General features: G+C 37.1%; 2 protein-coding genes across 4 annotated transcripts; both read left to right on the forward strand.

The window, feature by feature from the left end:
• Positions 1 to 11,730: 11,730 nt before the first annotated feature.
• Positions 11,731 to 13,915, forward strand: H2AZ1 (histone H2A.Z). The gene is given in 5 exon segments (NM_001009270.1): positions 11,731 to 11,837; positions 12,281 to 12,358; positions 12,640 to 12,753; positions 13,105 to 13,234; positions 13,483 to 13,915. Coding segments are annotated over 5 exon segments (387 nt in total). The 5' UTR covers positions 11,731 to 11,834; the 3' UTR covers positions 13,545 to 13,915.
• Positions 13,916 to 15,418: 1,503 nt separating this feature from the next.
• On the forward strand, positions 15,419 to 58,843 carry DNAJB14 (DnaJ heat shock protein family (Hsp40) member B14). 3 transcript variants are annotated; one of them, XM_004009673.6, is made up of 8 exons: positions 15,419 to 15,647; positions 31,821 to 31,992; positions 37,607 to 37,752; positions 45,050 to 45,235; positions 46,782 to 46,876; positions 48,423 to 48,532; positions 49,370 to 49,542; positions 53,991 to 58,843. In XM_004009673.6, exons 1-8 carry the CDS (start codon positions 15,515 to 15,517, stop codon positions 54,113 to 54,115), a joined length of 1,140 nt encoding a protein of 379 aa, XP_004009722.1. In that variant the 5' UTR covers positions 15,419 to 15,514; the 3' UTR covers positions 54,116 to 58,843. The 3 variants fall into 3 exon arrangements, with proteins under 3 accessions (XP_004009722.1, XP_012035011.1, XP_060272834.1); XM_012179621.4 differs by lacking the exon at positions 31,821 to 31,992; XM_060416851.1 differs by lacking the exons at positions 48,423 to 48,532; positions 53,991 to 58,843.
• Positions 58,844 to 60,948: the final 2,105 nt, after the last annotated feature.

Here is a 60,948-nt window from a genome sequence, read left to right on the forward strand (position 1 = left end):
GTCTTCTCCAACACCACAGTTCAAAAGCATCAGTTCTTCCACACTCACCTTTCTTTATAGTCCAACTCTCACATCCATACATGACTACTGGAAAAACCATAGCCTTGACTAGATGGACCTTTGTTGACAAAGTAATGTCTCTGCTTTTGAATATGCTGTCTAGGTTGGTCATAGCTTTTCTTCCAAGGAGCGAGTGTCTTTTAATTTAATGCCTGCAGTCACCATCTGCAGTAATTTTAGAGGCCCAAAAAATAAACCCTGACACTGTTTCCACTATTTCCCCATCTATTTGCCATGAAGTGATGGGACCAGATGCCATGATCTTAGTTTTCTGAATGCTGAGCTTTAAGCCAACTTTTTCACTCTCCTCTTTCACTTTCATCAAGAGGCTTTTAGTTCTTCTTCACTTTCTGCCGTAAGGGTGGTGTCATCTGTGTATGTGAGGTTATTGATATTTCTCCCATCAATCTTGATTCCAGCTTATGCTTCATCCAGCCCAGTGTTTCTCATGATGTACTCTGCATACAAGTTAAATAAGCAGAGTGATAATACATAGTATTGACATACTCCTTCCCTATTTGGAACCAGTCTGTTGTTCCGTGTCCAGTTCTAACTATTGCTTCCTGACCTGCATACAGATTTCTCAAGAGGCAGGTCAGGTGGGCTGGTATTCCCATCTCTTGAAGAATTTTCCACAGTTTATTGTGATCCATCCAGTCAAAGGCTTGGTCATAGTCAATAAAGCAGCAATAGATGTTTTTCTGGAACGCCCTTGCTTTTTCAATGATCATGAAATCTTTATTGCCAAATTCAGGCTTAAATTTAAGAAAGTAGGGGAAACCACTGACCTAAATCAAAGCCCTTACAATTATACAGTGGAAGTTACAAATAGATTCAAGGGATTAGTCTGATAGACAGAGTGCCTGAAGAACTATGGATGGAGGTCTGTGACACTGTACAGGAGGCAGTGTTCAAGACCATCCTCAAGAAAAATAAATACAAAAAGGCAAAATGGTTGTCTGAGGAGACCTTTCAAATAGCTGAGAAAAGAAGAAAGGCTAAAGGCAAAGGAGAAAAGGAAAGATATACCCATTTGAATGCAGAGTTTCAAAGAATAGCAAGGAGAGATAAAGCCTTCCTCAGTGATCAATGCAAAGAAATAGAGGGAAACAATGAATGGGAAAGACTAGAGATCACTTCAAGAAAATTAGAGATACCAAGGGAACATTTCATGCAAAGATGGGCACAATAAAGGACAGAAATGGTATGGACCTAACAGAAGCAGAAGATATTAAGAAGAGGAGGCAAGAATACGCAGAAGAACTGTACAAAAAAGATCTTCATGACCCAGATAAACATGATGGTGTGATCACTCACCTAGAGCCAGACATCCTGGAATGCAAACTCAATGGGCCTTAGGAACCATCACCACAAACAAAGCTAGTGGAGGTAATGGAATTCCAGTTGAGCTATTTCAAATACTAAAAGATGATGCTGTGAAAGTGATGCACTCAATATGCCAGCAAATTTGCAAAACTTAGCAGTGGCCACAGGGCTGGAAAAGGTCAGTTTTCAATTCCAATCCCAAAGAAAGGAAATGCCAAAGAATGTTCAAACTACTGCACAATTGCACTCATCTCACACACTAGCCAGTGTTCTTGCCTGGAGAATCCCAGGGACGCACAAGCCTGGTGGGCTGCTGTCTATGGGGTCTCACAGAGTCAGACACGACTGAAGCGACTCAGCAGCAGGAGCAGCAGCAGTACACACTAGCACAGTAATGCTCAAAATTCTCCAAGCCAGGTTTCAACAGTATGTGAACGTCCAGATGTTCAAGCTGGATTTAGAAAAGGCAGAGGAACCAGATATCAAACTGCCAGCTTCTGTTGGATCACAGAAAAAGCAAGAGTTCCAGAAAAACATCTGCTTTATTGACTATGCGAAACTCTTCTGACTGCGTGGATGACAACAAACCATGGAAAATTCTTAAAGAGATATCAGACCACTTTACCTGCCTTCTAAGAAAACTGTATGCAGGTCAAGATGCAACAGTTAGAACTGGACATGGAACAACAGACTGGTTCCAAATAGGGAAGGAGCCGAAGAATGGATGCTTTCGAACTGTGGTGTTGGAGAAGACTCTTGAGAGTCCCTTGGACTGCAAGGAGATCCAACCAGTCCATTCTAAAGATCAGTCCTGGGTGTTCTTTGGAAGGAATGATGCTAAAGCTGAAACTCCAGTACTTTGGCCACCTCATGCAAAGAGTTGACTCATTGGAAAAAACTCTGATGCTGGGAAGGATTGGGGGCAGGAGGAGAAGGGGATGAGAGAGGATGAGATGGCTGGATGGCATCACTGACTCGATGGACGTGAGTTTGAGTGAACTCGGGGTGTTGGTGATGGACAGGGAGGCCTGGCATGCTGCGATTCATGGGGTCGCAAAGAGTCGGACATGACTGAGCGACTGAACTGAACCGAACTGAACTGGACGTCAAGGCTGTATATTGTCACCCAGCTTATTTAACTTAAATGCAGAGTACATCATGCTAAATGTCAGGCTGGATGAAACACAAGCTGGAATCAAGATTGCTGGGAGAAATATCAATAACTTGGCTTCCCTGGTGGCTCAGACGGTAAAGCGTCTGCCTACAATTTGGGAGACCCAGGTTTGATCACTGGATCAGGAAGATTCTCTGGAGAAGGAAATGGCAACCCACTCCAGTACTCTTGTCTGGAAAATCCCATGGACGAAGGAGCCTGGTAGGCTACCGTCTATGGGGTTGCAAAGAGTCGGACACGACTGAGCAAGCTCACTTCACTCATATACACAGATGACACCTCTCTAATGGCAGAAAGCAAAGAAGAATTAAAGAGCCTCTTGATGAAAGTGAAAGAGAAGACTGAAAAAGTTGGCTTAAAGCTCAACATTCAGAACACGAAGATCATGGCATCTGGTCCCATCACTTCATGGCAAATAGATGGGGAAACAACGGAACCAGTGACAGACTTTATTTTTTTGGGCTCCAAAATCACTGCAGATGGTGACTGCAGCTATAAAATTAAAAGACGCTCGCTTCTTGGAAGAAAAGCTATGGCCAACCTAGGAAGCATATTAAAAAGCAGAGACATTACTTTGCCAACAAAAATCTGTCTAGTGAAAGCTATGGTTTTTCCGGTAGTCATGTATGGATGTGAGAGTTGAACTATAAAGAAAGGTGAGTGAGGAAGAATTGATGCTTTTGCATTGTGGTGTTGGAGAAGACTCTTGAGAGTCCCTTGGACTGCAAGGAGATCCAACCAGTCCATCCTCAAGGAAATTAGTCCTGAATATTCCTTGGAAGGACTGATGTTGAAGCTGATACTTCAGTACTTTGTTCACCTAGTGAGAAGAATCGACTCATGGAAAAGACCCTAATGCTGGGAAAGATTGAAGGCAGGAGAGAAAGGGATGACAGAGGATGAGATGGTTGAATGGCGTCACCCACTGGACGGACACGAGTTTGAGCAAGCTCCACCAATTGATGATGGACAGGGAAGGCTGGAATGCTACAGCCCGTGGGATTGCAAAGAGTTGGACATGACTGAGCGACTGATCTGAACTGATCAATGATCACTTGGGTTATTTCCAGTCTTTTGCTGTTACAAATACTGCCATGGAAAGTAAACCTGTGCGCAAGTTATATTTTTACAATAACAGTCTTTTTAAAAGTACGGAATAATGGGGACTTCCCTGGTGTCCAGTGGCTAAGAATCTGCACTCACAATGCAGGGGGCCTAGACTGGATCCCTGGAAACTAGATCCCACATGCTGCAACTAAGAGTTCACGTTCTCAGCTAAAGAACCTGCATGCTGAAAATAAAGATCCTGCACACCTCAACAAAAATCAAAGATCCTACATGCGGCAATAAGACCCAAAGCAGCCAAATGCCAAATTAATTAATTACTTTTTTAAAAGTAGGGAATAATGAAAACAAGGATTCTTTAGTAGGGAATGTTTGCCAAAACTTATCCTTCTATTTTACAATACTGGCAAATGAAACCAGCGTACTAATAATAATAGATTACACATACGTAGGTCACACAGAGTCGGACACGACTGAAGCGACTTAGCAGCAGCAGCAGCAGCAGCAGCAGCAGCAGCAGGTCTCTCAAAAACACCTCTGCCTTCACATTTTGTGTCTGTAAGCTAGGTAATTAGCTAGGGAGGGCTAACTGCTGTAACAAACAACAAAATTGTGGGGACTAAACACAATGCAAGTATTTGCCTGGTGTATTTTCTTGGCAGGTGGCTTTTGTGAGATTGATCTCATGGTTTTAATCTCCCATCTTACTTGGAAGTCTCCTGCTTTGCATCCAACTCTCAATAGAGAAAAAGAGGGTGGAGAAGGCACACTTACTTTCAAAAGCCCTGATGTGGAAATGCCACACACTACTTCCACACATCTTGACAAGAAACAGTCACTTGGCCACTCCCTCTGCATGGAGCAGGACTTCTGGTGGAAAGCTCAGGAAGAAAACATGGGTTTGATGAACAGTCTTGGTCAGTTAAGGCTCTGGTTATCTGCTTCATATTCTTCAATATATTTGCTCCGATGTTTCTATAGCAATCTGTAACCCATAAAAAGATCATGTCCCTGAAAAGGTGCTGTGTCCCACTTGCAAAATAGCCTTTGGATATGTGTGAGGCAAGTGGAACAAAGATCCATGACAGGCGCAGCTTTCTATGTGTCTGTATTTTCACACGAGCTGTCATTCAACGCAAAGTTTCAGCACCTAGGAGTGACTTAGGGATATCTGACCTACCTCCACAATAAGCAGGCTGAATAAAAATGTGATGCTTTGTAAATGCAGTCTCAAGTCATGTCCCCCACTTTTGGGAGGCAATCAGATTGCCACAGACAACCAAGAGTAGAGCCTCAATATTTCGGATCCTATTTGAGAATTTTTAATATATCATTGGAAACAGAAACCGAACTATGGTTTAAATCAGCCACAAAGAATGTTTGTAAACCTACTTAATAGAAAACACAAAATACAAAAATTTCCAAATATATATTATAAAAGTTCTTGATCTTTGATACATTTATATATCATTAATGCCATTATAAATTCTTTTTTAAAGCAAATCTACTAATATTGTTCTTGGCAAAACTATTTTCTGGTCACTTGGAGTGTTATATATGATCTTCCTAGGTGGCGCTAATTAATGGTAAAGAATCCACCTGCCAAAGCAGATATAAGAGACATAGGTTCGATTCCTGGGTCACAAAGATCCCCTGCAGAAGGAAATCACAACCCACTCCAGAATTCTTGCCTGGGAAATCCCATGGACAGAGAAGCCTGGCGGGCTACAGTACAGAGTCACAAATAGTTGGAGATGACTAGTTCTTGGCAAAACTATTTACTGGTCACTTGGAGTTTTACATATATTCATATGTAAAAGTATTATACCTTTACTATATGTTTATTTTTATACATATCATATATATTTATTTATCAAGTGCTCTGTAATTTATAATATTCATTAATTTGAAACAGCACTTTATGTAAAATTAGTAAAGTTTTATTACAAAATCAGTGTTGTAAAACAGGTTCTACATTATAATTATATATATAACTCTTTTCTCTCTTCTTCAGATTTTTATAAAATTTCTGAATTGTCAGCTAAGTTTGGAGAAAAAGTGATTTGTTTCATTTTTGAGAATTAAAATGAGCACACTGTTTTACTTTAAAAACAGGAAATAAAAATCTAAACAAAGAGCCAGCATGTAAATTTCCATATCCTGTGGTGAAATATGATAAATGACCTGGCCAGCTCTTGCCTAGACTTGTTGGAATAATCTATTAATGGAGGAAGAGTTCATCTCAGGCTGCCTCCTGCTGAGGTTCTGAGCAGTAGAGAAGGCTTATCGAAGAAATTAATAACTTATTTCACAAAACATCAGGACACTAGAAGATAATGAAAATGGTATTCATCTAGAAAGAATAACATTGATGTCTTCAAAATTGTTCAGAGATTGCATCTATTTCATTTAAAACAGAGATAATCACAGCTATATATGGTCATGGGCACTAATCAAATCCTCTTCCAAGGTTGTTTTTTTTTTTTTTTCAAGGTTTTTAACTCATTAATATGAAACGATAAAAGAGCACAGAGAATGTACATCAGGTCTCTTTTATCCCTGAATGTCCCCTAAGTCTATTTCTTCATCTTTTAAAATGAAGATAAGCCATGATCACATCTACCTCAGACACGTTTAGGTTGAAATTTGACCTCTAGGTCAAATTCCATAGAAAACTCATAAAATGCCTTGTAAATGTACAGAATTTACAAGGTTCAAAAAAGTATTTTGAGTAATTGATCTTGCTTAATATCATACTCAAATACCCTAAACCTAGTGACTCATTAATCATGATCTGATAGCCTTATCTATTCCTATGAACAAAAGCATTGCTCTTTCATTCTCTGCCTGGGCCCAAACAGTGCAAAATCTCAGTGAAAGTAATTCTATAGCAAACTGGGGAAAACTTAAAGCAGTTACAAAAGTAAACAAGATGATTCTCAGATAGATTGTTGGTTGGATTAATTAGCTTTCAACATTCAGAAAACGAAGATCATGGCATCCGGTCCCATCACTGATGGGGAAACAGTGGAAACAGTGTCAGACTTTAATTTTGGGGGCTCCAAAATCACTGCAGTGGTGACTGCAGCCATGAAATTAAAAGACGCTTACTCCTTGGAAGAAAAGTTATGACCAAACTAGATAGCCTATTCAAAAGCAGAGACACTACTTTGCCGACTAAGGTCCATCTAGTCAAGGCTATGGTTTTTCCAGTGGGTCATGTATGGATGTGAGAGTTGGACTATGAAGAAGGCTGAGCGCCGAAGAATTGATGCTTTTGAACTGTGGTGTTGGAGAAGACTCTTGAGAGTCCCTTGGACTGCAAGGAGATCCAACCAATCCATCCTGAAGGAGATCAGCCCTGGTATTTCTTTGGAAGGAATGATGCTAAAGCTGAAACTCCAGTACTTTGGCCACCTCGTGCGAAGAGTTGACTCATTGGAAAAGACTCTGATGCTGGGAGGGATTGGGGGCAGGAGGAGAAGGGGACGACAGAGGATGAGATGGCTGGATGGCATCACTGACTCAATGGATGTGAGTCTTGAGTGAACTCTGGGAGTTGGTTGATGGACAGGGAGGCCTGGCGTGCTGCGATTCATGTCGCAAAGAGTCGGACACGACTGAGTGACTGAACTGAACTGAACTGAAGAGTCGGACACGACTGAGTGAGTTCACTTTCACTTTTCACTTTCATGCATTGGAGAAGGAAATGGCAACCCACTCCAGTGTTCTTGCCTGGAGAATCCCAGGGACGGGGGAGCCTGGTGGGCTGCCGTCTATGGGGTCACACAGAGTTGGACACGACTGAAGTGACTTAGCAGCAGCAGCAGGTTACTCTATGCTGACAAATAATTCCAAGCAACCACTCCCATTTCTACACACACACACACACACATATACACACATACATAAAGTGAAGTGAAGTTGCTCAGTCATGTCATACTCTTTGTAACCCTGTGGACTGTGTCCATGGGATTTTCCAAGCAAGAGTACTGGAATGGGTTGCCATTTCCTTTTCCAACACACATACATAGCACCCACACAAAATAAAGCTGGGAAAGTCTTAGGGCATGGAAAAACCCTCAGCTTCTTCTCTGAGCCATGATCATCCTACTGAGAGGCCTAGGGAGTCACGCGTATCTGTATAAGGTTTTAACAATAGGTGTGATGGTCACACTTTTTATATGGTTTTCCCCTGGGGCTGAGTCTGTAGAGGACTGTGCAATATAAACTGAATGGCCTTAGACTCTTGCCTTTTTTTTTTTTTTTTTTGGTGCTCCCTTAACTTCTCAGGATGAAAGTGGCATTTTGATTCCCAAAAGTACTAAAATAGCCTTGTGGAATGTCTGATTTACTGAATTTACCAAATGGACTTTTCTCATTACCTTATAACATTGAGCAAAAAATATTTACTTAATAACCGAGACTTTTGATAAAGCCATTTAGTTTCAGAATTTATGGCAACATCATCATCTTTGGTAAACAGGAGAGAGGAGTAAACACCAAATACAGATTGCTCTTTACCTAGAGTGAGCAATATACATGTGATAAACATCATATTACTAGATGTAGTGACTACAGTTTTCTAGTTTAGTGTGGAATCATTACATCTAGTGAGACACTACATTTTACTTCTCTAGATCTTTTTGACTGCTCTTCAGCTTTCAGTTGTATTCACTCTTTTCCTTGGTATTGGCATCTGTGGTGTCAAATTAAACGAGGAGGTTATTAGACTGAGGTGGCTCTAATGCTATGAAAATAGCCTAAAATCTATACCTGTGAATGCCTCAAGGCTATGAAATCAAAACCTAGAGATGACCAATTGCTTTAAGTTAATCAAATCTTTTTAAACCAATCAAATAATTTCCTCTCTTTGCTTCCAGACCTTCCCTAAAGAAGTCTTCTCCCCTAGCTCCTGTTGGTGGAGTACCTCTAACTACTTCCAGCTTGGTGGCGCCAATTCCAATTGGTTGCTTTTTTTACACATTAAACTGATGATTTTTTAAACATGTTTAATAACAAGAAACTTTAAGTAAATGTTAGTTACTCAGTCATGTCCAACTCTTTGTGACCCCATGGACTATAGCCCACCAGGTTCCTCTGTCCATGGGATTCTCCAGGCGAGAATACTGGAGTGGGTTGCCATTTCCTACTCCAGGGGATCTTCCTGACCCAGGGATCAAACTTGGGTCTCCTGCACTGCAGGCATATTCTTTACCATCTGAGCCACCACTTTGTTGAATTACAAATTTCATAATGACTCACTTAATTTAAAAGTGGATCCAACCAATTTTTGCTCACATAAACTGTTAAATATGCCTCATGCTATCTTGTAACAGTGCTGATATCACCTAAAGTTTCTTTCTTAGAGATGCTTCTTAGGATATATTTTTGAAAATTTTTCTTTCACAAACTCTTGCCCTCATTGTCAGCATACTTACTAGAAAATTCCACTTGGATTCCCCGAATGGCAGCTTAAACTTTTCATAACGTTCCTGGCTTTCCTCTTTCTTCTCTCCTCTGCTCATCCATGTCTACCCTTTTGGCATTTTCATTTCTATAGATGCTACTTCATATCCTGAACCATCAATCTAAAAAACCTGAGGATCTTCTTGTATGCCCTTTCTCATTTACACTTTATCCTTCCTACGCTTTCTTAAATGCCACACCGAGTTAGTAAATATTACTCAGTCTTCCTTCAAGATTTTACATCCTTGTCTTGGTTTCAGTGTTACATGGTTTTAGGGTTCATACCTAAATGACATACATCAGCTTTATGACATACATCAGTCTTCTCACAAAAATTTTCTCTTTTATGATTTGGCTTTTACTCCATGCTAAATTAGTACCTTCAAATTGAGGAACACTGTATTCTCCCCTTCTCAGAAATAGTGATGGGTTTCTCAGTGCTGCAGAGTAAAGTGTGCTTTCTTTCCCCAAGATTTAGGTTGTTGCCTTACTGTAACAGTTAAGATCCATTTCAGCAAGTGATAGGCAATCTAAAATTAAAGTGGGGACTTCCCTGGCAGCCCAGTGGCTAAGACTCTGCTCTCCCAATGCAGGGGGCCTAGGTGGGTTTCAGGCTTGCATTGCGGCTTTTTACTTTCATGTCCAAGGAAGACGGTGTGGTAGACAGAGGAAAAGATTTAGGAATCAAAGATACTTTATTTCATCCTTCCCCACATCCAATGCAGAGGACACCATCATTATCATCTGCTGCTATGTGACAAACACACGTTGGAGCATACATTGCATACCTCTCCTTTACTCTTTCAACAACTACCTGAGAATAGGCGTTACTGTACTCTTTTCATCGAAGAGAAACTTGAAGCTCCAAAAAGTAACTAAGATGACACACTGAGAAGGAAGCAGAGCAGAGTTCTCGTCTTCTTGCTCCAGAGCACATTCTCTTAAGCACGGTTCAGTGAGGCAACAGTGAATTCCTTTAGCTGGATCTCATAGGAAAGAGTACATATTATCCAAACTGGAAAAGGTATTAATGTCGGTTTCTAAAGTACATATCAGGAAGCCTCAGCAGAGCTCAGAGTAACTATTACATCAGGTTTCACAGTTTTTAAATGTCATTGTAACAATTCAGTGGGAGAACTGATTAACTCTTGCTACTGATTACAATGTAAAAATTTCTCATTTGTAAGGGGAAGAAAATAACAAAACTCTCTGTCAAATTGTTGGGAACTCCTTCACTGGAACTTACTTATCTACCAGCTATGGAAGGGTCCTCTAATTGGATAAAATCTTTCAAACTGAAACTCAAACTACAGTACTTGAGAATACATATATTAAAACTTTTGGACATCAGAAATATATTTAATATGTAATACACTATTAAATGCTATAAATATAAAAGACAGATCATTACTGTCTTCAAGCAGCTGGACATGTACACAGGTGTTATTAATCTATTAGTTGGACGACTATGTAGCTGGCATTATGATAGTGCTGTGTGTACAGTACTATTTTTTAAGCCCATCATTTGCAACTGATTACATGGACCATCTGTAACTGTCCTTGAATCACGTTAGAAGTTACCCCACTGACATTTACAGAACATTTGTCATGTAGCAAACTGTTTAGCATAGAAAAGTTGATACAGAATAGCTTTGAGGTTTCATTAAATCAACTTTAGACACCAGGCTATAGGTACAACCCATTGATGTGTAATCTCCAGAAAGACACGGGTTATGATTTGATTGAAGAATATCGTCTCACTCCAAGCCCTCTAGGGGTAGACTGAAGTGTCTTTTCTGACCAGCAAGGGGGCTTTCATCACCGTTTTTCCCGTGAAAGTATCCCACTGGGGTGGAGGGGGTGGTTAAGGCATTCAAAAATGGTGAGGAAAGACGAGGGAGTTAGAACTGAAAATGACGTGGGAGCAGTGGATCATGATCAGTCGGTGGCTCGAGACTCGCCCAGGGGGGTTAGAAGACTGAAATCACTATCAAGACTGTGGTCAGGGAAGGAATTGGGGCTCCTCTCACCGGACGCGTTCGCGCCACCTGTCAGACTGAAAAAGCTGGGCGATGCTGAGGGTACCAGGGAAAAGAGTACCCCGGGCCTCGGGAGAAGGCTGTGGACTGCTGGGTCTCTGCCTTCGAGGCGCTCATTTGGAAGGGGAGGGCAGGAAGTGGGGCGCGCTAGACCCCGCGGAGACTTCACGTGGTCTCTGGAATCAGGCTAGGAGACGAAGGCGAACGGGTGATGGTAGGGTGCGCGATACTGCGTGCCCCTCCCCTGAGCCTCTCAACTCCGCCTCTCGGACACGTGACCACAGCCGGGGCGGGGTTGGGGGGGGCTCGCCTAGCTCCCGCAGCATAGCTCGCTCTGTTTCTTCCCTCCCGCCGCTGTGCCCTTCTTCTCCCCAGTTCCAATCCCTCCGCCCTCCCCCCCTCCTTCCGCATGCTCCAATAGGGATTCGAGCTGTGAAGCGCCCGCCCCTCCGCCCTTTTCTTCGCTTTCTCATTGGCTGAAGCTTCAAGGACGCGTCCCGAGGGCGGGGGGCAGCCATTGGTGGGATGAGCAATCCGAGTTCCCGGATGAGGGAACATTCTGCAGTATAAAGGGAGCGGGGAAGGCGGGAGACAGCGCAGTTTGAATCGCGGTGCGACGAAGGAGTAGGCGGCTGGTTCTCGCTGGGTGTCTGACTAGTCCTTTCTCTGCTTTGCTTGTTTGAGCTTCAGCAGAATTCGAAATGGTAAACTTGGTGGAGACGCTCGAAGACTCCGCGGGTTTTTGCCGGCGGGAGAAAAACCCGTTACACACGGAGATGGGGGTGAAGCGGCGACGGTTGGGAACGCGCGGAGACAGGATTTGGAAGAGCAAGGGGAGGTGTTTTGTCGGCGGCGAGCGGAGCAGCCTCGGATCTCGCGGCGGGCGGTGACGGTTGGGTGGCGCGCGCAGCGCCGCTGGGGGCCGGCGGGCGGCGAGCAGGCGGACCGAGGCGCGCGGCCGCGCCGAGCGCGCGGCGGGGGACGGGCGGGCGGGGTCGCCCTTGCGGCGCGCCGCGGGCCGGAGACCCCGGCTGGGCACGGGGCCGCGCTCGCGCCCGAGCCGCGGCGCGGTGGGGGAAGGGCGCGCTGCTCTGGTAATCCTATATTCTGCGTTCCTCCTTCGCTCGCGGGCGTGTGCGCGCCGCAGGCTGGCGGTAAGGCTGGGAAGGACTCCGGAAAGGCCAAGACAAAGGCGGTTTCCCGCTCGCAGAGAGCCGGTTTGCAGGTCAGTGGTTGTTCGTGCATTCTGGGAATCGTGGCGTTTTTCTTTCCTTTTCCTCTCTTGTTTATCATCGCTCTAGATGAGCGTTTCGTCTTTGCGTGGGTGATAGTGTCGCGACTTGGTTTACCGATGCAATAAATATCGGGGGGGGGCGATCACGTGTGTCTGTGGTGGGGCGCGTTGCTGCACCGGCGTCCATGACCCTGCCTTTGGCGCGCGTATAATTAATTATCTTTGGCTCGTCTATCTTTGTGCATTTATGTTTGTGTATGCTAAAAACGAAGTTCCCAGTGGGCCGTATTCATCGACACCTCAAATCTAGGACGACTAGCCATGGACGTGTGGGCGCGACTGCCGCTGTGTACAGCGCAGCCATCCTGGAGTACCTCACCGCAGAGGTAAATGGGTGTACGCCTATAATCTGGAAAAGGTTGGGAGGGGGTGGGGGGAGGCGGCGAGAGGGAAGGAGGAAAGTGATGCAAGAAAACTCCCAGGCTCTGTACGCAGCGAGAAGCTTCCGACAACGCTAGAGGGGGCTGGTGATCATGATGGGGATCCTCCTGAGCTTGACTTTGCGGCCTTAGGAAATAAAATTGCGTGCCCTCTTTATGGCTTTTGCTTATCTTGCCATTCAGGTAGTGGGGGAGATGACAGTTGGTAGATATACCTTCATCATGAAGGTTTGATTCTTGTCTGGATCTTGACGTTAATGAAAGTTGGAAGGAGATTGATCGCATTTTGCCTTCTAGGTACTTGAATTGGCAGGAAATGCATCGAAAGACTTGAAGGTAAAGCGTATTACCCCTCGTCATTTGCAACTTGCTATTCGTGGAGATGAAGAATTGGACTCTCTCATCAAGGCTACAATTGCTGGTGGTGGTATGTAAATATTAACTTATAAATTTCTCTAGAGAAAAGAATTTGCTTTTAAATTTCCCTCTAGTAATTTTCAGTCTAAAAGAGGACACAGTATATTTTCATTGATCTGTAGTATGGTTGCATCATGAAATTTGATTTCTCTTACGTACTTCTGAATTTTTACTCTGCGCTTACATTGAAAGACATCTTCCAAGTTGAACATTAAACTCTTGGTTTTAAAGTAGTATGTTATTTTATCCCTTTTCTAGGTGTCATTCCACACATCCACAAATCTCTGATTGGAAAGAAAGGACAACAGAAGACTGTCTAAAGGATGCCTGGATTCCTTATTATCTCAGGACTCTAAATACTCTAACAGCTGTCCAGTGTTGGTGATTCCAGTGGACTGTATCTCTGTGAAAAACACAATTTTGCCTTTTTGTAATTCTATTTGAGAAAGTTGGAAGTTTAATTAGCTTTCCAACCAACCAAATTTCTGCATTTGAGTCTTAACCATATTTAAGTGTTACTGTGGCTTCAAAGAAGCTATTGATTCTGAAGTAGTGGGTTTTGATTGAGTTGACTGTTTTTAAAAAACTGTTTGGATTTTAATTGTGATGCAGAAGTTATAGTAACAAACATTTGGTTTTGTACAGACATTATTTCCACTCTGGTGGATAAGCTCAATAAAGGTCATATCCCAAACTAGTTGTGTATAAAATTTGCTTGATTATAGTAGGAACAGCTTTGTTTTGAATAGGTATCTTAGCTAGCAATAACTTAAGCACATTTCTTCCCTTGAAATTACTGTTAATTCTGTCTGTAGATCAACAAAGTTAAAAGGCCCAAGTTTTTTTTTTTTAAATACATTGTAATGAACTATTAAAAGATTTTAAAACTTCAGCACAAGTTGATGTTTTTTAGGCTAAGTTTAACCATCTGAGTTCATCAGCTTTGTTTGCTGTTTGTGATAGCAGCAAGCACTACACCAGCGCACTGTGGGGACTTGGGTGGGGTTGGGGAGCAGAGGCCAGGTAGGAAGGTCCTATATGCAGCTGCCTACACAGTCTAAACTTTTCAGTTTAGACTGATAATGTTTGCAGTGTGCTACACGCTCTTTTGAAGTTTACTTGCATTAAATTGTTCAGTATATGGTAACATCTTTGGGGAACATACTATTCACATTTAACAGAGAATCAAGATTTTTTAAAGTCCTGAGTTACCATGTTTGCTGCTATGGCAGACAATATCTTTAGTGAACAACGTGTGAAAGTAGTTACTTTGTAATTAGGTTAAGTGGATCATTTTGACACTTTCTGGCAACTTCTTAATACCAAGCAAAAGGTGGGCCCTTTGCCTCCACTGAGGATACCAGCATGGCAATTATTTCACAAGGGTGATGATTAAAATTAGGTATACCAAGTTTACCTATATGAGGTAATACATTGCCAAAGAGCTGATTCCTGTCCTGTTTTGGTCATGGTTAGTAGCGTTTTGGTTTTCACCAGAATAAGTGCAAACTACAAATTAAGTGTTTGTACTTCTTGGGATGTACTAAGAGACAGTTTAATGGCACTGAGTCAGAAAGAGTATGAATGAAATAAGGCAATGAAACGGGAATTAGGGTCAAAGGACACCCTACTGGGTTCCTGAACAGCTGTGCCGGAAGCGGTGCCCAGGGACTGGCAGCCCGGTCCTCAACTGACCGAATTCTCCCTAGTCTGACCTAGGCTGAAGGGGGCCGGGGGTGGGGCCTTCGATCCCTGGGGATTTTCCTGAAAACGAATGTCCCCAACCCCACTCGTCGGCCGGTCGCCAGGAAGGCGGGCTGCCGCCTTCGCGGGCCGCGCAGGGGGTTGGAGGGCACCGCGTTGCTGAGGCTGGCGGCTGGGTCCACGCCGCGACGGAACCCCTTCAGGAGAGCCCCTCCGGCGGCCAGCCGGCCTGGTATCGCCCGCACGCCCCCCTCACCCTCCAGGTCGGTGGGCCCCGAGCCTGTCCGCGCCAGCAAGGATCAGCGAGCCGGTTCTGACGGCCCGGCGGTGGAGCCCAGCCCAGAGGCCAGAGGGATGCGGCTCGCGCCGTAGCGACCCGCGGGGGGCGGGGAGGCCGCCGCGAGGAGGCGGAGCTGCGAGCCCGCCAGTGCGCCCGGGCCCCGCCGCCGCGGTCGCCTGCGCTCCTCCCCGCTCGCCTTCGCACGCCCCCAGCCCCGGCCGGCCTTGCCTCCTCAGCGGCAGCGGCGGCGGCGGCTTCCGCCCCTCGTTGCTGAGCTCCCGCAGGAAACGGAAGAAGGCGCAAGCCATGGAGGGGAACCGGGATGAGGCGGAGAAATGTGTCGAGATCGCCCGGGAGGCCCTGAACGCCGGCAACCGCGAGAAGGCCCAGCGCTTCCTTCAGAAGGCCGAGAAGCTCTACCCACTGCCCTCGGCCCGCGGTGAGGCCCTCGGTCCCCTTCCTCCCCGCCCTGTCCCCGCGCCGCCGCGCAGCCCGCCCCCGCCCCCACCCTCGCCCTCAAGGAGCCGCGGAGCCCCCCACCCGCCGGGCCCCGCCGGTCGGACCCCCAGAACGCTCCTCGCCGACACACCCCCGCTCGGGCCCTGAACATCCGGGCCGGGCCGGCCGTGGGCTCCCCGAGACTCCCTCCTCACCGGCCTACCTGCGAGATGCCGGCTCTGAGCCACCCGGCTAGAGTTGCCGGTTCCCCTATCGGTTTTCATGAATGTCCAGCTGTCATTCTCCCAGGAGATTCATCTGGTCCTGCCTTACCAGATGGGGCTTTATATCTGGATGTGTGGTTGTGTGACCCCCTCCCTCCTCATCCTCATCCTCGATTAAGGCCTAGGTCCCTAGTGAAGTGAGAGGAACAGGGCACTCAGTGGTTAATATACAGGTCCCTGGTTCCACCGCCTCTGGGGTGGAAAACGCTGTTCCCAAAGCAAACATTTTCGAACACCTGAGATGACATTGCTTTTCCCTGGGCGAGAGTTCTTTAGAAGAGAGGACCACAAGAATGATAAGAGTCAGTGAGGGTTTGCTAAATAGTGTCCGATTTGATAGCACCGTAATTATCGACAAATGAGGCACATCTTTAGGAACAGAGCTCTGGACTTCCATTAGTCGAAATCCTGCTCTTCTCTTGCTCTTCAGGCTCTAAAGTAATTATAGCCAGCACTTCGTGAATGCTTGTGAAGTACCTACTGTTCAATATGACTTATTTCGTTTATTCCTCAGATCGATCCTAGAATTCATTTGACCAGGCTCACTCTTATGGAAACAGACCTTTTGATGAGTGAATGAATGAATGAGTGAATGAATGAAAATATCTTACCCAAGGTCACACAGTAATCTGTAGCAAAGTCAGAATAGTATTTGAGCTCTCCAGCTTCAAAAGGCCCTTAACCATGACATTCCATTATCTGGTCCATAGGATACAGTTTCACTTGAGGTTCAGGATATTTCCACGTTAAGAAGAAAATTAGCAATAAGTCAGTAAGACTGTGGGGTTACCTGTGTTATATTGTTGTTTTCTTAGTTTTTTTCTACTTATTGAAGTCCTTGAATTTCTTTACTTTTCTTTGTCCTTTTAATTTCCCAGCTGTTGAGGAAAAGGAAAGAGGGAAATGAAAGAAAATAAGTGATTTTTTTTCTTAATGTGGCAAAAACAGAAGCTTACCAACTTAACCATTTTTAAGTGTACAATTCCATAACGTTAAGCATTTTCACACTGTGGTACAAAAGATCTACAGAATTTTTTGTCTTAACAAAACTAAAACTTTATGCCAATTAAACAATTCCCTGTTTCCCCTTTCCACCCAGCCCCTCATAACCACCACTGTACTCTCTTAAAAATGTGGCTACTTTGGATACTTATTATATAGTAAGTGGAATTATTTAGTGATTTGCCTTTTTTTCACTGGCTTATTTAATTTAGCACAATGTCCCTGAAGTTTATTCATGTTGTAGCATAAATATGATAGTTCCTTTTTGAAGGCTTCATAGTATTCCATTGTGTGCATATACCACATTTTCAATATCCATTCACCATCTAGGAATAGATTGTATTGATAGTTTCCATCTCTTGGAAACCATCACAGTCTATATTGTAAATAAGGCTATAAGAACATGGGTGTACAAATACCTCTTTGTGATCCTGCTTTAATTGATTTTGATATATACCCAGAAATGGGATTGCTGGATCATATTGGTAATTTTATTTTCACATTTTTTGAGGAATTGCCATACCATTTTCTGTTAAGAGTTACACAATTTTACATTCCTACTAACAGTGGGCAAGAGTTCTTGTTTCTCCACATCCTCATCAACACCTGTCATTTTCTGTTTGATTCTTTGTTGGTTTTTGACAGTACCCATCCTGGCAAGTGTGAGGTGATATCTTATTGGTGTTTTGATTTGCATTTCTCTCAAGATTAGTGATATTGAGGATCCTTTTATTTGCTCATTGGCCATTTTTATATCATTTTTTGAGAAATATTCAAGTCCTTTACCCATTTTTAAATTAGGTTATTTTTAGTTGTTGACTTATGCCAGTATGGTAAATCGCTTCAGTCTTGTCTGACTCTTCGTGACCCTATGGACGATAGCCTGCCAGGCTTCTCTGTCCATGGGATTCTGCAGGTAAGATTACTGGAGTGGGTTGCCATGCCCTCCTCCAGGGAATCTTCCCAACCCAGAGACTGAACCCACATCTGTTACATCTGCATTAGCAGGTGGGGTTTTTTTTACCACTCATGCCGCCTAGGAAACTTACCAGATGTCTGATTTGAAGATTTTTTTTCTCCCATTCTGTAGGTTGTCTTTTATTCTGTCGTTTCCTTTGATACACGAGAGTTTTTTCCTTTTGATATAGGCCTATTTGTCTATTTTTTCTTTTATTGCCTATGCTTTTGGTTTCATTAGAGCTTCCCTGGTGCCTCAGATGGTAAAGCGTCTGTCTGCAATGCTGTAGACCTGGGTTTGATCCCTGGGTTGGGAAAATTCCCCTAGAGAAGGAAATGGCAACCCATTCTGGTACTTTTGCCTGGAAAATTCAATGGATGGAGGTCCATGGGGTCGCAAAGAGTCAGACAGACTGAGCAACTTCACTTCACTTTGGTTTCATATTCAAGAAATCATTGCCAAGAGTTAAAACTTTTTGTATTTTTCTACTTATGAAGGCATAATTTCATTTAGTCATTATATAGTCTTAGGGGGTACTTCCCAGGTGGCATTAGTGGTAAAGAACCCACCTGCCAGTGCTGGAGATGAAATAGATACATGTTCAGTCCCTGGGTTGGGAAGATTCTGTGGAGGAGGGCAAGGCAACCCATTCCAGTCTTCTTGCCTGGAGAATCTCATGGACAGAGGGGCCTGGCGGGCTACTATGTATAGGGTTGCAAAGAATCAGACATGACTGAAGTGTCTTAGCACACATGCATGTAACCACTCCAGACGGAATAACTTGGCTTTTGAAGCCTCGCCTGTAACGCACTTGTAACCTTAATCTTGGGCAAGTTAGATAGCCTATCTAGCTTGTAGCTTTTCTGTCTGCAAAATAGGACAATAATGTACCAATTTCATGGGGGTGGCATGAGGATTAAATGAATTAATACATGGGAAGCACTTAATCGTGCTTGAAAATTTGGTGTCATTTCCATTTAACAAGTGTGAGACAGAATTTTTAAACCTGTAGTCTGTAATTCTTCTATGAAACAAGCAACTGGAATCAGTCTACTAAAGATACTGTAAGATATCAAAGCACAATGCAGCTGTTGCTTTTAAAGACATGAACATTGGAAAAATTAAGACAGGAAGAGTGAAAGTTATAGTACAATGTATTGTAAGGCAACATGTGAGTATGACATAAAGTGATTAGCTACAGTTGTGGTGTAGTCTGAAGACCTTATTCAGATATGGACTTTGCCTCTGACAGATCTGAGTTACTCTGACAGGGATAAGTTACTTATCATTGCCAAGCCTTGTTTAGTTATGTATAACATAAGGATTTCATTACAGGGTTGATGTTAGGTGAAATAGATCATGTGCAAATACTTAACAAAGTGTATTTTACATAGAATGTTCTCAGATGTATACTGGAATAATTTAAGAATCCAGAGGAGGAGGAAAAGATCTAGAACACTTGTATAAGCTCCTGATAAAATATTTAGTGTAGAAGGGAATTGAAGCTATTGTTTAAAATTAAATTAAAAATTTTTATCCCTGAATTTCATGTATTCTAGACCACTTTCACATCTTTATAACTTAGAGCTTTGGTTAAAAATATTCCTCTTGGATGTATTTTCATGCTAAGGTAGGCAAAATAAAACATTGCATTTTGATTTCTCTTATTTTTATATAGTGAATGCAAAGATGTGAGACAAAATTCTAAATTCTAGCTAAATTCCAGAGCTTTTGTCCCCTTTATAATTTTATTCTTGCTAGGTAAGGAATCTGATTGATAAACCACTTAAAAAAATTGGCAAGAGTTTTCCTTAAGGAAAAACTGCATCTTCAAAAGAATCTAGGACATTGCTTGCTTTCTAAGTATTTAGTTGAAATATTATTTTACAGTTTATTTAAATGGGCTTCTAAGCAAATTTGATTTATAACTTTCAAATATTTTCATATTATGAGTTTGGTTTACATTTGAAAGGATTAATATATGTATATGATGCTACATAGGAAATATAAACTGGGAAATATCAGCAAGAAGAAGTAAATTGCATTTTGATTTCTTGAACTTTATGTTTACTGGATTATTGATATGTTTTAGATTTTTACAGAGAGATACAGCCTCAGTTTTAATGCTTTACATTGCTTTTTTTTTACATTGCTATTTTAATACTTTAGTGTTTAATCCTCATTGTCAGGCAGTTTGAAGTATAGATTTTTTTTCGGAGAAAAACATTTTAATTATTTTCAAGAGTTTCATAGTAATTTGAACCAAATGGCAGTCTACAGCTTCAAAAATGACCATCCTGTGTCTACTTTAATGAATAGTAACATATAATTTGCAGCCTCTATCTGTACAATAGCAAATTAAAATAGTCCTCTTTTTATTATTTCCCCTCAGGTGAGAGCTATGTGTATAGATTTTTCTTCCTTTTTTTGCTACTTTATTTTAAAAAGTTCAAAGTTCTGTTCCCTTTACTGCTGCTGCTAAGTCGCTTCAATCGTGTCTGACTCTGTGCGACCCCATAGACGGCAGCCCACCAGGCTCCCCCATCTCTGGGATTCTCCAGGCAAGAACACTGGAGTGGGTTGCCATTTCCTTCTCCAATGCAGGAAAGTGAAAAGTGAAAGGGAAGTCGCTCAGTCATATCTGACTCTTAGTGACCCCATGGACTGCAGCCTACCAGGCTCCTCCATCCATGGGATTTTCCAGGCAAAAGTACTGGAGTGGGGTGCCATTGCCTTCTCCTCTGTTCCCTTTAGTCTCACTTAAAATGATAAAACAGTTAAAACTGTCATTTCACATCTGGAGTATTATCCAGCCTATTCCTTTGAAGATAATACCATTTTGTTTCTGTTTCTGACTTAATCAAAATTTATTGATAAGTGTAAATTATACATTCAAAACATTATTTTGGTAGCACTAGTTAAATATTATAAAATTATTTCCACATTTCAGCTAATAACCAAACTGTTTCAAACATTATAGTTGAAGAAAGAATACTAAACTTAGTTTTGAACCTTAATTTAATGGTTTTATGTGTTTATATCCATAACTGTCTTTCTGAGCCTCAATTTTGATATCTGTAGGATGGGGATATATTTATTCAGCAAATATTTACTGAATCTGTGCTTCCTTGTGGCAGGCACTATTCTCAGAACTAGGGAGTCAGTGATCAATAAGACAGTTCTTGTCCTCTTGGAGCTTACATTTTAGAGAAATGAAATAGGAAATCTCTGCTAGACACAAAAATGGTTCAGTTCCTATCATTCCCTTTTCCTTTCCTGAGCCACAGTTTTCTCATCTGTAATCTTCACAGGATTATTATGAGGTTAGTTTATTAAGTGCTATAAGAATTTCATGTATTAGTACAATGGCAAAAGTATTTGGATGATTCCTTGGAGTTACTTATATAATAATTGTTTCTTTTCTGTCATTTTTTATTTACCTATTTAACATAAAAAATTGCCTTGTTAGGATTAATCTCCATGGGAATTCAGGTACTCATTCCATTCTTAGTTAATATGTAGTTCTCCCTACTTTGCATTTATTCCTTGTATTATTTATATATAGAGCTCTTCCTCTCCTAGATTAAAAATTGTTCTTCTGTCAGGAACTATTTTAATGTTGTCATCTTTTCTACTCTTGTGGTGTCTACCAGTCTTTTGCATATACTTGTGGCATCTATAAATCCTGGTTTTCTGGAATGATACCTGTTTAGGTAGTTTTATCTCTTATCAGTGAAGACAATTTGTTCATAAATAAATGAAAAAGTTATAGCGGTAAGGCTTTTTGTGATAATATATTAACAAATGAAATTTTCCCACAACAGACAAGTATGGGAAAATGTATATAAGGGTTGTCATTGTAGCAAAAATTTGGGAAGAGTCCATCACTGGGAATTGATTAAACAAATTGAATTGCCTATATATACTGTGCACTTAAAAACGATGATATGCCTCAGTAATTTTCCATTCAGTGACCCACCTTACCATGCTCATTGACTATAAGTTTCCAGTTGTCTTTACTGAATTCAGAGTTCAGCCTGCTGTCACTCCCCTATTGCAATAGTCCTGAATAAGGTCTTAAAAAATAAAGATGATGTGCACCTAGATTTATTGCTATAAAATGATATATACATTGAATTATAAACCTATTAAGGGCAGGCTACCAACATATGTAGATTATTCTCGTTTTGTTTCAAAATATGTAAAAAGCTAGACAGCTAGCCAACTAGAGTAGCTAGAGTTAAATATATCACAATGGTTGAGTGATTTTCTTTTTTCTTGTGTGTGATTTATAGATCTTTACTTTGTTATCTTTTTTTAATGAACTGAACAGCATTACTTTTATAATCACACAAATAAAAGCTATTTTCAGTTTGCCTGGAATGAAAAATCTGTTTTCCAAATCATATATTCTTATTTTAGGTTTTGTTAGTGATGAGTATTATATATAATAGATGTGCAGCAGAACCTTATGAAATAAAAATAGATCTTAGTTATTCACTTTTGGATTATCCACATAAATATTTTTAATACTATGTTTATTTTTTCCCTGGTCCTTAATATGGGATATGTGTAAATTAAGTACAGATTACATTAAAACCATACAGATGACATTAATTAAGACATACAAGCAAAGCTGTATGTCTGGAAAGTGAACATACAAAATAAGGTTGGACAGTTTTAAAACCAAAAGTAATCTGGTTTATAAGCAGATATCTTATATTGGTCCAACTAATGTTTGTAATACTGCACATTATTATAAATGTGATCTCATATAATAGCTAAGACATTTAATAGATCGGAAAAAGGTTGTGAGTTCCAAATTCTGGCAGTACTTGAACTGAACCACATTACCTTCTCAGGCATTGGTTCCAATGATTGTTAATACAGAAAACCTTGCTGATTCCATTTTTAAGATGATAAAACTGGATATTGGGACACAGAGGTAATGGAACTTGTTCAAATTTTCACTGTTTGGAGCCAAAATGCTTGGTGTGAGTGCACATATATACATAGCCATTGTTAAGCAGAACCCCTAGGCATTGTAGAAAGATGTTCAGTGTCATAATAACTTGAAAATTTAAAACAACTATATGATCTTGCTTTAGCAATATCCAGCATCTAGCTGTTAGCATGGGAGATGTCCAGAAAAACTGAGAGAATGTGTTTGTGCAAAGACGGAAAGGGAATGTACAGGTAACTTCTAACTAGCATGCATAGGGACTTTGTGGCCACCTGTAAATATAAATACATATAACCACTTTCTCATCTGGTTTCACAATTTTTTCAAAATAATTTCTTCTTTTTAGGCTGAAATACTTCTATAAAGAGACACTTTCCCCTCACCTATCTTAGGGTTACACAGTGGTACAGTTCATATAGGAAAGGCAAGATATGATAAGTGCTTGACTGCTTTTATCAGTTTTCATGAAAAGGAATTGACTCCTGTTTTCCAAAAGCAGATAATATGATTTTTTAGATGTGGCCAGTGGAACCTCTTTAGGTTACCTCCTAAGTTTCATAGACACATTCCTAATAATCTTTAATAATTTTATTTTTCTTTGGTATGACAGAAAGTTTCAGGTTTCTCTTATACATTCCCTGTACTAGATCTTGAATCAACCATATCTCCAATGAGCCCTGGTTTCTTTTAGTGGAAAATGGTGTTTTAGTATCATAGTCTGGTACTAACAATGCTGTGGTTAATAGATTGGTCATTGTTTCTGGGCCTTTTCAGTGTACAGACTAGGGATTTTTTTTTTTTTTTAAGTTAAAACAGCTTATACATTTATACTAGTAAGTGAAGTTTAAATTAAGTATTTTGGGGTCTTTAAACTTTTCTTGCATATATTTCTATCTTTTTCTTTCTATAGTAGTAATCCTGGTTTTCAAGGCCATGGCAAATGGTAGAATATGTCATGTTTGTTTATTTGCTTTATGCCACATGATATATGTAATAGTTTCAGAGTAACATTACCAGTACTACCTCACTGATAAAATTACTGAAAACAGTTAAATTTTCTTTGCATGTGCTTTCTCCGTTTTCCCTCTTCATTTTAGCTTTTTGAAAATTCTGAAATACTTTGAAGCTTATAGGAAAGTCTTAAAAATAGTGTACACTTCCTATATACATTTCACTCAGTGCTTCCTATTTGATAAAATTTTACTGCATTTGCTTTGCCCTTTTTTTCTCCCTGCTATCTCTCTTCCACCCCCACAGGTATACAGTTTGTTCTTATATTTTTTCCAAAACCAATCAAGAGTAAGTTATAGACATGATATCCTATTACACCTAAGTAATTCAGTGTATGTTTTTTAAGATAAGGACACTCATACATAACACCAGTATAGCTGTCAGAGTCATGAAATTAATGTAAGTACCTCATTCAGATTCTGCCAGATCTCCCTGTTACATTGCATTTATTTGGCATATTTTGTTATCTAGATACCATCTTTTCTCTTTTCCTTTTTTAATTTTTATTTTATATTGGAGTATAGTTAATTAACAATTTTGTGTTGGTTTTAGGTGTATAGCAAGGTGATTCAGTTATACATGTATCCACTTATTAAATTCTTTTCCCATTTGCACAGAGAGATCCTTGTTGATTATCTGTTTTAAATAAAGCAGTGTATTTAACTCAAACTCGCAGTTTATCCCTCTCCCCTACTCTCCCCCCTCTCATTCCTTCTCTAAGTCTGCAAGTCTTTCTGTTTTGTAAATAAGTATATTTGTATCATTTTTTGAAGATTGCACTTACAAGCGATATCATAAGATACTCAGCTTTCTCTGACTTAGTTCACTTAGTATGATAATCTCAGGGTCCATTCATGTTGCTGCACATGGCATTATTTCGCTCTTTTTAGTGGCTTAGTAATACCCCATTGTGTATGTGTGCCACGTCTTCTGTACCCAGTCGTCTGCTGATGGACTAGGTTGTTTCCGTGTCTCGGCTATTGTAAACCGTGTATCGGGGAACAGTGGGGTGTACATATCATTTTGAACCATTTTTCCTCTGGATATATGCTTAAGAGTGGAATTGCTGGTAGCTCTGTTTTTAGTTTCTTAAGGAACCTCCATATGGTTTTTCATAGTGGCTGTACCAGTTTGCATTCAGTCTCTTTTCTTTCTTGATCTTGTGTTTTTGATAAATGCAGGCCAGCTATTTTATAGATTTTCCCTCAATTTAGGTTTGGCTGACATTTCCTTATGGATTTTTGGCAGGCATACTATAGAAGTGATGTTGCATTCTTAGTGTGACGTATCAGGAACGTGCTGATTTGGTCCTTACTGGTGAGGTTAACTTTGATCACTTGGTGAAGTTGGTGTTACCAGGTTTGTCTACTCTAAACTTACTTTTTTTCCCCTCTTGTAGTTAATAAATATTTTGTGGGAAAATACTTTAAAACTCTGAATATCCTAATCTACAACAAACTTCCACCAGCTCCTTTTAACATCCAATGATGATTCTTTCCAGAATAAATTTCTGATGGTTGCCAAATGTTGGTTTTCTTATTCCATTATTCCTTCTACAGTTTATTAGTTGACATTCAACCATATTTATTAATATGGATTTATAGATTCTTATTTAATCTATTATTACCACTGTTCATTTTGATGTTCAGATTGCCTCAGATTTAATCGTAAGAGCCCCTTCAAGCTCCTGTGTCTTATGACATATCCTCATCACTCTTTGAATTTCTTTACTTTCAAACACAGAGTTTTCAAGCTCATTTTCTCTGCCCTGGGAATCAATTCTTTCCCCAGGAGTCCTGATTCTTTTTAGTGGATAATGATACTTGGAAACTAAGATATGGACACTTGATAAGCTCATTGCTACAAGTGTGTCATTGCCTCCAGATCCTCTTAGTAGACAGAGCTAAGACATATATGTATGCATGACGCATGAATGTATGTTTATGTGTATCTGTGTCTTATATGCATTTGTGGATATACACATACCTATAGTAATTTACACTATATTAATTTCGCAATCTGTGCAAAGATTCACATACCTCCCTCTGAAGTCCATAGGATTCATTCTTGCCTTCTGCATTTTCATATTTGTAATTCCATTCTCTGACAGCCAAGAAATGTGGCTCTTGTTATCATCAGTTTACTTATTTGTTCATTTCCCTCTATATGTAATGAGTTGCCTTTTTGACCTCAGTGGTACATTCCCTATCAAGCTCAGTCATGCTTTAGGCTTTGAGTGTTACCTTGGTCCCAATAAGTTGTCTTGGTCCAAGCCTCAGGTGCCAGATTTAAAAGCAAGAGAAGACAGTTTCTGGCCTCCCCACCCTCGCCACAGTTAAAGGAAAGACAGAGGAAGCCTACCACTTAAAAAGTATCTAACCTATCTACAGTGTCAGAGCTCATTATCACTACACACTATGTACTCTTTTTTAGTTGTCATTCAGTCTTAATACAATAGGTCACTGTACATTTAGTGCTTACCATTGGTCCTTTTGTCCTTGTTTATCTATTTATTTTGGATTCCTAAAGCCTTTAGTAGATTTCTACGAAGGCCTTGTGGGAACTGTGTTCCCTAAGTTCTGGGGAATGTTGAAAACAGTTCATCTGTGGGTCTTAACACTTGAAGTTAGTGATGGATACAAAATCTTTGGCTCAAATTTTCTTTCTTTGGATATGTAAGTATATTATTCTATTGTTTTATACAAGTACTACTGATGAGCAAAGACTGACGATCCAATACTCTTTCCTTTATAAGTCATTTAATCTTTTTGGCTAGATCCCCAATTAATTTTACTAGAATATATCTTGATGTTGGTTTTTCTGGGCCAGTATTTTTAGATATGTAATTTGTCCTTTCATTATTTGGTTTCAGATATTTTTATTTTTGTATCAGAAAAATTTTCTCCAGTTATTGTTATATTGGTTTTATTTCCTTTAATTTTCTTTTTCAGGACTCCTGTGTATGTTGGATCTTCTTTAACTATCTTCAATATTTGCTATTTCTTTCTAATTTTTTGCCTTTTTCATTTAATTAAGATGTTTTCCTTCCTTTTTATGTTCTCTTTTACTTAGACAACATTATCTGTTGTGTTTATTAACTCTTTGTTTCTTCTAGTTTAGTTCTTTTTTGAATTGATTCTCCCTTTTATTACCGCCCCCCGCTCCCCACCCCCGTCCGCAGTTTATCACTTAAGCAGTGGGTAGATAATTTGGGGCGTTGTTTTCATTCTAATTTATGTTGTTCTTCTGTATAATGTATAATTTTTAAGTCTTTTCAGCTTGTTTTGAAATAGTAGGTTATGGTGTTTACCTATTATGTTGGCAAGTATTTTTGGTGTGCTTTCTTTCATTGTGTTTGGAGATCTGTCCTGTTTTCTTTTATCTTTTGTAACTCTGTATCAGAGTTAACTTTTATCATTTTATTTATTTTTATGTGAAGTTAGCCTGTCAAATACACAGAGATCTCCAGTTTCTGTGTAGTGTTTGAAAATATGTCACCTTGATAAATAAGATCTCTTCACTCTCTCCTTCCTCACTTGACCTGAATTTTCTGTTTTCTTTTCTCCATTCCCCTAGCCTCTTCAGTTTGGATCTTGTTCCTAGAAATTTCTTCTTTATGTGGCTTTGCTCTAGAGAAGAGCTTTGACTGATTAGTTTTAAGAGTTCTAGTGACTGGAGTACTCTATGCCCTTAAGACTTTATTGTAGATCCTTTCAATCACATGCTATTGTAGTGAGCAAAACCCATTTCTTTTTATTCCTTTTTCTCATTTTTGCCTGCTGTGTTTCATAGAGAGTCCTTGCTGGCTCTTTTGGAGTTATTTTGTTCTATGGGCTGGTAAAATGCCCTGTTACTGTCCTCCATATTTCCCCACACAGATACTAATACCCACATAAACCTTGCAACTGTTGGTGGTTTGTCCCAGTTTCTTGTATTTTGGGATTTTGTACATGATGTTTTAATTTTGTTATCTAATTGCTCTGATTTTATGAGATTTAAAATTTAAGCTTCTGCCTTCCCAGAATTTCCACAAAACTTTTCATATTAGAAAGTTGTGAACTACTACCCCCTAGACCATGAGGGCTTCTACTCTCAAGGTCAATATGATTGCATTAACTGTGAACTATAGTTCTTGGGCTTAAGAGGGCAGATGAACATGGTCTCAGCCGGTCCCAAGAACTGCTTCTTGTATTTGCATTGTTCTGTCCTAAGAAATGGAGCCATCTTAAAAATAAAATCAAAGAACTCAAATTGTCTGTTTAGTTTGCATATTGTAACTTATAAGGGCTGCATAAGGTAACCATGTTGAGTCAGTATTTTCATTTTTATTTCAGCACAGATATTTAATGGAGGAAAATGATTGAGTCATACATGTGAAATTAATAGGTATTTATGAAATCTTTCAAAAAATTTTTATTAGCAAACTTCAAAATTGGAAATTTTTACTTTTCGATTTTCAGAAGTATTTTTTTTAACCAGTAGAATAGAATGATTAGATATAAAAATGGGCTTTGAAAAATTGACTTAGAAATGCAACCCAATAGGAATACATCCTTTTTTAACTAACTTAACACTGTCATTGGAGAAGGCAATGGCACCCCACTCCAGTACTCTTGCCTGAAAAATCCTATGGACGGAGGAGCCTGGTAGGCTGCAGTCCATGGGGTCACTAAGAGTCGGACACAACTGAGCGACTTCACTTTCACTTTTCACTCTCATGCATTGGAGAAGGAAATGGCAACCCACTCCAGTGTTCTTGCCTGGAGAATCCCAGAGACGGGGGAGTCTGGTGGGCTGCCGTCTATGGGGTCACACAGAGTCAGTCGGACACAACTAAAGCGACTTAGCAATAGGAATAGCAATAGTTAAAAATAAACTATATGTTATTATCTTGTTAAACTGCTAGATAGCTACCTAATTAAGAGCCTTTCTGTACCGCCTACAACTAAATTGTTATAAAAACTAAATATCTTATGTCTTTGGTGACCTCTTGAATGCATGAGCTATGAAAAAGATAAAGTTCTCTTATATGTTCAGTTCAGTTCAGTCACTCAGATGTGTCCAAGTCTTTGCAACCCTGTGAACTACAGCATGCCAGGCTTCCCTGTCCTTCACCAACTCTGGGAGCTTGCTCAAACGAATGTCCATCGAGTCAGTGATGCCATTCAACCATCTCATCCTCTATCGTCCCCTTCTCTCCTTCCTTCAGTCTTTTCCAGCCTCAGAATCTTTTCCAGTGAGTCAGTTCTTCTCATCAGGTGGCCAAAGTATTGGAGTTTCAGCTTCAGCAACAGTCCTTCCAATGAATATTCAGGACTGATTTCCTTGAGGATTGCCTGGTTGGATCTCTTTGCAGTCCAAGGGACTCTCAAGAGTCTTCTCCAACACCACAATTCAAAAGCATCAATTCTTCAGCACTCAGCTTTCTTTGTAGTCCAACTCTCATATCCATACATGACTACTGAAAAACCATAGCTTTGACTAGACAGACCGTTGTTGGAAAAGTAATCTCTGCTTTTTAATATGCTGTCTAGATTGGTCATAACTTTTCTTCCAAGGAGCAAGCGTCTTTTAATTTTATGGCTACAATCATCATCTGCAGTGATTTTGGAGCCCAAGAAAATAAAAGTCTGTCACTGGTTCCATTGTTTCCCCATCTATTTGCCATGAAGTGATGGGACCAGATACCATGATCTTAGTTTTCTGAATGTTGAGTTTTAAGTCAACATTTTCTCTCTCCTCTTTCACTTTCATCAAGAGGCTGTTTAGTTCTTCTTCACCTTCTGCCATAAGGGTGGTGTCATCTGTGTATGTGAGATTATTGATATTTCTCCATCAATCTTGATTCCAGCTTCTGCTTCATCCAGTGTGGCATTTCACATGATGTACTCTGCACAGAAGTTAAATAAGCAGGGTGACAATATACAGACTTGACATACTACTTTCCCAATTTGGAACCAGTCTGTTCCATGCCTAGTTCTAACTGTTGCTTCTTGTCCTGCATACAGATTTCTCAGAAGGCAGGTAAGGTGGTCTAGTATTCCCATCTCTTTAAGAATTCTCCAGAGTTTGTTGTATCCACACAGTCAAAGGCTTTAGTGTATTCAATGAAGCAGATGTTTTCCTGGAATATTGAAAATAATTACTGGTAGTTCTCTGGTGATCTACTGGTTAGGATTCAGCACTTTCATTAGTATGACCTGGTTTCAGTACCTGGTCAGGGAGCTGAGACCCACAGGCTGTGTGGCAATGACTGCTGGATTTTTTAAATATCTATATAGCAGCTTTGGTGGTGGTGGTTTAGTCACTAAGTCGTGTCTGACTCTTGCAACCCCATGGACTGTAGCCTGCCAGGGTCCTCTGTTCATGGGATTCTCCAGGCAAGAATACTGGAGTGGGTTGCCATTTCCTTCTCCAGGGGATCTTCCCGACCCAGGGATCAAACCTGGGTCTCCAGCATTGCAGGCAGACTCTTTACCGACTGAGCTACAAGGGAAGATATATAGTGCTTTATTGAGATGTAATTCACTTATCTCACAGCTCATTCAGAATATACCATTCAGTGGGTTCACAGAGTTGTGCAGCCATTGCAACCATTAATTTTAGAACATTTTCTTCATCACAGAAAGAAACCTCATACTAGCAATCACTTCTTACTTCTCCCAAATTTCATCCTTCCCTCCCCAGTAGCCCTTGGCAACAACTGATCTTTCTGTCTCTAGATTTGCCTATTCTGTTCATTTCGTATAAATGGTATCATATAGTATATTGTCTGTTGTGACTGACTTTTTCCACTTAGTATGTTTTCAAGGTTCAGCTGTATTGCAGCATATATCAGTACTTCATTTTTTTTTTTTTGATTGTCATAGTATTCCATTGTATGGACCTGTCACATTTTATTCCTCTACTCATCAGTTGATGGACATTTCAATTGTTTCCACTTTTTTCCTATTATGAACAATACTGTTATGAACATGTGTGAGCCAGTTTTTGTATACATGTATGTTTTCATTTCTCATGGTTATACACTGAGATAGGATTATTGGGTCAGGTTATAACTATATGTTTAATCTTTGAAAAAACTACCAGATCTTTTTTCAAAGCAAGCACTGCATTTCCTATTACCACTAGCAATATATGACTGTTCCCATTTTCCTAGTAATACAACCTGGTCAACGTGTTATTGTCCACCTTGTTGATTATAGTCATCGTAGTGGATGTAAAGTGGTATCCCAAAGCCGTCTATGGGATCACACAGAGTCGGACATGACTGAAGCGACGTACCAGCAGCAGTAGCTGCAGCAGTGCAGAACTCAAGTTGACAGCTATTCTCCCTGAGCATTTTGAAGCTATTACTGAATTTAGCTGCCATTGTTGCTGTTGGGAAATAAGTGTGTGTATGTGAAGTTGCTCAGTCGTGTCCGACTCTTTGTGACCCCGTGGACTGTAGCCCTCCAGGCTCCTCTGTCCATGGGATTCTCCAGGCAAGAATACTGGAGTGGGTTGCCATTTCCTTCTCCAGGGGATCTTCCCAACCCAGGGATCAAACCCGGGTCTCCTGCGTTGCAGGCAGACGCTTTATCCTCTGAGCCAACAGGGAAGTCACCAGGGAACTTCTGTTTCTTTGTAGATAATCTCATCGGCTACTTTAAGGATTATTGTTTTCTTTGATATTCAGCAGTTTCACCATGATATTACAAATAAAATATGTCATAAGAAATTAGGTGATAGTAATTTTGAGTTATTAACATTAAACTTAATATTCTACTTCTAAATAGTGATTAGTGATCTGTGAACAGCTATGTACATAAGGGAATGCTTACTATCTATTTAAAAAGGCCCTGTGGTGTATCTTTCTGGAGTACACATTTTGTCACTTTATAACTTTCTTCTCAAGACCATGTGTATGTACCTTGATGTAAACAGATGGAGTATGCTTTCCATATCTTTCTACAGCACTGTTGGAAATTATCATGAAAAATGGAAGCACTGCTGGAAATAGCCCTCACTGCCGAAAACCATCAGGTAGTGGTGATCACAGCAAACCTAACTGCACAAAGGACAGCTCATCCGGTAGTGGTGAAAGTGGAAAAGGCTACACCAAAGACCAAGTAGATGGAGTTCTCAGGTAGGAATGAATATGACTTAAATATGTGTCAATTGTAGTTGATGCTAATGTAAGTTTAATGTTGTAAGACCTAAAAAATGGGTTTTAATTACAATTCAATAGAAGAACAAACATTGAGGAGTTGAACTCTTGGTGTCTTATGCTTTATATTCTTTATAAAGTAGTGTAAATTACCAATTCTATTGAAATTTCCATCTGTTAAATATAAGGCACAAAACTAATTACACAAAAAAATTTTTTTTTAGAAAAATTGCTTCAATTTTTTGAGACAGTACAGTGAAACCTTCCCTGATGGCTCAGTGGTAAAGAATCCCCTTGCCAATGCAGGAGACGTAGGTTTTATCCCTGGGTCTGGAAGATCCCCCATCAGAAGGGAATGGCAACGCAGCTCCAGGATTCTTGCCTGGGAAATCCCATGGACAGAGGAGCCTGATGGGCTATAGTCCAGGGGGTCGGAAAAGAGACAGACATGACTTAGCAACTAAACAAAAAACAAAACAAACAACAACAACAAATGCATAGATATATGTATGAAGGAGAATTTCATGAGGAGAATATTGAGGGCGGTTGCAAAGCGTTTTCAATTTTCTACTTATATAAATGAAGGAAATTTTTTTCTATTTGTATTATTTCTTTAAGGCTGTCTTTATATATAGCAAATACTATAGTCTTCTCCTTTTAATATTTTTTCTTACTCTCATTGTTCTGCTTCAGTGTTTTATTTTTACTTCATGATACACCTCTACTTAAAGCAGGAAAATTAGGTAGAATTGGTAAATTATGAACTGGGTTTTGGAGATTTAACTTTATTAATTTTGTAATTAAAATCTTTTCTGGAAAGAAAATGAACTGAGTATGAAACACTAGAAAAAATACTGTTATTATTTCCTTCTACAGCTTAAGGATGCTGTATTAATGTGGTACTGAAATTGCGCTCTAGGGAATCCAAAGTATAAGGGTGAAGGACTCTGAACAGTGATTAATGGGATAATTCAACTTGGAGAGTGAAGGAGAAGGCAATGGCACCCCACTCCAGTACTCTTGCCTGGAAAATCCCATGGACAGAGGAGCCTGGTGGGCTGCAGTCTATGGGGTCACTAAGAGTCGGACACGACTGAGCGACTTCCCTTTCACTTTTCACTTTCCTGCATTGGAGAAGGAAATGGCAACCCACTCCAGTGTTCTTGCCTGGAGAACCCCAGAGACCGGGGAGCCTGGTGGGCTGCCATCTATGGGGTCACACAGAGTCGGACACGACTGAAGCGACTTAGCAGCAGCAGCAGCAGCAGCTTAAGTGAAGAGTAGGTAAAGCTAGTTTTCTTTCTCATTTGCTCTTTCTTATCCTCTTTTAACCTTCCTTTTTTTGTTGTTGTTTTTCCTTTTTTTCTCCATTCTTATTTTTAGTTAGTTCTTTTTAACTCAGCATTATTTGGAATTGAAGTTATTTTTAAATTAAATATCAATGTATTTATAGTTTACTTTTTTTCATACATATGCTAAAGTTTAAATGTAACATTTTATCTATGTGTGAACACAATAAGAACAAAGACTCCCTAATTATGATGAAATAATGATAAAGGGTATTCGATTGGCCTGAATGGTAGTGAACTCCTTTAAGAATTATAAATAATGTTGGTGACCACTTTCATAACTGTAGTGTTGCATCAGAGGCTGAATAAGTGAGATAAGTGAATAAATGAGAGACTTCTTTTGAATTTCTTTAAGAAAAAGCTTCTACTAAACAGTGTGCTGAAATGTGTTCTAGGAAGCCATCTCTCTCCAAAAACCAAATTGTATTTTCTGGTAGAAACTACTTTTACTAGGAGAACATATTCTCAGTAAAAGACCTAGAGTGAATTTTGTTATATGTGATTCTTATTTAGAATTATTTTATAATTTGTTTTTAAAGAAAGACTATAGAATCCCCTATATATTGGAAAATATACCCTCTTCCCCAAATTGAAATTTTGGAGAATAGGAATATCCTGAATCTGATATTATTTTTTAAAAATCTCTTTTCTTCGTTTCTTCTACTCTAGCCTTGAAGGGAAAAGAGGAGTAGCTCAAGGAATGGTAGAAATAAAGAGAGAAGAGCAGTGTTTTGTTTTCCTCTCTTTCTTAGTAGATAGGCAGGGGGACGTTTTGAGAATGGAAGAATGAAAGATGATGGTGGGTACAGACCCACTTTTGTATGTGGCCAGAATTGGGCAGATGGAAATAAAATGTTGAGAGAGATCCTGTTGAGAGAGATCCTATCTGTTGGGTCTGTATTCTCTGTGAAATTGGAGATGAAGTTATCCTCTGAGGTTAGAAGAAAGAGATAAGATTGAAAGCTTGAGAAGAATGGTGAAAGTATGGAATACTTGCAGACAGAAAGGCAGACAGGAAGGGAGGATTGCTGGCCAGCACTGAGGAACCAGCCAAGTTTCAGACTGAATCCTTAGTGAGTTACAAGAATTAGCTTAGGTTTACGCCTGTGTTTAGAGATGGTTTCTCTGATCAATTTTAGCATACCTTTTTATTGTATTACATAAGTGTAGTTTTGGGGGGGATTAATATGATCAGAACATTCTTTAATAGAATCCCTGAGTTATTCAGAGTATTTCATTTGCTTCCTTATATAAGAGTTGCTTAGCTTTAGCTAATCATGTAACACTTATTCATCATATTAACCTTCATAAGTGTTGCTTTAGTGAGGTAACAGATCACCAGCAAACACTTACATGCTGTGTGCTTTTGTTTTACCTGTACACAGGGGATTTTTCTGAAGAAAGCCATGTTATCTTGTTGGTTAGCATGATTATGTAAACAAGTTGCTCAGTGACATTTTGGCTCAAAGGGAGAAGCCATGCAATAATACTGCATCCATTGCATAAGTAAGAGCTAGCATACAGTAAGACTGAACAAAAAGTGTGTAACTTTGTAAAACTCATATTCTGTGAAACTAAGCACTATTTATTGTCTTTGAGTGTTGAAATGCGTTGAAAAATCACAGTACAAAAGGTGTCCTAGATCTTATTTGAGGAGATTTTTAATATCTCATTGGGAAAGAAGCCCATCTTTTTGTTTTAAAAATATGATCAGTGTGAAATCATTAACTGGCCATCATTATGTTTATCAGTTAGGAACACTTCTGTATAACTGTTAAAATTATTTGAATTATGGGGATTTCATTAGGATTGGTTTTAAGCTATACTTCTTTAAATGGAAACAAATCATTTTGCTAAATTTATAGAATAAATAATCTTTTGTCTCAGGAATAAAGAATTATTTTCCTAAATACCAATTAAATTTGGAGTATATTTAAAAATCATCTATAATAACAACAACAAAAAGTCATCTATAACATGTGAAAAAAGAATAGAACGAGGCCTCCCTGCCCTGGCCAATATGCTTTCTAGCACATAAAGGAAGACATAAAGTTGAGCCATGTGTACTCCTCCCTTGTTGAGCTCCCAGACACATCTTTCTGGCCTTTGTCCACATATTTCCTTCCAGCGCAGGTAACAGTTTACCTCTTCTTATTTTCTTTTTCTCCCTTCCTTTCTTTTTTAATTCTTCAATGAGGATGGAGAAGAAGGAGCAAACTATAAAAAGTGTGACAAATGCATCAGCTGGTGAAAAGGTGTGGATTAAAATTAATACGTGAATGGTAATTTCTTACTTAGGTGTGAAAAGTTAAGTAAATAAGTATATTTTTAGCATTACTTGAAATATGTAGTCTACAGTTTGTCCATTGGTGACATTGACTTTATACCTCTCTACTGGCTTCTCAAAGAATTTCTCCTCTTCCGGACACACAGATCCAGACTGTGCCTCAGATCCATTAACCTCTTACTACCTGTACTTGTCCTTCTTCCCTTTATTTCTGTCGCATAGTTTCTTAACATATCTAGGAAAATGAGTCTCTACAAAGATAGAGTAATCATTTTCTGTTTTGTTCACTAACTGATCTCAAGAACCCTGGGATATAAATATTATTGACTCAATAATGAATCAATAAATATTAGTTATTTTTTGCTCAATAAACATTATTTCCTAAATAAAGGAAATACCATGATTATGAAATAAAATTGACTTGTGTCGGTATTTATTATCTAAATTAGAAAAGTCTAATTTTAATTATTATTACTCTGAAGAAGACTGCCTAACGTATTTTTGTTGATGTGATTATAAAAGAATTCTATAATCTTTTCAGTGTGTTCTCTTTTTACCCTTGTTCGTATAACAAATGATGAATGCTTTCATTATGAAAGGAGGACTAAAGTTCATTTATCCCATAAATATTTACTGAGAACCCCTCATGTACCAAGCTCTGTGATGACTAATAGGTTTAGTAGCAAAAAAAGGTCAATCTTTTCTCTTTTCTTAGAACACTTAGAGTCAGTCTTTGCAGTCCTCTAGCTGTCAGTGAGCAATTGTGCCTCAGGTCCATTAACCTCTTACTACCTGTCATCAAGCCACTCATACATGTAACACATTTAAAGTCATAAAGTACACACCAAAAAATATGTAAAATATATCTGTATTTTAGTGAAGGAAAATTATTAGGTCATGAGAAAATATAAGCATCCAAAAGGATTAGTGTTCTTTGCTCCATTCCCAGTACTTCTTTTCCTAACCTACTTCAAAGACTCTGGGCTTAAATGTCGCATATTTAGGGTTATAAAATATGTAAGTAGTCTTTTAAGAGTATGTTCATCAAAATGAAAATCAGGTGTAACAAATATGTTTGAGTCCCATAATGTGTTTTATTATGAGATTTTATCTTTCATAGAGAGTAACACAGGTGAACTCTCTTTAACATTGCCTAGCCGAATTCACTTGCTTTGACATTTAAGCCATGGGATACAGTAGTTGTTTTACATGCACTAAACTGTTGCTTTGCTATTTGGTTAGGTTTGCATTATGCAACCACAAAACTCTTGAAATGCAATGTCTGTTACTCCTTAGCCGTGACATCTTGAGAGCAGTTTTGGGATTTCTCATCTATTTAAGAGTACTATAAAATTGTTCTTAATCTCTCATTTTAGTATGTGCTCTGTCCTCCATCCACATTTGTTATGAGCTTTGCTTTACTTCTCTGTAGTTGTGATAAATTGTACAAGGACATTCTCATGGTCAATTCTTATTAGAGAGGGGTTGGAGAAATAGTCTGTGGTTGAAAAGAAAATGGAGCAATGACCCTTAGTGGATAGACTATCATTTGATATTGAGAAAACAATCCGCAAATAGTTCTTTATACTATTCTGGTGTTCATTGGAAGGACTGATGCTCAAGCTGAAACTCCAATACTTTGGCCACCTCATGTGAAGCGCTGACTCATTGGAAAAGACCCTGATGCTGGGAGTGGTTGGGGGCAGGAGGAGAAGGGGACGACAGAGAATGAGATGGTTGGATGGCATCACCTACTCGATGGACATGAGTTTGAGTGAACTCTGCGAGTTGGTGATAGACAGGGAGGCCTGGTGTGCTGCGATTCATGGGGTTGCAAAGAGTTGGACACACCTGAGCAACTGGACTGAAGTGAACTGAACTGAATCAATAAAGAATTAGAAGTATTACTCAGAGTTCTTCCTTGAAATTTACTTGTAACACACTCTCTTGTTCACAGCATAAACAAATGTAAAAATTACTATGAAGTACTTGGAGTAACCAAAGATGCTGGTGATGAAGATTTGAAAAAAGCTTATAGAAAGCTTGCTTTGAAGTTTCATCCAGACAAAAACCATGCACCTGGAGCAACAGATGCTTTTAAAAGTAAAGTAAACCTTTTAAAGCAATTTTCTAAGCTCTTTTTAGAATTCACTTTACAGTATTTCAGATACTAAGTCCTACCTTTAGATTGGAGCATAAGCATTTTAGACTGGTGAGGACCAGCATAAGCATGGGTCCTCAAAATCCTTTAAAGCTTAACTTGTTATACCAAGAGCCAAACAAATGCTATTTGTATTCACAAAAGCATCATGTCAATTTTTGCAAATTTCAAAGTAACTTTTCTAGATACACAACATGCTTTCTTGTTTACCACACAAGTAGTGTGATGACTATGCATGAACTTCTAGCATATTATCAGCTGGTTCTAAAGGAATTAAAAGCAAAATATATTTTCTATGAGTTTTTGAAATATTAGAGACTGTCTAGAATTGGAAAATTACTTAGAATCACTGTTTGTCCAGTGTTCTTCTATTTCTGTTAACTCGAGACAATTTTTTGCATTTTTCATATGTAGTTCTAACATGATTTTTTTTCAAATATGTTTCTTTCCTCTTAGCTACTATTCATTTTTCTTCATTTTCTTCATTACTTCAGTTTTATTTTGTCAATTTAGTAAACAAGCATGAGAGAACTGATTTTATAATTTCATGTTTATTACAGTTTATTCATAAGAGTTATTTTCTGATTAATAAGAAAATGCTTACGTTTGTAATTATTTGTTTTTGTGAATTTGGCATTCATAGAGCCAACGTATGATGTTTACGGTGAAATGCTGGGGCCTTGGAATAACAGAAAGGAGACACTAATTTTTTTAATTTCCCTTAAAAATAGATGACTCAATTGGTCATTCAACAAAATATCATTAAAATTGTTTCTAGAATGGTTTTATTTCTTAAAGGATGTTGCCAATCAGCATACATTTGGGGTTTATTAATATAGTTCAATAAAAGCAGCTGCCAAAGTGGTACTGGAATTAAAATATCACTGTGACAGTGAGAACCTTCTCTGATTGATTCCTTAAATTAAAAGTAGCATATTAAAAGTACAGGAAAAGCTTCTTTGCTCAAAAACACTAACTTTTACCACATATTCCCCCCACCAAGTTAAAAAACTTTTTTTCACATTCTGAATTAAAATCATTTAATTTAAAATTTTTGGTTTTTAAGATGTTTAAAATATTTGGCAGTGAATTATTTGCACGTCTGTGATCTGTTAGATGATTTCAGTATTAATTCTTCGTTAATGCTAAGAACATGCTTCTTTCTCCCATTTCTGTATTGAAGTTGTGTTATTAATAGCATTATTGGTCTTAGAATAACAGTGAGTGGATCTACCAATATTTTTACAGCTTGTGTTGTGTTTTGAAGAGATGAGCAACATAAATGTCACCCCACACAGACACTCAGAGAAGTTTTACAAAGGTGATGCTACTTTGATGTGGTACATTTCAGAATCTAATGCTCTAATTTGCAAAACTAGAAACAATATTTATCAACATGCTGGGTGGTGACTCATCTGTAGAGGAAAGGTGCACATTATTCAATCCACAGAAGGTTATTTGTAAATCAGAATGCCAATTTATTAATCCCAAAGAGGATCATAATAGGATGGTGGTTGATGAACCCATTTTTCATTGAGTAGATACTACATAGAAAACCCAGATTGTTGGAACTTCCCTGGTAATCCAGTGGTTACGACTCTGTGCTTCCATTTCAAGGGGCATAGGTTCAACCCCTGGATGGGGAATCCTGCATGCCACATGGTGCAGCTATAAAGAAATAAAAGAAAACCCAGACTGTAAGCCACAGAAGACTGGTGAACAAAGGTAGTTAATTAGACAATATTACTGCTAGTGTGTCATCACAGAGAAGTGGCAAGTTTCCTTCATTCAGCACATAGGATCTTTGCATGACCTTCTGAATCATCTTATTTTCTCTTTAATCAATTGATCTTAACTTCTGTGTCTAGGATACCAAGCTATTTAGTCTAAATAAAGACTATAGTTTTTTGTTTGTGTAAGAGAGAAGTATAGATTTATTGCTCTGTGATTGCTGAAATACTTTTTACAGAAGATGGAAACCATTTTTGTTTTTATTTCCTTCAAGAATAGAAAAAGAGACAATTAGTTAAAGGAATGAGATTAGATAGAAGATACATTTTCGATGTGTGTTTTGTAAAACTTTAAAAACTTACCATCAAAGAGAGTAGATTAGAGAGTAGATTAAATGAACTCTTAAGTTCATGTAGCTCTTTGTCCTTTAATTAGGTTTGTGAATTTCTCAAAGCAGGGAATATTTTATTTACATCTAGACAATAACTTGCATAATACATATAAACATACCTTTAAAAATATTTGAAATGGATCCCTTTCCTTCTCTCTGATGTGAATATTTTCAAAATATGCCCTGTCTGCATTATCTTCGAAGACTCCAAGTATTTCATAGACTTAATAATACATGTGCCTGTAGACATACGCATGAATCTGATTACAAAGGGCATTGATTAAGTGTTTGTACGTTTGTTTGTTAAATAATAATGGATCAGATGCTACTGCCCATGTCAGGTTTTGGTAGTTCAGGATTCTTTTTTCCTTTCTTTCTTTTTGACTGTGCTAGGTCTTCATTGTTATATGGGCTTTTCTCTAGTTGTGGCAAGCAGGGGCTGCTCTCTAGTAATGTTGCATACACTTCTCATTGCGGTGGCTTCTCCTGCTGCAGAGCCAGGCTCTAGGGCACACAAGCTTCAGTAGTTGTGGTTCCCGGGCTCTCGAGCACAGGCTCAGTAGTTGTGGCTCACGAGCTTAGTTGATCCGAGGCATGTGGTGGGATCTTCCTGGACTGAACCTGTGTCATCTGCATCGGCAGGTGGATTCTTTACCATTGAGCCACAAGAGAACCCCCTCAGTGTTCTTAACATCTAGAGTGAACTTCTAAGAATAGAGAAGTCAGTCTACCTTATGGGCTAGTTCTTCTAGAGAAATACAAGAAGAAAATATAAGATATCCTCTTATTAAATGAATTTGTAATTTATGAAGAGGAGACAAATCTCACACAGAACATTTGGAATAATAGTAATACCTAACATTCAACAAGCATTTTATAGTTTTTCATTCCCATTTTTAAAACTTTAATGTTATTAAAAATCTTCTGAAGTAAACAGGGACCAGTGTCATCCCTTTGCAAGTAAGAAAATATGAATCTTAAAGAGATTAACATTTACCCAGGATCTCCCAGAAGACTGAATGTAATTAAAATTCAAAACATAGAATAAAGATATCCAAAGAAAAGCCAGAAAGATACAGCAGAGTTATAATCAGAGTAATTGGAGAAGCTTTCATATTATAGGTGAGAATTATGTATTCTCAAGATGAGTAAGATTTCTTTGGTTAAAGAAGATGGCAGAAACTTGGGTATGAGAATGAAGGAAGTGATTTAAAAGTCAGTGAGGACTTCCACTTTCAGGAAGACTTTTCCCTGTTACTCACACTAAAGTACAACTGAATTAGTTATAAAACAAAACAAATATAAGTTATTCAGCATAGTGTTGGAAACTCTAATCAGTGCATTTAGGTGAGAGAAAGAAATGAAAGGCACACAAACTGTCCCTATTTGCAAATAACATGATCATGTATAAAATACCAAGGAATGTATACCTAAAAGAAAAAAAATCCTAGAACCAGTAAGTAAATCCTGCAAGATTTCAGGGTATAAGATAAACATAAAAAGATCGATTACTATTTAGTATACTTCTGCATACTAATGTATACTATTTAGTATATTTCTGCATACTAAATATGTAGATACTGAAATTTAAAAATGCATTACTATTTATAATCACACACACACAAGAAATACTTAGGTGTAAATTTAACAAAACTTGTGTAAGATTTGTTTGCTGAAAACTATATAATATTAATGAAAAAAATCAGAGAGGATCTAAATAAATAGAATGATATATCATGTTCATAGATCGAAAGACACAGTAGTAAAGATGTCAAGATTCCCCAAGTTGATATACAAATTTAATACAGTTCCTGTCAAAATCTTAACAGACTTCTGTGTAGATAAAAGGAAGTTTATTCTAAAAGTCATATGGAAATACAAAGAACCTGAATAAGTGATTCATTAAAGTAGGAGTAATAAGTGTACCTGATTTTAGGACTTACATTCTAACTATGGTTAGCAAAATAGTATAGAATTGGCAGAAGGAGAGACACACAGATCAGTGGAACAGGATGGGAACCCATAGAGATATTACAGAGGTGCAAAATCAATTCAGTGGCGAAAAGGTAGCCTTTTCAACAAAATAGTTTTGGAGCAACTGGACATTCATAGGCAAAACAAACAACAAAATTTAACCTTGAAATAAATCTCATGCTTTATATAAGAATGATTTCAACATGAATCTTATGAAGTATAAGAGAGCACTTCAACTTTTAGCAAAAAATCATGGGAGCAAATTTTTAGGATCGTAGGCTATGTAATGACTTCTTCAAGTTTAACACGAGACAGTTTATAACACAAAAAGTAGATAGTTGGACTTGATAAAAAATTTTTTTTGTTTGCTTTGCAAAGATGCTATGAAGTAGAAGAAAAGACAAGCAACAAGGAAGGAGAAAATATTTGCCAAGCACCTACCTATCTGACAAAGGACTAGTGTCCAGAATATATAAAGAACTCCCCCAAACTCCCAATTAAAAAAATAGACAACCCTATTAGAAAATGGATATGAGACATGAAGAGACATCCTACTAAAGATTATATACACATGGCAAGTATGCATGTGAAAAAGTTTTTAGTATCATTCATTAGCCATTAGAGATATTGCAAGGTAAGACCAAAATGAGATTCTACTGCATACTTATTAGAATGGTTAATATTAAAAAAAGTAGGAACACCAAATACTGGTACAGATGCAGAGTAACTGGATCACTTACACATTGCTGATGGATTATGAGATGACATTGTCACTCTGTAAAACAGTTTGGCAGTTTCTCACAAAACTAAGTATTTAACTAATAGACAACACAGCAATTACATTTCTAGGAACTTATCCTAGAAATAAAAATATATATTTACATACAAACCTGTTCATGAATGTACATAGCAGTTTTATTTGTAACAACCAAAACCTAGAAACAATGCAGGTGTTGTTCATTGGGTGATTAGTGAATCAGTGATACATCCATACCATGGAGAACTAATCAGCAGTAAAAGGAATGAATGACTTACATAACAGCTTGGATCAATCTCCAAAAAACTATGCTGATTGGAAAAGATCAATCTAGGAGATTTCATTCCATTTATATACCATGTTATTCCATTGATTTAACATTCTTGTAATGTCAAAATTGTATAAATAGAGAAGACAAGTCGGTAGTTGTGGGGAGTTAAAAGCGGAAGGGCGAGAAGGAAGTAGGTGTGGGTATAAAAGGGCAGCCTGAGATGGTGCTGGAAATGTTTTCTATCCTGATTGTTATCAATGTCAGTATCCTTGATATAATAATTTTATAAGGTACTACCATGGGGGAAATTGGGTAATGGATAGAAGAGTCTATCTATATTACTCTTTACAACTTCATATGACTCTATAGTTAACCTCAAAATAAACAGTGTAATTAAAGGAAAATTAATAAAGTGGAATGTATCTTTTTGTGAAGTAAACAACACTGAGATGGAAATGTATTTTGTGAGGCTTTGAATACCAAAATGAATTTTGGTTTTAATTTTTAAGGTAATAAAGAACTGAAAAAAAGTATTGATTATAGGTATAGCACAAGGTAAATAAATAGTAAATTTGTCACAGTAGATAAATTGTCTTACATATACAATTATGAATTATGACAATTTTTCACAAATATCATCTAAAATATCATAGCATTTGGAAATTCTTTTTATAGCAAAGTCTTAGAAGTAGAATTGAGTTGCCAACATGTTAATAGTTTAAAAAGTAATAGCATTATGAACCTGAAATAGGTTCAGTGTATAAAGGTTAAAAATCCTAAAACTGTTACTAATACTGGAAGTACAGCTTTGGCAGATATTGATAGATATGCTTCTTTTTTGGGTAGGTACCTTGGTGGTGTTTATAAGTATATTACTTGGATCTCTGATTATGCTTTCCCATTGGAGCAACATTATAAATTATTGCTATATTTCTGAGTCATAGATCTATTTGGAAATCTAAAGAAAGTTTTAGGCCATCTCCTCAAGATAAATGGACTATTCACCTAAATTTTCATTCCATAGTGTTCACAGATGACTGGAAAGCTATCTCTGACTCAGAAAAAAGTTCCAGAGTATCTGCATATAATTAATTTCAATGTGATATGCAGTCATCCAGAAACAACTACCTAATGAGCATCTATTTGCTTGTTCAGTACCTATGACAACCACCACATGGGATCCAGAAAGTATTTTTAAAATAATCCCATATGCAAGAGGCTTATGATCTAGTTTGAGAAGCAAGTTGTATTTGTGAAATGATTAGTTATTAGAAATTTCAGAATAAGAATAGGGTAATTCCTGCTGTTAGATTAAAACAGTACAGTTTTTGTAAATTACCTCAAGAAGACATTTTGGTAATTAATGTGCTCTTTTGGACATGGAAATATGAGATAGGAAATCAAACTTTTTATGAATATCACAAAAGTAGCAAAGTAAGATAGGAAAACTAGAGACTATATGGATTCATTTTTTTTTAAATTCAGACTTTATGCTAGACCATGGAGATTATGCAGTGAAACACACAGTTCCTACCTTCATGGAGTTGACAGTTTAAGAGAAATAAATTGTTCAGGATTAGAATGAAGAATAGCTCACTCTGGGCTGGTGTGTGCAAAAAAAAGTTTTATGGTGTCGCTTGCAGAGAGATTACTTACTGTGCTAAAATAACTTTGATCTTGAGCAAGTTTCCTAACCCTTTTGAAACTTGGGGACTTCATCTGTAAAGTGGGGATAATAATGGATAATGTAATAAGATATTTGGGTTCAGAGCCTGGCAGTTGGTAGCTATTGCTGTTACTAGTGAGTGACTAGATTAGGATACTCAAAAAGGAAATAATAGCAGGCTCTTAGGGGTAGAGCACAATAGTAAGAAAGCAAGATGGGCATTCCTTTATGTTCAAGGCAGTAGGGAGACTATACAGTATAAAAAATTGTATTGGGAGGCAATACATATAAGTAATGTATATAATACCTTTAAAAGAAATTGTTACTGTTGTTTTTTTCTTCTGGTTAGCCTCAAATATTTTTTGTTGTTGTTTGACAAGTAGTTTTTATATGGTACAGTCTTTTTTACTGTAAAAACTGTGCTTATCAACTTCTCATTACTTTTGCAGAGATTGGAAATGCTTATGCTGTTTTAAGCAATCCAGAAAAACGAAAGCAGTATGACCTCACAGGCAATGAAGAACAAGCATGTAATCAGCAGAACAATGGTAGATTTAATTTCCATAGAGGTTGTGAAGCTGATATAACTCCAGAAGATTTGTTTAATATATTCTTTGGTGGCGGATTTCCTTCAGGTATTTTAGTGTTAATTATAAATATTATATTTTATGAAGCTAGAGATCCTCACCACCAATTAGGCTATTTAGAGATTTATGTACCTCCCTCTGACATTTCTTATAGTATTATGATCCTGTGATAGTTCTTCATAAAAATAGGAGGAAAATATAGACTTATTAGCTTTATTGTAAGTCTGTCTTTTTCCCAGAATATATTTTAATTTTAAAAAGATGTTCTGTATTTTACATAAAGCTGAAGAAAGGATCTATAAGTAGGAAATCAAGTGGCAATGTCTTAGTTAAATGCTGTTACAACTATAGGAAGTAATCTGTCTCTTGGAGGACTATTTGACATGTGTTCTTTGAAGATCTTCATAGATATTTCATTAATAACATTATAAATATATTATGAATACATGTGAGATATTTTCCATTGGAATATTAAAATGTCTGAATCATTGGTTCTGTATGAAGTGGGTTTTAACAACTTACATTACATTAAGATAGAAATAATTACTTGAACTAGGCTATCAAAGTAAAGTGCTGTAGAAGTACTACTAAATAAATAGACTTCATAGTACAGCATATGTAGTATTGAGTTTTACTTACATTTACTGTGAGTTGCTTGTGTGGAAATTATTATTTTTTAAGAGTAGCTTCTGTAAGGTGTTTAAAATTGTAGCTCTAGTCTTGTTTACCACAGTTTAAAAAGGTGCTGAGTTAAATAAACATCCCATTCAAAATTAGGAGAGTCTTTATGAATGTAGCAGTATAATGTGGCCTGGTAGCACTGTCTGAATATTATTGAGAAACATTGTGGTCATTGATAAGGTATTTCGTAAAACATCCTTGAAAGAAAGAGGATATGTAAAACAAATTAATGACTGAAAATATAACCTTGAGACGTATTAGGATATGTAATTCCCTCTCATGGAAAAATTATTCAGACTAATAATTTGGACTAAAAATATGCTAGGAACAATTAGAAATCTTGCAGGAAATAGTGAATTTCTGATTTCTGATTGCTGATTTGCAGTGTTTTTGCTTGTCTTAACATAGTTTACTTTATTAGTGATAGCCATTGCTCACTGGTCACCTTTTTTTGAAAACAGCTTGAATGTCATCAACAAGAAAATGTTGGAAAGTTGTGGTCCACCTGTATGATAGTATATTATGCAGCTGTTTTTTTTTTTTTTTAATGAATGAAAGTAGTATCATTTGATTTCTAGAGATATTTGAGATTCGTTGATAAATGCAGAAGGCAGAGTTTCAGATTAATGATCACAGGTTTGTAAAATCAACCAACCACAACAAAAGTCCTGTTTGTATGCAGTATTAGAGAGGAATTCTTACTCGAATTTTCATCAAGAGTTTCTCCTTTACTTTAAGAGAAACGAAGAATCATTCTGGGTTTTGTCTACTCTTCGTTTACAGGAGGGCAATAAGAGTTCATTACTCAAATGTGCATTATTTTAGTAATTAAAAAAATAAAAATATAAAGGAAAATATAATTTTTCTGATCATAACTTTTCTCCCTAATTTAACCTTGCTTTTAATTTTCTAGGTAGTGTACATTCATTTTCAAATGGACGAGCTGGTTATAGCAATCAACATCAGCATCGACATAGTGGACATGAAAGAGAAGAAGAAAGAGGAGATGTATGTTTATGATATGATTAGAAATCAGAAAATGGCAGATTTCAGCTCAGGAAAAGGATAGAGTTGTGTAAAAACAGATCATGTTGTTTTAAAAGGAAGTAATGAGTTTTCTTTTTGCCAGAGGTGTTCAGCATAGACTAGAGAATCCCCTAGGGATGTTGAGGGACCAGGAGAAGAAGTCAGGGTGGCAGGTGGTTGGGCAATATGACACCTTCACATTTGATATTCTATGATTCTAATGAAGACAAACCTCAAATGTTCATGTTCCTAAGGTAAATTCTTATTGTTGGGTCTAAAGAATTTAGAATTAATACTGAAAAACTTAAATTAGAGGTAACTTTCCTTGTTCTAATACAGTTATATGTCACTGCATATAGCAGTTAAATTACACGAAGGAGAAAGGTAAATGGAAGGAGCTCTAGACTAGAAATTAAAAGGTCTGGGCCCCAGTTCTGCCATTTTCATCAGTGTCCACATTCTACCCTCAAATCCAAGGTAAAAATAGTTTTGCAGCCTGCTGCATATTGATAGAGTCTCTGTATGGAAAAAAAAAAGGGGGGAGACAGAGAACTTCCTCATCTGTAAAATGAGATCAGGTTATATCAGTTCAGTTCTGTTCAGTCCCTCAGTCATGTCCAACTCTTTGTGACCCATGGACTGCAGCACGCCAGACTTCCCTGTCCATCACCAGCTCCCAGAGCTTAGTCAAACTAATGTCCATCCAGTCAGTGATGCCATCCAACCATCTCATCCTCTGTTGTCCCCTTCTCCTCCCACCTTCAATCTTTCCCAGCATCAGGGTCTTTTCAAATAAGCTGGTTCTTCACATCACATGGCCAAAGTATTGGAGTTTCAGCTTCAGTCCTTCCAATGAATATTCAGGGTTGATTTCCTTTAGGATTAACTGGTTGGATCTCCTTGCAGTCCAAGGGACTCTGAAGAGTCTTCTCCACTACCACAGGTCAAAAGCATCAGTTCTTTGGTGCTCAGCTTTCTTTATAGCCCAACTCTCACATCCATACATGACTATTAGAAAAACCGTAGCTTTGACTAGACAGACCTTTGTTGGCAAAGTAATGTCTCTGCTTTTTTAAGTTGGTCATAGCTTTTCTTCCAAGGAAAAAAAAACAAAATGAAAACCACAGTTATGGAAAACTAACCAAACTGATCACATGGACCACAGCTTTGTCTAATTCAACAAAACTATGAGCCATGCCATGTAGGGCCCCCCAAGATGGATGGGTCATGTGGAGAGTTCTGACAAAACGTGGTCCACTGGAGAAGGGAATGACAAACCACTTCAGTACTCTTGCCTTGACAACCCCATGAACAGGTTATATCAGTGTCAGGATCTCTAGGTGAAGCACCTAAAAAGTTGTATTTTTAAGAATCATCCCAGGAAGTTGGTTTGATCAGGCAGATTTGGAAGCACTGAATCAGATGATCTCAAATGTCATTTCTGCCTCTAAAAATGTTCGACAACTGTTGGATTATTGACAACTACAGTTATATTGCAATATTGTTATTCTTTGATGATTTTTTACAGGGAGGTTTTTCTGTGTTTATTCAGCTGATGCCTATTATCGTATTGATCCTCGTATCATTATTAAGCCAGTTGATGGTCTCTAATCCTCCTTATTCCTTATATCCCAGATCGTAAGTAGCTAAGTGAAGTTCTACCCCCAAAATTGTTATTTTTTACTTAGATAACTTTAAAGGGCCCTGTGCACTTTTAAACTTTTAAGTGACAAATCTGTTACTTCATGTGTACCATTTTAAAATCTTTAATTTTAAAAATAATTTACCTAAAGCAGTAAGTTTGTATTATGTTAGTTTACATTTCTATTCTATTGTGGATAAGGACAGAAGTGCTATATTCGAACTTGATAGCAATTTAATGTAATAGGTAATGGGTTGACATCAAAGACAAAAACCTTCAGAAGACAAAAATACTTCAAAGACAAAAGTAGAATTGGGATTGATGCTACATACATAGATTTGTGTCATTAAAGTGGAAATGATCTTACTTTTCTGTTTATAAAATATCGATTAAATAAAAGCAAGTATTACTTTTTATGTATTTTTCCACAATACATTGTATGCTATAAGCAATCGGGACAAAGCAAATTTAATGCAGTATACATTCTAAAAAACTTTAGTATAATGCAATGAAGATAAAGGAAACTTTGTAAAACCATATCACCAGTTCTTTTATAGTATTAAAATGATTGGTCTACAAATAAGTTATTTCTTCCAAATAAGATTTTTGCTAACTGAAAATTGAGAGAACTTATAAGAACATAATGTGTTAAAATATGATTACTTTTTTATCACATAAAAAAGTAGCTTTAGGTAATTTGAAATTATATAAATACTTGATTACCAATAGTAACTTTTAAATTATTTTTAATTGTTTTTGCTGCTTGTTTTGTAGAAGCAGATCAGAATGTAGAATTTTAATTAAAAAATAATGATCAAACATTTCTTTTACAGTGGATCAGGACAAACAATTAAAATGCAGACAGAAAACTTGGGTGTTGTTTATTACGTCAACAAGGACTTTAAAAATGAATATAAAGGAATGTTACTACAAAAGGTAGAAAAGAGTGTGGAAGAAGATTATGTGACTAATATTCGAAATAATTGCTGGAAAGAAAGACAACAAAGTAAGTTTACATTTTAAATGTTTAACATTTAAAAACTTATTCAGCCTTGGAATTGATTACTGAAGATTTCCTTACTCAAGGGATGTTCTGAAATTGCCTGGCACCTATCCGGAGCCTGGTACTTAAGTGAGACAATGTGTTTTAAATGTACTTGTGGCCTTATAACAATATTTGGCATGTGGCAAAGACAATGGTATTTGTGTTATTGTTGTTCTTAGTAACTATAGCTGGAATAAGTAGATAGTATCAAATTTCATTGTATTTAAGATGTTGATGGTTGTAACATGCATCATTATTTTATGACCACTAAGAAAGAAAGTCTTCGCATAAACAATGTCATCAGTTTTAATATACATCCTGTTTCAGAATTAACTTTGAAACTCTTCATTAATTTAGCTTCAACAGGTAGCACTGTCAGTATACAATGAGTTTTGTTGGCAATTCATTTTCCTTTACTTATTTTGTATGTAGAAAAGTTCTTGTGAACACTTAATTGTTTAGCATCTTCCAGCCTCAGCTTCCTTAATTTAAGTAGTTGTATCTATAAAAAGATTGACCATAAGAATCTGCTGAAATGTTCCTTGTGAACTGTTTATTATAGTTTTTTGTCTGTCCCAAGTCATAAAGTAGATTATATAGTATAGACTTTGGAATTAAATAGACTGAAATTGAATCCTAGCTCTGAAATTTTTAGCTGAGTGATTAGTACCAAATATTCTAACCTCATGTATAAGATGGATGATAATGATGAGTGGGAAGAGGAATAACTATATAATACCTATTTTCTCAGTCATTGTCCCAAGCACTTTATATATATTAACTTATTTAAAATCTACAATAACACTTTGAGGTTATTATACCCAATTTGCATATGAGGAAACTGTGCCAAAGAGAGAATAATTAATAACTTGCCAAGGTCATTAAGGTAATCTGTGATTCAAAACCTATTTGCTTTCAGAATCTAGGTAGAGTGCTCTATAGTCTTCTCATTAATACCTAACTTTATGGGTTTGTTATGAAAATTAAATCAGGGAATAGCTGAAGTGTTTCACATGCAGTAAATACTCAGAAAATGGAAGCAGTTAACATTATCTCTTATCTGCTAGGGAAAACTTGATGAAACATTACCTTTATATATTTCTCAGAGAGTTCTTATCTCTAGCCTTGGTTTCTTCATCTATATACTGATAGAGTAGAAACCTCCTTGGTGTTTGAGTCTCTGAGTCTGTGAATCAGTATGTTCTCAATGAAGAGAAGGTTACCTTAGTGGTTTTCAACTGGGAATGATTTGCTCCCACCTCCCAGTGGACATTTGATAATGTCTGGAAACTTTATGTGCATCAGCATGGGGTTGGAGTAGAAGAGATTGCTTCTAACATCTAAATGGGTTAAGGCCAGGGATGCTGCTGAAACATTCTGCAGTGCACAGGACAGCCTCCACAATAAAAATTATCTGGCCCTATATGCCAGTATTGTTGAGGCTGAGAAACTGTGCATTAGCCAGATGTCTTAAGTATTTACCAAATTTTGTTTATTTAATTTTATTTCACTTAATTTTTTTATCTGTAGTACCTTGCACAATTGTTGGATGAATGAGTAATGGATTCGTATGAATAATGACAGGGCTCTGGTGTCTCAGATGGTAAAGAATCTCTCTGCAATGTGGGAGACCCTGGGTTAGGATGATCCCCTGGACAATATAGCTGGAGAAGGGAATGGCAACCCACTCCAGTAGTCTTGCCCGGAGAATTCCATGGACAGAGAAGCCTGGTGAGCTACAGTCCGCAGGGTCACAAAGAGTCAGACACAACTGAGCAACTAATACTCACACACACATGAATGAATGAATGAATGAATGAAAGGCCTACCTCTTTTGTGCTAAAAGAATGATGAGCACATTAGATATATCACTTTCAAATACAAGTTCTAGTCCCCAGCCAAAAACAGGTGATTTTTGAGTTTGGCATGCTTATATTCTATTACCTTAAATAATAGGGAAGTGACTGCATAAATAGAAAGAAGGAAAGATACTCAACATTTATGGATGAAAGTGTAATGTTATGTTTAAAGTGTTGACTCTGGGAATCCCTTGCAAGATCCTGGCTTCAGCAACATAGTTACCTAGGCCAAGTTACTTAACCTCTCTAAATCTCAGTTATCTCATCATTAAAATATGGACCAGAACAGATATTTGTTAACACTTAGCATAATGCCTTGTACCCATATGTATTCTATATTATTATTTATTATAATTTTGTTTTACTCTTTACCTAGCATGAGCCAAGTGGTTTTTGTTTTTTGCATAATTTAATCTCTTACTAGTTCAACAAAATCACTATCAATTGGTTTCATGGACCCTTCAGTCCATCTTCTGTCCACTATACCACATTGTCTACAGCTATATTGTACACATTTACATGTGTCTTTTAAAGTTATTATCAGAAGTTTTAGCTAAATCTGTTTTAATGTCATTATTTATAAAACAACTTACTTGTGTTCAAAAATATCAATGAAACAAGGCAAAGCTCTTAAAGACAAAGAGACATGACAACTGAATACAGTATGTGATCCTAAATTGAATCCTGGGTGGGAGGAAACAGTTATAAAGGACATCATTGGGACAATTGGTGAAACTTGAATATGGACTATGTATTAGATAATGGTATTATGTCTAATAGTATTATGTCATTGTTAAATTTATGGATTTGAAAATTGTATTGTGGTTATATAAGAGAATGCCCTTGTTCTTAGGAGAAACTTGCTGAAGTATTAGGAATGAAAGGTCATGATGCCTGTAACTTACTCTCAAAAAGTTCTACAAAATAATCACCACCACAACAATAACAGCAGCCTTTACTGTAGAACGCTAAAGCAGATTTGACAGAATATGAAAAATTAGTCAATCAAGGTAAAGGGGTTTAGAATGTTTATTGTGGTACTCTTTAACTTGTGTATATTTGAAATTTTTAAAATAAAATTCAGCAAACTCAGCACATCTATGTATAGGTTAAAGGCTTGGATACTCTTTCGCCAGCATTTTTCTGTTTTGAAGTCACTTCTAATACTGTCAGAGGTCTAGATTGGTAAAATGGGTGTTTTATAAAATACAAGCAGTAATTTGAGGTAATTAATGGAAAGAATATTAGGCTAGGTAAAGATTTGAATCGGCATCTAGATTCTGCCATTTACTAGCTCTGTGAACTTTTTGGTTTATCTACCTCAGTTGAAAATAATCACCTGCAGATGGATTTTTGCAGAGTTGGACACAACTGAAGTGACTTAGCAGCAGCAGCAGCACTTGTAAATAAAAGCAGTGGAATGATTTTGATTGATTGGTTAAATCCTAACCTGATTGATCATTTCTGAAGATTTTTACAAATAGAGTATACACTTATATTTGAGTTTATTTTGAATATCGTCCTGATTGATGTCTTCTAATTTAATGTCTGTTTTTGGTTACATCTTATCTACACTGCTCCCACCCTTTAGAAGTGTTAATAGTGAAATGGCTGAGACTACCAAGAAAATGACAAGGAATAAGTTCCCTGAAGAATGTTTGATTTCTAGTCTATATTTCTTTACTAATGTTACCTACATATTGAAGGAAGGCTCAAAAGTACTTATTTGCTAAATACCACTACTCTGATTGTATAGCAAGGTTTTCTTTTCTTTTTTGTGTTCCTTCAATAAGTTTAGTATATATGGTTTCTAAAAATTATTGGCTTATTTTGCTGTGCCAGGTCTTAGTTGTAGCACTTGGATCTCTAGCTGTGGCGTGAAAGGATCGAACCTGGGCCCCTGCATTAATTCAGATGAACTCAGAACAAGATTGTAAATTTTTCTACTGAGACCTCAGCATAATTAGTTAATCTGGAACTTTAATAAAGGTCGCGGCAAAAACAACCACTGACAGTATTGAATAGCATATGATATCTTTGGGGAAAGAGATCAAAAGGATGCTTTAGAGCAGTTGTTTTTAAACCTTTGGGGACAGGAGTGGAGGAGGGAAAGAGTTGATAAGATACTATCCTTATTTCTTTTCTAGAGCAACTTGTATTTATCTTACGTGGTAAGACTCCACATGGCTTTTAGGTCTAGTACTTGGATTTCTTTAAAAAAAGAAAACAGCTAATAAGAGACTTCCCTGGTGGTCCAGTGGCTGGGACTCTGAGCTCCTAATGCTGGGGTTCCGGTTCGATGCTTCGTCAGGAAATTAGATCCTACATGCAGCAACTAAGAGTTCACATGCCAAAATTAAAGATTCCACATGCTACAGTGAAGGTTGAAGGTCCTGTGCACTGCAGCTAAGACCTGGCCTAGCCAAATAAATTTAAAAACAAAAAACAGTTAATAGAAATATATTGAAGGGCTTCTATGAAGCATCATGAATTTAAACAACTAGTTGATCTAAAGTATTTACTTTGCAAAATATTTTTGTTTGTTAACAGAAACAGATATGCAGTATGCAGCAAAAGTTTACCATGACGAACGACTCCGCAGGAAGGCAGAAGCCTTAAGCATGGACAACTGTAAAGAGTTGGAGCGGCTGACCAGTATTTATAAAGGAGGATGAATGGGAATTTTATTTATACCTTTTAGAGTACTTTCTATTTTTTCTGTAAGTTTAGTTTCATCATGAGAGCTAAAGAAAAAGATTTGATATTGAAAACTAAACTGAATAGTTGATCCTGAAATCTTGGACTGTTTATGATCTACTGGCTCCTTTAAATAGTAAGAAAATGAAAACTAAAATTATTATTTTAGTTATGCTTCTGTAATTATTTTTACTTTAAAAGCTTATATGATTCCTAACTAAAAATGTCTTGAGAAAGGATTATCATACCTGTAGCAATTTCTCGTTTTTAGATCCTCCGTTTTTTTCCCTTGTCATGTAAATATTTATGGAATGATCATTTTGTGTATATACAGTCTATTCCCTTTTTATTTAAATTCTTTTGGGTTTAACTCCATGAGACACTTTAGTTTAAATTGATGGAATAAATGTTTTATGACAAAATTACATTTTTCCTGTTAGATGTCAAATGTGTGGAGTTTACAATGAAACTTTATCAAAAAGAGAAGAAAAAAACTGAAGCTGTTTAACTTGTGTAAAATCTTGTAGCATTATCAGCTTAGAGAAAATTGATATTTTTAATATTGCCATTATATTCTAAAGTATATATTGAGATAAATGAACTGGTGTAAAGTATCAGTTTGCTATTTATTTAGTTTATGAATTACTAAGCCATGCATAGATAGATTTTAAAGAAAATATGAGGAAATGGCTATATAAATATTAACCAAAAAGGGTCTTCAACAGTAAATTGCAGTTACGTCATTTGCAATTCCAGTAACTAAAAGGCCCCCAAATGTTCATATGTACATCTTTGAAGGCTGCTAAAATTTATGAAGAAAAGGACCTACCTGTTTTACTCCTTGCCCCTTGGAAATCTGCAGTTTCTTCTTAGTGATCATTTAAGCAGGATCCAAAAGTAAATGGGTTCTTACTATTGTCTAAGTAATAAGAAAAATTACTACTAAAATGAAGCTTGTGCCTTTTAACCTGATTGCCAACTGTTAAACATATACGTAGATTACAGCACACTTACTTGATCAGAGCATGACTGTTTGGCCATACACACAGTGAGCAGAAATATAGCAGCAGGTAGAATAGTGATTTATAGCAGGTTATCTTTACAAAATTTGAGCTCAAATTTATTCACCATTAAGTAATTCAATTAATCCTATAGGAATAAGCTCCTTACAGTTACATCCAAAAATGTAAATTAGAAAAATCAGCTGGAAATTGAAGTTTTGGGTGCCTGTATATTGGATATGAAGCTATTTTATTTCTGGTCTTCTATGTTTTAACAAGTTGTAGTATTTTAATGATTTTGCTTTCATACTCATTTAACAGAACATAAACACATCTTTGGTTTTTTTCTGTGTGTGGAAGAATGCTAGTTAGAGCATGGTGTTCTTTTATTTAAATCTTTTTTTCCTGAGTATAATTTATATAGCATATGTTGAATAGAACTTCTGAAATGACCATTCTTTTTTAAATGTTCTCTTATCAATAGAAATGCCTTGATTGAATTAGTCATTTAACTAAACAAGATACTGTCCTAGGAAAACTGGACAGCTTAACCAACTTTCTTTAGAAATGTAACCTTGAAAAAAAAAAATAGCATGCCTAAAAGAAAATATAATCTAAAATGTTTTCTTCAGCCTATAGAATTTCTTAAAAAAATAAAGTAATAGCATTCTAATTAACTGAAAGTTTGTATGCACCCAAAAACTTATAAAAATTTAAATGAAAAAATTCCATCCATTAATTTTCTGGTTTTAATGGGAAATTTACACTATTGTGATTGATGTTTATGTGAATTGAACTCTTGTTGACTGATTGTTTTTCCCTTAATCCTGATTTTAAAGGAACAGGTGAAGTTATCATGTTAAGTGGTTATATTTTACGAAGTTATACATGGCTTTTGGACAGTATTATATTTCAGTTGCATTACATTAAATTTCATAAAATGTGTTTGATAAAATGTTCAAATGACTTTGGTAAAGCACTGATCGAGTGCCTGACAATTTAAGCTACATGAAAGTATGCAAGTAAAGAGTAAGTCCTTAATGTCACCTATGTCATGATATAAAGGCCTGTCCAAGTAAGTGTCTTAGAATTTTGGGTTAATTCTACAAAGTAAAGTGACCTAATCTATGTTTGTTTGTTTCTGTAATCAAAGTATCTTGAAATGTGAGATTCTCACTTTTTCTGCTCTTCTAACAAAAATCCCAATGTTTTGCCATCGTATTTTTAGCTACCTGAGCTCTCCAATTAAATATGATAACTTGTCCTCTTCATTTTAATCACTGCCTAATGCTTTCAGTCTTTGAATATTGCTTTACTAGCTTCTCTGACTGGTATTTTAGAAGTTTGGAAGCAATTACGTTTATTAATGCTTTACATTTTTATCCCTTTTAAACACACACACAGACATCAGTGTTCTTGCAGGAATTTGGGAGAAGGTAAATAGTATCTTTTCTCCTCCTCTTTTGATTTTTTTGTTTCCCAATAGGTGTTAGTCCTTTGTAAGTTTTGGAATTTATTGTGAGCAAATCTGAGAATTTAATTCTCAACAATGAGAAATGATAAGTGAAACTATGTTTTGGGAACAGACTGCATTTGAATGCTTAAATAAGTATTTGTTTCATAATCATTCCATTCTTATTTATGATCTACAAAGATTTGGTAGAGAAAAGTAAATCCTTAAGGTACATGTGTGCCAGTGCATTAGGCCTCTCTGCTTGTATGTCACTTCAGGTTTTATTGTTAAGAACAGGAAGATAGAATTCCAGCCCTTTATTTTAATTGCACTTTAATGTTTAAGTGTTCTTCCTGTTGCATCTTTAGTTACACTAGCATGTAAAATAGATACTGAGAGAAATGATTAACCTCTTGACTTCCCTTTGTTGGTCTGTAATATTTTTAAATGCAGGTGTTATTTAACAGATGTGACATGTTAATATTACTTAATAATTCATTCAACAGATTTCATTTAAAAACTCCCACCTGTGTAAAGGCAGTGAAATATTCCATAATGTTGGCCTGAGGACCAATAAGCTGTCTTTTTAGTTAAGTAAGAAGTATGTCAAAAGACCAAAAGATTCAAAAGGAGAATTTGTGCACTTACTTAGCTTCTCCATATGAAGCTTGTGTTCAGTATTACTATACTGTTGTCTGTCTTCATACTGAGTAGCCAGCTGAAAGGGCATTTATAATCTATTTTTTAAACAGAAAACCTTCTGAAAATGAATAATAGATATTAATTTTAATCTGTATTAGATAGCTGAACGACTGTCTCTTGGCCACATTGGACTACTGCTTAAAGTTTGTAAAATTCTCTATATAGTCTCATAACGACAGTTTCTGTTTTGTTTTCTTTTTAAAGAACAAGTGCATAGAATGAGCATCTTTAAGAACTCCTGTACATCCCTTTAATCATCTGGCAGGCAATACAGTTGTCAAATTCAGGCTTCCTTTCTGGTTTTATTACTATTAAATTGATAGTTTCATGTAAATGGAAACATTTTCCCTCAAAACACTAGTTCAGAACATATTCCTTATATTAAGGATTATGTAACCACATCTTTTGTAAATTCCTTGTGTGTAACTTTCCTGTTGGTATGTAATTTCTTTTCATTTAATTTTATTATCTGCTGGTTTTGGGGCCAATAGATTTGTGAATATTCTGTGGATGTGTCCATGTATAGGTGTATATATATAGATAAATATATATATATATAAATATATTTTCCAGCTAATACCTCAAATGTGTGATTGTTTAATATATACCACACTATATGTGCACAGTGCAGGGCTTCCACTAGCAGTGGATTTTCTTATTTCTAACTTTGAAAATCAGTCCATAGAATTTCATTGGTGTGGGTTCTTTTTTGTTGATCTTTTCCATATTTTAACAGAGATTCCTACTATAAAGCCCATACTTCAAATATAATTGTATTTTCTATAGCAGTCTGGAAATATGTAAAGGGTAAGAAGTGTTTTTTGCAATGTTTTAGTAAGTTTCCATTAAAAATTGGGATTATTTATTGCCAAACTGGTAATGCATAACAGATGACATCTGGCATGAATGTGAATGTCTCATTCACTTTAGTATAGGAGTTTGGACATTCTAATCTGATATCCTACTTTGCCATTTAATAGTACCACTAAAATAATAGATTTTTCAGTGACATTGGAGTATTTTAAGCATCAATTTTAAAATGAATTGTTTTGGACTCTGGGTGGATGACAGTTATCAGTGAAAAGAAAGAAACTCACACATAAATGGCATTTTTGTAATTTATTTGTATTAAGAAATGCTTCTTACCTTTTTTGTTTTTCTCAGTTTTTGGATTGCTACATAAGAATTTTCTTTCCATATAAAGTTTAGATCATGTGTTTTTTTAAAAGCTGCAGGTAATTTTCAAGGTGTGATGGAATTTTAATGGAAGCCTTGTATAAGTTAAATGAAGTGAAATTGGTAAAGATCTTCTTTGTCTATAGTGCATTCAAAATTATAGTTAGATTTAAAAATGAAATGTCTGATTTGTAAAATATTTAATGTTGTATCAGACTTACATAAAATGAAATTTTCTGTGTGAGAACTCTGTTAAAGAAAATACACTTGATTTTTAATGAATGTTCTGAATGATTTATGATGAATTTTTGTCTTTCAGTCTTTGCAGTTTATCTCAATATATGAATAAAAAGAAGGTCTGTTCTCACTGTAAAGGATTTGTTCTTATCATGTTTTATATTCTTACTATGACTTTTCTTTCATTCATTCAACCAGTCAACAAACGTATGAATATTTGCTATGACCCAGGACGTAATGTGGGAATTAATCACTGAACAAGACCAAAATCCTCATGAAGTTTACATCTAGCAAGGGAAATAAATGTCAAGTAAATAACTACGCATGATAAATGCTACAAAGAAAATTTCAAGGTACAATGAAAGCATGTATCTAGAAGACTTTACTCTGGGAGATTAGGGAAGTTTTCTCTGAGAAAGTGAGTTTAAGCTGAAACCCATAAGATGAGATAAGTCAGAGTGAGGTGAATGCTGGATAAGTATTTCAGGCAGAGTGTGCTGAGTCGATAAGGTCATAGAAACTTTACAGAAGTGAAAACAAACTTGTAAGATTATGACCTAGGGAGCGAGACCAAGTTAGAGAATTAAGGGCCAAATCCCATGAGGCTCTGTGTGTGTGTGTGTGTGTGTGTGTGTGTGTGTGTGTGTGTGTGTGTGTGTGTTCAAAGAAAACCTTTGAGACTTTTAATGAAGGGGTTAATATGATGAGATTTGTGTTTTTGAAATAACATTTTAGTTGCTGTGCAGAGAAGACTGGAGGGTAAAAGTGAATGTAGGAATGATAGGAAGTATTGTCAGGGAGAGATGATGATGGCTTGCACCAGAGTAGAAATATATATATAGTGATTGATTTTGAGATAGGAGGTAGAATCAAGAGAATTATTTGATTGATTAGATTTGGGATAGAGGCAGCAATTTAAAAACTTTGTAAAAATCTGGCTGTGAACAGAAGTAGAGAAAAAGGGTGGTAGCTGGAAGAAGATGTGGTTTCTAAGAAGGCTTTTATTTTTTCAATTACTATTTATTACATGAAGACTTACTATTACATGAGAAACCTTACTAATTCTTTGTACTCTGATGGAAAGGGGCAAGTACAGAGTGAAAGAATAAAGATAGAGAAAAAGAAGGATAATAGCATTAAGTACCTGATACTCCAGAGGATGTTGGAGCCATTGCAAAGATGGAATAATTATTTTAGCTATGTGACACCACCAGCATTCTTTCAGAAAGGAATATACAGAAGATGAGTACAAAAGCAGATTTGTAGCATTAGTGGCTCGATGTTATGGCTTGTATTTTCTTAATGCAATAAGCAATTTATGTAAAATTGGGGAATGGAAAGGATGATAAGCAGACACTTAGAATGAAGACAGTTTGAAGAAATCATTCTCAGTCAGCTGACTAGTGAAAAGGATGATTTCTGTGGCTACCAAACTAGTGACAGAATTTACAGTCTGTTAAATGTTGTATATTTTTTCCAGCTTAACTCAGCAGCCTTGGCATAAATGTGGAGAATACACTTATTTAGTTCATCTAAATTTGAGGTTATGTCAGGCAGGAAAGATGGCAGGGGTGTCTAAGATGTTGACAAGTGAGTAATTGCACTATTAGATGTAAGCCAGAGATCAAGGGAATTAGTGATTTCTGAAGTGACTGATGTGTGACAACAATGGGTGATAGTACAGTAGAGAAAGTTATTGTATAGATCTTAGATTGTATTTTCCACAGACTAAATTCTAAACCACAGGCAGAAGCAAAATTTATAAGACATTTTACAACTCGGCCAGTGTAAGTTATAAAATTTTTATTTTTGTATATTAGAGAATCAGCAAGCCTCTCCTTCCCGTTTGAGTTTGCATACCAGCTAGAATTTTTACACAGCCAGTGGAACCAACCTAAATTCAGATGATTGTTTATTTTTTGATAGGAAACCAGAATTTTTTTAAAAATTGAGAATTAAAGAAAAAAAATTTTTAAGCTGTATTCAACAGCTGAGAGAAATTTAAGCTAAAGAGCAGCAGAAACAAAGGCTCTGATATAACAGTCAGAGCATGTGTTTGTTAACTATTTCCTGTACTATTATGCAAAATAGCAAATTTGTATAATGAGGTAAAAATTTTATGTGCAGAGGCATGCATACAATGTCTGTTTCTTTCTGAACCTCAGCAATCATCTGTTACATCCCACTTTGGAAAACTGGCATATCCTGCTGATAATCTTTTAGGTCAGTAAATATTTCCCCT

The sequence above is a fragment of the Ovis aries genome, chromosome 6, assembly GCF_016772045.2.
Source record: "Ovis aries strain OAR_USU_Benz2616 breed Rambouillet chromosome 6, ARS-UI_Ramb_v3.0, whole genome shotgun sequence".
Classification (NCBI taxonomy): Eukaryota; Metazoa; Chordata; class Mammalia; order Artiodactyla; family Bovidae; genus Ovis; species Ovis aries.

What these genes read in the sequence shown, in the direction of transcription:
- DNAJB14 (XM_004009673.6), top strand. Translation starts at nt 15,515, where the DNA reads ATGGAGGGGAACCGGGATGAGGCGGAGAAATGTGTCGAGATCGCCCGG. An exon ending in GAGAAGAAGAAAGAGGAGAT is followed by an intron (nt 46,877 to 48,422) that starts GTATGTTTATGA and finishes GATTTTTTACAG; the next exon opens with GGAGGTTTTTCTGTGTTTAT. An exon ending in CTGGAAAGAAAGACAACAAA is followed by an intron (nt 49,543 to 53,990) that starts GTAAGTTTACAT and finishes GTTTGTTAACAG; the next exon opens with AAACAGATATGCAGTATGCA.